General features: G+C 36.0%; 2 protein-coding genes, 1 long non-coding RNA gene and 1 pseudogene across 11 annotated transcripts; 2 read left to right on the top strand and 2 right to left on the bottom strand.

The window, feature by feature from the left end:
* Positions 1 to 8970: 8970 nt before the first annotated feature.
* On the top strand, positions 8971 to 12929 carry LOC143591821 (uncharacterized). Its single transcript, XM_077071911.1, has 3 exons — positions 8971 to 9225; positions 11233 to 11385; positions 12508 to 12929. The coding sequence occupies exons 1-3, from the start codon at positions 8971 to 8973 to the stop codon at positions 12673 to 12675; spliced, it is 576 nt and encodes a 191-aa protein (XP_076928026.1). The 3' UTR covers positions 12676 to 12929.
* Positions 12930 to 13279: 350 nt separating this feature from the next.
* On the bottom strand, positions 13280 to 15767 carry LOC143591826 (grpE protein homolog 2, mitochondrial-like). Of its 2 annotated transcripts, none has more exons than XM_077071914.1 (6): positions 15624 to 15767; positions 14850 to 15000; positions 14569 to 14750; positions 14299 to 14466; positions 13734 to 13862; positions 13280 to 13651 (listed from the first exon to the last, which is right to left on the bottom strand). In XM_077071914.1, the coding sequence occupies exons 1-6, from the start codon at positions 15762 to 15764 to the stop codon at positions 13583 to 13585; spliced, it is 840 nt and encodes a 279-aa protein (XP_076928029.1). In that variant the 5' UTR covers positions 15765 to 15767; the 3' UTR covers positions 13280 to 13582. The 2 variants fall into 2 exon arrangements, with proteins under 2 accessions (XP_076928029.1, XP_076928028.1); XM_077071913.1 differs by having other exon boundaries at positions 13281 to 13651; positions 14569 to 14753.
* Positions 15768 to 16470: 703 nt separating this feature from the next.
* LOC143591823 (uncharacterized) lies at positions 16471 to 20157 on the bottom strand (annotated as a pseudogene). Its single transcript, XR_013145781.1, has 4 exons — positions 19837 to 20157; positions 18591 to 19040; positions 17233 to 17536; positions 16471 to 16878 (listed from the first exon to the last, which is right to left on the bottom strand). The product of XR_013145781.1 is annotated as an uncharacterized LOC143591823 (transcript).
* An 11774-nt stretch (positions 20158 to 31931) lies between these two features.
* Positions 31932 to 34217, top strand: LOC143591825 (uncharacterized). 7 transcript variants are annotated; one of them, XR_013145786.1, is made up of 4 exons: positions 31932 to 32292; positions 32382 to 32948; positions 33027 to 33984; positions 34049 to 34217. It is a non-coding gene; the product is annotated as an uncharacterized LOC143591825 (long non-coding RNA). The 7 variants fall into 7 exon arrangements; XR_013145787.1 differs by having other exon boundaries at positions 31932 to 32948; positions 33027 to 33074; positions 33194 to 33984; XR_013145783.1 differs by having other exon boundaries at positions 31932 to 32948; positions 33027 to 33235; positions 33496 to 33984.
* The last annotated feature ends 32457 nt before the right edge of the window (positions 34218 to 66674 follow it).

Below are 66674 nucleotides of genomic sequence, written 5' to 3'. Positions count from 1 at the left end.
TTGATATCCATGATCTTCCATGCGATAGCTTTCTTATGGTTCTTGAGAACCTTAAGAGGTTCGTCTTTCTCTTCTTTAGAAAGGTGAGATGAAATAATTACTGGAAGTTGAGAGTCTTTCCGAGAAAGGCATACTCGAGATGGTTTGGGAGTTCTTTTAATTCTAAGGCTGGTGGTTCTTTGATCGATGGTTTTGATTTTTCATTACATTTGGTGATCTCACATACTACTTCTGATGTTTCTTGATTGTTACTGATAGTATCGAGATTATCGTGTTCTAAAGCCAGTTTAGTGTTTATATCAGTCAAGATTTGTGTTTCTAATGGTTTGTTGATGGAAGATTTTCGCACATAGCAACTCACGATAGAATCAATGATGTCGACACAGTACAATGTGTCATCGTGATGTTGCGGATGTTGCATGGATTTTCCTATATCAAAAGTGATAGCCTCGTCATTAACCGTTAGAGTGAGTTTGCCGGTGCAAACATCTATGATAGCCTTTGCAGTGGCTAAAAAGAGTCTTCCTAAAATCAGAGGTACACTTTTGTCTTCCTCCATATCTAGAATCACAAAATCTACTGGGAAAACAATTTTGTCAATTTTAACAAACATGTTTTCAACAATGCCCCGAGGATATTTAACAGACTGGTCAGCTAACTGAATGCTCATGTGGGTGGGCTTTGGTTCTCCTATTCCTAGTTTTTCAAAAACCGCATATGGCATTAGGTTGATACTTGCTCCTAGGTCGGCCAGGGCATTGCTAACAGACAAATTTCCTATGAGACAAGGGATAGTAAAGCTCCCTGGATCGGTCATTTTTGTTGGTAGCTTGTTTTGGAGGACTGCTGAACATTCTTCACTCAGGGTGACCTGTGATAGTTCCTCCAGTTTTCTCTTGTTTGTTAGTACTTCTTTGAGAAACTTGGCATATTTTGACATTTGAGCGATGGCTTCGATAAATGGTATGTTGATGTGGAGTTGTTTGAAGAGTTCTAAAAACTTCCCGTACTGTGCTTCCAATCTCTCCTGTTTTAGTCTCCCTGGGTACGGAATAGGTGGAACATAGGTTCTGACTGGTTCCTTGGGTTGTACGGTGCCTGTTGGAATTAGTACTTCATGTGTTTTTCTAGTGGTTTCCTTCTCCATAACTGGTTCTGAAGTTGGTGAGGCAACAGTGGTTGTACCACTTCTGAATGTAACAACGTTAGCTGTCGCATTCGGCTTGGTGATTGTGTTTCTTGGAAGAGTGACGGGTGGTCATTCGGATAATTGTCGGGCAATTTGTCCGATTTGAGTTTCTAGATTATGTAGTGATGCTTGTTGTAACACCCCGTAACCGCAGCGGAAACGTACACGGGATGCAACAGACACATCTGATATCAACAGCATTATTTATAAAGAAAACACCACAACATCAATTTAAACGTATTACATTGTTCTGAGTTTCGTAACCATCTAAGCGTTATCACATAAGTGTTACCGATAGTACATTAACATATTTAATGAAAAATATAGATCTCTAGACTTCCACAAAATAGCACACAGCATCGAACACATATCACTCATTCCAATTTGAGTGTACCTAGAAAGCATGTAAAGAAAACGGGTCAACTACGAATAGTTGGTGAGTTTCACTAATTTAAATAAACCATAACAAATCATTATAATAATCATAAATAAGCGATGTAATTATGCTGAGCCCACAAGTGAGAACTCTGTTAATCCCAAAACATATCGATTAACCTCCGGGAACTCTGTTACCCCAGAATACTTCCAATAACCTCTGGGAACTCTGTTATCCCAGAAACACATTTAATAACCTTTGGGAACTCTGTTACCCCAGAAACACATTTAATAACCTCTGGGAACTCGGTTACCCCAGAACACAATTAATAACCTCTGGGAACTCGGTTACCCCAGAACACTGTTTCGGGCCTTACATTGTTAGCAACTCAGACAGTTACCATCTTAATTCATTACCGTACGATTCCCGTACAATAAACATTATATAAATACGTTCATTTCCATGCGATCAGCATGTACTTAAACACTTTGATAAAAACATGCTCTCCGCCCCGGGAAAATATTTAAAACAGTTCAGTAAAAGGGGCTCGTGAAAACTCACCTTCTTGTGAGCAAAGATGTACTATGGTGCACGGCTACTGGTACAGATCTGTAATACGATCCCCAAATATTTACTACACAATTTCTATCAATATAACTTAAATTCGTGTTAACCGGTATGTCTGGGGACACTGCTAACCCAGTACCGTACACGATCCGGGGACAATGTTAACCCCGAAATACTTTTCAGGACTTAGATTGTGATATCACTTAGAGTTCTTTAGTCAAAACTACCGTTAATTTGTTTTCTCGTTTTACGTGCCTAGCACGGTTATCCGTCTTTATGTTTTCAAAAAAAATGAGTTTGACCACATACGACCCGAAAATAGTTATTATTGATATTTTCATTAAAGTGGTGAAATTAGAGCTCGGTTAGACACCCCGTTTGGCCGCGGGGCCCGTTTCCGCCTTTAATACACCGGAAACGGTTAAGTCGGATAAAATTACCCAAATCATCCGAATTATTTTCGGATGATTTATTTTTACTTGATTAACTTAGTTTCATAAAAATCATCCATTTTTAAGGTTTTCAAACACCAGTCAGCTCGCTTAGGCGAACTTCGCCGGTTTACTCGTTTTAAGCTTTAAAAGTTTGTTTTTAAGTTCCATTTAGCACAAACAAATATCCGTTTAGTCTCGGACCTTGAAATTTTGTACAAACCATATTTTGACAGTAAGGAATTTTATAAAATTTTTTCAGAATAAATTTTTATATCTAAAATTTATTTAACCATTTTTAAACGTCATTTAAACACCAAATATGTCGAAAATACCAAACGACCTTCGAAAAATCCCAAATTTTTCTGGGATGACCCCTGTCACCCACATAGTTCCCTGTAATTTTTCCAGAACTAAAAACTCATTTTTCATGCCATTTTTACCAAAGCCGAGCTAGAAATCCTTAGAACTCGTTTTACCGAAAAGCCTACTTAGAATTCTCCAATGAACCTGAAATTTTGTGTGTGACTTTTATATGTTATAAAAAGCTTATCTTTAATTTTCCAGAATTTTTCATGATGTTTAGCTATTTTTCACCATTTTTGGCCAAAACCGAGCATTAAATTCACCAAATATTCATCCTTTATCCAAAAATTACCAAAAATTCACAGATCTCATATTTTCATGTGTAGATCATCTCTGTGAAATTTTGTGACCCAACTCTAGGTCTATCACAATCTGTCCAAATTATCTAAATCATACGAAAACCGAACTAACTTGTGTTTTCTAGCGTTAGATCGCAAAGATCTTGGTTTCTAGCCTTTGCTAGCCACTAGATACAACACCTACAAGCACAACAACACCACACCAAGCAAGTTATACCCACAATCAAGCCATTTCTTTCATGGTTTCGATTAAAACATCAAAACAAAGATTTTGACCGTAAAATTCGTTTTTGACTCTTTTAACTACTTTCTTGGACCAAGATCCTTTGTATAACTTGTATACATCACTTGATCCTCCAAGAATCGGTTTCATCTCGGGTTTTCACCCATTTTTCATTTGAAACCTCATTTTCTCAAGATCATGGAATCAAAACTATGAATCAACCATTAAAACCATGTTTTTACCTTATGATTCTTGTTAAAAATCAAGGATTTGGATGAAGGTTGAAGTGTGTTGAGAGGATTTTGGAGTTGGAAGCTTAGAAAAAAGAAAATGTAATGTGTGTGTGTGTGTGTATTGGGACCGATCGGTCCTAGTATGTGTGGGGGGGGGGCCACATCTCCAACCATGGCCACACATTTGGATTGTGTAATCCGGATAATGTTGTGGATAATCTGGTTCAGTTCGTTTTTCGGTTAAACACTTAATTCGGCTTAAAACGAGGCTAAAACGGTCGTTTTTCGGCTTAAAAATAAAATTTATATAAAACCGATTTAAAATCTTTAAAAACTTAAACCATGACATTTATTGACTCAACACATCATATTGTCGGTCATTGTGCATCTTTTTCGGCTTGATCGATCGTCTCTTGCTTGGTTTGATGTTAACGGTTTCGTTTAACGTACCGACGTACTAATAAATCGAAATCCTTTTTCTGTGCTATAAATTCACTTATCCCGAAGCCTTAATACTTCGTAAACCTTACTAAACATCATATATTTCATCTATGAAGTAATCCCCGATTCGTTCGGGTTTCAATAACCGTTCATCGGTTAATCGTAATTCTAATACGACTAACTGTTCATTCGAGTATACTTCGTACTGTGAATCTTATATACTCGTATAAACACATTATAATTCATATATTCGGTATTGAATAACACGTAAATAGTATATTCCGGCTAGGGTATACCTGAATTTTCCGGAATCGTTACGCTTGTTGACTTTTTAGGTCAGCTTCATGTTTAACAATACCCCGCTGATTTCAACGGCTCTTAAGTCGGTCTTCTTTTCTGCTTCATTTGTTTTGGTCATGATTTGGATTAACATTTCTTCAATTTTTGAGTAGCTTGGGTTTTGATGGCTATTGGAACTTTGATCTTGAAATTGTGGTTTAGGCTGGAATGATTGATTCATCGGTCTCTTTTCGAATCCAGGTAGGGTTTGAGTGTTACCTCCGTCGTTCCAACTGAAATTCGAGTGGTTTCTCCATCCTGGATTGTAGTTGTTGCTGAAAGTGTTGTTCTGCCGAGCGATGAAGTCAACTTCTTCCATGGCCATAATGACTTGTTTGCAGTCACTTGTCTTATGAGCTCCTCCACATGTGTCACAGGTGAGTCTAGTTTTTGATAGTTCAGCTTGAAGTTGTTCGAATTTTTTAGAGAGGGCTTCAAGTTGTGCGGTGACAAGAGTGTTGGAATCGACGTAGTGCATTCCTTTATGGGCTGGTGCAGATCTTGGTGGGTTATCAGCGAAACTCTTATTTGCTGCCTTCTCCAGAACTTCAAATGCTTCGTTAGGTGATTTGGATCCTAGGTCTCCACCAGCGATTTGGTCGATGGCCTGTTTGTTTTGACTGGATTGTGCATCAAAGAAAGTTTTTACTTGTAACCATACGCTCAGTCCATGATGTGGGCATCTTCTCAAAATACTTTTGTATCACTCCCATGCTACGTGTAACGATTCATCATCATCGGTCCGGAATCCAGTAATGCTGGCTCGGTATTTGGCAGTTTTATCAGGCGGAAAATATTTGAGGAGAACTGTTCAACCATCTGGTCCCAAGTGGTGATGGAACCAGAGGAAAGGGATTCTATACATTCCAGGGCTTGACCCCTTAGAGAGAAATGAAAGAGTTTGAGTTTGATCTGACCTTCTTAACAATTTTAGATTTTAAAGGTTCCGCAGATTTGTAGGAATCGAGATATATGAGAAAGAGAGTCTTCGTCGAGGAGGCCATGAAATTGAACTGAATATTCCACCATATGAATGGTGCTTGATTTGATTTCGAAATTTTCAGTGATTTCGGGTGGAGCCACTCCATTGTCGTAGCCTTCGAGAGTTGGCTTGGCATACTGGCTCATGTTTGGTTCGCTGTTTTGTGCCGCCATCATTTCTTCGGTGTGATTTTCTCTTGATGGGGTGGCGTCTACTGACTCATCTTTGATTGTTTCGGTGGTTTTTGCAGTCCTTTTACGCGTTCGTCGACGAAAGAGTCATTCCGGTTCAGAAATTGGAGAAACAAGCTCATGTCCGAATGTAGAGGACATACATGGGATTGAATCAAAATTTAAACTATTTAGATTAAACTAACGATTACTTGAGTTTAAACTAAAAGTTAGTCTAAGTTATTTTAAACTAAACTAATATATAAGCTAATTAATATATAAGTTAAACTAGGCTTAAAAATATATTATTTAATAGTTAGTAACTAAAATGAAATGACAGTTAAAAATTTTATACAATTATAAATAATGATTAATTTAAAACTTGAATTGTTCTTAGAAACGTAGCGTGTCCCCGGCAACGGCGCCAAAAACTTGATGTGCTGTGTGCATGTGCTTCATATTATAAGAGATTGGATATTTTAGCTTTTGTACAAGATCGTGTTTTAAATTTATAAAAGTGATTTCTACTAAGACTAAACACACACAAAATAGGCAAGTGTACCTATCGTATATGTAGAATAGTATTGGTAAGAACCAAGTATCAATCTGTGGACACAAATGTTTCTAATAGCGAATCCTTGTTTTAATGCAATCGGAGAGTCTTAATCATCTTTGGTTTGATTTTTATTTTTTTACTTTTTATAAAATATAAATACTTATATATAATATATAGGTGACAAGAAGAGAAATTCTAAACGAGTAGTTCAATTATATGAAGGTTATCATCTAAGATTAAGAATCCACTCCATTATTCCTTGATGATTATTAGTTAAACATGTGATAAACTTGCCCTAATAATATATGATAGACTATGTTCCTCATTTTTGAGTGAACATATTCTATGACATAATGGTAAATAGTATGCATATTTTCAAGTCCATCCTATGCTTAATAGCATACTACCCCGAGAATGTCAAATTAAATATACAAGCAGTTGGTAAAGTAAAATGATTATGATTGACTTCGATTTCTCAAATACCAATCCTAACAACTTCGAGTGGTTGTATTTAACTCACACAAGTTCCCCTAGGTTGATTAGATTAGGTTATAATTACACATTCCATTTACATATGATTTCTTTAACTTAGCATGATAACCTAATCAATCGTGTTAACAATGTTATTTCAGAATTATCAAAACTAGAGAAATAGATCATAAGTTATATCTCATCATTTCTAAGTACAACATAAGGATCCATGTTTTATCTTAAATAAAGTATCAAAGTATTCTTTTTACCATTTCTAGTTTCCAAGAACATGAATTACCAGGAATGATTATAAATCATCAACCTTGATGTATTGGATTAAAGTGATAAAACATTTCTTCATCAATGGATAATTGCAAAATAACCATGTACTTTACCAAACTAAACCACATGTTTTACATAATCATCAAGTAAAACAAAGCTTCTTCATAGATTTTAGATGGTGAATGGAGTTTAGCTCATAATGAGCATTATTATGAACATAAGAAGAGATGATAACAAACACATGATTAAACTTAGAACAATCTAACCAAATGTGGATGAGTCTCCTCTCTTAATGATGGATTATGATGGTGTTGATGATGATGGATGATGATGATAACCTCCAAGCCTTCAAACTCCTCACAAGATCTTCAATATGATAGTAATGTAGGTGTTTTATAAGTGAAAATCGTTTAGAATTCTTTTTCAAGAACCTCTCAAATGCCACAAGAGCCTCTATTTATAGGCTGTTAGGAAGGCGAAGCACGGCCCCGTGTTCACGTGTCCCAGTTGCATGTTGTCAGATCATACATAATGACTCACCATGGGGGTGTGCTTTCAAAGGCATGCCCCCGTGCTTTTATTGACATGTGCTCTAATTTATTTTTTATTTATCTGGAGGTGACCACGACCCCGTGGCCAATGGGGTACGACCCCGTGCTTTTGTTGACATGTGCTTCACTTCTTGTATATTTTTGTCTTTCTTGTGTTCAGAAGCATGGGGGCGTGTTTCTTGAGGCATGGGGGCGTGTTTCTTGTTTTTCTTGTATTTTCTTCCGTTTTTCTTCGTCTTTTCACTTGTTTCTTCATTTGAGGCTTGGGTACCTGAAATTACATTTTATTAAGATAAGTAGCCTTCCGTGCTATATTATTTGATAGAAGTTACAGTTTTTAGAGATTATTTGATGTTTAAAAGATGTATAATTTTATATACATCACCCATAGTAAATTATCTAAGCCCTTCACGGTAGAGATAGCCAACGGTAGTTCGATCACTATTGACTCCGTCATTCAAAATTGCACGATCACTCTCAATGGGCAAAAGTTCTCTATCGACCTTATCCCTATGCAAATGGGTAGCTTCGACGTTATCATTGGTATGGATTGGCTCTCTCTCCACCATGCCGAAATTTTATGTTTCAAGAAACTCATTCGAATCTCTATCGATGGGGGCGTGATTCTAAACGTTCTCGGAGAAAGACCCTTCCAAAGCTAAACCTCATGTCGTGCCTCGAAGCCCAAGGCTACTTACGCAAGAAGTATGTCGCATTCTTAGCTCACGTCACCACAAAACCCGACGAAGAAAAGAAATTTTCCGACATCCCGATTGTCCGCGACTTCCCCGAAGTCTTTCCCGATGACGTTTCCGGACTCCCTCCCATTCGTCAAGTGGAGTTCCGTATTGATCTCGTACCCGGAGCAAACCCCGTAGCCAAGACACCTTACCGTCTTGTACCTTCCGAAATGCAAGAACTCTCCAACCAAATCCAAGAACTTACAGACAAGGGTTTTATTCGTCCGAGTTCGTCTCCATGGGGCGCACCCGGTACTCTTCGTATGTGTATCGATTATCGTGAGCTCAACAAGCTTACTATCAAGAACCGTTATCCCCTTCCACGTAAATTTTAATAAACAATTTATTTTATTATAAAATATAATATCATTCAATTTATCAATATAAACATAATTATATACAAGTGAAACAAAACATGAAATAGTCGAAAAAGAGAGCGGCTAAAATTGTTAAAAAAAGGTGCAATTTAGATAATTTATTTGAATGATTGTTACATATGATGTTAAAGTCATAAATCACATAAATATATGATTGTAAAAAAATTAAGTCAACATAATTGTCTATATAGCCCATATAGGGTTATACAAGGCACTACAAACAATGACCGACAAGTATCAGACACAAACTGACATTATTCAAGTACTATATGATCGTATAGCCCTATACGAATTACAAACAAACAAACATACTCCACCAGTTATATCTGAACCTGAAAAAGTAGTAGTCTCTTCATTACATTACACTCTCTCACTCTATGGAAGGTATCGGTTCACGAACCGGCCGCCAGTCCTCCCGCTACGGCTCAGCTCCGGTCTTCACCGGTCCAGTCAGACGGTGGCAGAAGCAGTGGGTCCATGTCTCCTCCAACACTTCTTATAAGCCAAATTCTAATACCAACAACAATGGTTCCACTGTACGGATTCGAAGGTGGACCCCGGTTCCGGCCGGAGAAGACTCGGAGGCCGTAGCGGGAGAAGAGCGGCCGAGGAGGAAGCTTCGGTATGCGCCGGTGAGTCCAACTTTAGTTAGGGTTTCTAGGGTTTGTGTAGCTAACAACTGAAATAGTTTAAAAGTTGTTTGATTATCGTTACAAGTTTTTGGGCTGTAAAAATTGGGCCTTTAGTAATAACAGTTTTTTTTTTTATTAAATTATTCCATTGGGTTATTATTGATTGTGATTTGGGCGGTGCAATTGTTTTTAATTGAAAATGGCTCAAATGAATTGGTTGGTTATTCGGGTTTAAACTTTAAAAAATATCCAGGCCTACTAGGATGATGGGCCGGTCGACCTCCCCACCACAATCAGTTTTTCTGGTTCGGTTTATTCGGTTATTTTAGGGTTGATAACCGGAATCAAACTTGGGCTAAACTTTTACTTAGAAATACATGAAATAGAGGTATGAATAGATGAAATAGTGCTATAAAACATGAAACGGAGGTATAAATGCTAAAATTATACAAAAGTATCATTGATTTGGTTCAGTTCGGTTAATTTCAGTTAACTGAGGGTACAAAAAATAACCAATAACCGCTTTATTTCTTTTTGGTACACCATCACTGTGTCATCAGTTGGGGTTTTAAATAGCTAAAAGAACACTTCCATACCTATTCGCACATCACGCCTCCGCATCCCATCGACTGTAATTATTTTTTTTTCTCTTCCTTTTTTAATGGCCTTGCAGTTTTTTTACGTGTTTTTTAAATTAACATATTGTTTTATTATGATATCACATTATGATATTCTCCCACAAGACCCGTTCGGCCCGAAAAATTTAACTTTTGATTGCGCAAAATTTGAACACCGAAAAAAGGTGAAACCATAGGTAAAAAAAATCTTGGATCCACCACTTCTCATCCCTAGTTTAAATTGATTAGCTATGTTTGGAAAACAAGTTGAGTTGCTCTATGCCTTAGTTATGTATCCTCGAGTTTCATTTTATAGATTCTTGATTGCATGCATAAATGAGTAATTAGTATTGTAAACTGGTAATCTAGTTGAATCCTTTGGAAGTGTTTAGATTATATAGGAGTCGTTAGGATTATAATCTCACATTTTATTTAATTTATATTGTCACGTGTTCATTTGATTAAATTCCTTCGAATCAGTAGTGATAACTAAAGTTTATGGTAAATATTGAATTCGTACGTTTTGTAACTTTTGTAATCTTATCTTTGATGCCAAAATTCTTGAAGCCACATCACCCAAAGTTTTCACCATGAGATAGTAACCAATTTTCAGTATTGTTTCAGCTTACACTACATCCACTTAATATTTTTTTTCTAATTATAAAAACCACCCTAGGTTCAATATTGTTCCATTGCTGTGAATTTTTTCATAATATTTTAAGTTGAATGACCATATGGAACAATTATGAAACTTGGTTTTTTTAGGTAGTAATCAAGTTTGGTAAATGTCCATTTAAGTCACTTAATTTTAGCATTTATAAAAAAATTTAAAACAGTGGAACAATAATGAAACTTGTGTGGTTTTATAGTTATAAAAATTTTGTGTAACTTTAGTGGAACATTGAATAAACATTAAAATACATTAAAATCCATAGTCTGACTATTAAGGTTACCAATGTCTAGAAATCTGATTTTTATTCTGTTTACCCTAAAATACATTAAAATCCATACTCTGACTATAGGACAACATGATAGTTTAGTGGATTTTGGATTCTTTAACCTAGGATGCTGCTCTGTTTTGGCCACTAAATGTGTGGATTCCTTTGCTTTTTCAACGTACCAAGTACACTGGAAAGTGCGAATCATCTTAATAAAACAGTTATTCCTTGTTTCATTTTGTAAAAAAAAGGGCTTTTTTCAGTGGAGAATATGATTCAAATTCAAACATAAAGCAGATGCTGACAATGCCTTTTTGTATATGTTTTTTAGTGACAGTAGCTATTGCTAAGTTATTTATTAATGCATACAATTTACCCTAATCCTGGAAATGATCAATGCCACTTTTTATATTATGTGTAATAACTAATAAATTTGGTAATTACTTGTGCAGATTGTTGTGTTTGAAAGTAAGAAAAAGGAAGCTGAAAAGTCTGATATTGATGTCAAAGAAGGAAGCAAGACTAGCCAATCTGCTGCTCAAGGAACTTCAGAGAATGATGATAATGAAAAGAGTGCTGACAATGTTCTTGCAGCAAAACCGCAGGTAATGAAGTGGAAATAGCATACTTATTAATGTTCATACTTACCAACTTTTTTTTATCCTAAGCAGCACGGCTGTTATTGTGATCACTGGCTATGAAATAGTAACCAAGTGTCAATATTGCTACAATAAAGTCCTCGTATGTTTTTGCAACTATAAACGCCAATAACGTTTAAACATTTTTCTACTTTTGTGAAATTTTTCATAAATGTTTAAACTGAATGGCTTAAATGGGAACAACTATGAAACTTGGTTTAATTTACTTACTTTTTTTTGTTCATGATTATCCCTTACTTCTGGTTAAACCTGAAAAGAATAATTAGTAACTAGTAACCAAATTTAATATCTGTTCCATTTAGGTCACTTAATTTTGATATTTAAATTGCAACAATATGAAACTTGGATTGTTTTTTTAGTTAGAAACAAATTTGAGCAACTTCAGTCTAATAATAGAGAAACTTGGTTAATTTCAGATTGAAAATTCCCTTTACTTATAAAGACGGCTTGCTTAGGTTATGTTTTATGTCTAAATGAGTAAATGGTCAAATGGGTAAAACTGTTAAAATTTAAAATCAAAAGGCTGGCTTAAGGAAATAGATCAAAGGGGTAGAAAGTAGAGTATTTTGAAGACGTAAAACCATCTAAAACCAATTTTTTTGAAAAAATCTTGGTTAGAAGTCCATGTATTTACACGGATTGAATAAAGGAAATATTAAATAGTTAGTAATGAAAATTTAGGAATAATAAAACGATATTTTGAGATTAGATATGATTGATTACTAGCTTTTATATTTATCTACTTTTTTTAATTAAGAAATAGAATAGGAAGGGATGAGCTAAAAGAGGAGGAAAAGAGAATCTTGGGCTCATAGAATTGCGATACGAGCTGCAGCCAGTTACTTAGTCATTAAGTATAGATTGGATGTTATTCAGATCTTAAATCTGTAAGACGCTGACTATTATTTTAGAAAACAACTTTTTTGGACAAAATGTTATTCCAGTTCAACTGACTTGGCTCGTTTAGACCCAAAAGTCATTCTTTTGCTGGGTGCATTACCATATGCACATACATAGAAATCATGGTTTTAAGCATATAAAGCATGCATCTAAATTTGAAATCTGCAGGTCGCCACCAAAGACTTGAACAACCGCCCCATGGATTTGGATACCGGTGACGACGATGGTGACGGCGAGGATGATGATGATGATGATGAAGACCATGATTTAGGTGGTGCCGGCAAGGACAAGGCGGCGGATTGGGTAAATGCTGCACAGAAGGGTTTTGCATCTTGAAGCTTTCTGTCACCGTTATCTTATGAAGTTATGATCTACCTGTAGGTGTATGTGGTTATGGTGCAACCTTAGTGTCGTGTAATTAACCCTTAATTTTGGTGTAGATAGTATCGTATTTATGCTTTAGGTTTAATAACCAAGCCCCTAGTTCTCTCGTATCTTCGTTATGTGTGTGTATTAGGGGGTGTGAACGAAATGGAAAAGTTTGTGATTTCATTCCATGGTTGGTCGGTTTGGTTGTGTTTTACATCAAATGATCTCAAATCACAACGGTTTGAAAGTCGCCTTTTGAGTTAATCATATCCCTTTTTAAGTGTTTGGATCTTTCTAAAAAGGAAATTACTCGACGGGCTAGATTTCAGATAAACGTATATAAATTAACTGCAGCCTCGGATCAATGTATGTATATTAACCGCCCATTATGTTAGCGAATAGCCAGATTTTACAAATCAGTAAGTATGCCTGACCGTCTATGTTGATAAAAGAAAATAGCATTGTTTTCATTTTTGTGATCACAAGTTTACCAATTTTAATACTCATCAAGCATGTTTTAGCTAAAAACTACCTGTCTAACCGATCCAAACAGCTTGGTTGGTCATCAAAAAATAAACCAAACCTTTAAACAACACTCCAGCTTATTAAGGACTCGTTTCAACCCACCATAGAACTCCGACTTAAGCAACGGAAAAGATATCTGTACCCTATACCCACATACAGTCATACTGAAACTCAGGAGTCTATGTAACCATACTTTATTATAGTTATACAAAAATGAAGTTATTAAAATACTTTTTCCTCGGGGAGAAGTTATCCCGATCCTAAAACCACAAAATGTTAAAAAAAAAAAAAAAAAAATCCTCTAACAGCATCAGTAGGAGGTAACACAATCAACCCAACATTTGTTACTTTATCCTGCCTTTATGGTCACACCAACTTCAGCAGGTCGTATAATTCGATCATGGAGCATATATCCTGCCTGTAAATTTTTGTTTAAAAAAGTCAAAATTAAAATCAACATAATAAAATTGTTTTTTAACAAATTTTGTTTGGTTTAATACCTTGAGAACAACTGCAACAGTATCAGGAGACTTGGTCTCATCTGGTACTTGAAACACTGCATTGTGTCTGTTTGGGTCAAACTCCTCATTTAACGGATCATATTTCTCCACTCCAAATTTCTTGAAAACCTGGAAATGAACAAACCTTTTAAATTTCTTTATAACAAAGCATTAGTTTTGCATTCATACTTATTATACTAATTGTGAGCAAATACCATAAAACACCTAATTTATTTAGTAAATCACAGTAACTAAACTTGTCAATTATATCAAATTGTGACCTTTCAAAAATGTAGCATGTTATTATTAAAACTTTTTTAACAAGTATGAAACACTAAGACAAGTTTAGAAACTTTAATATATCCAAAAATTAGGTTAATATACTTTTTCATGTATTTTTGACGAGTTTAAGAACTCTGTTGCTAAGCTAAAACTAGGTTGAAGGACTTTTCAAGCATACATGAGTGTATGTTGGTGTTACACTGTTATGTAGTACTAAGCCGTCTATTATTTAAAACAATAAATACAAAAGGTGTAACAACTATAAAAAAATATGCTCTGTTACCTCTGCTAGCTGTTTTTCAGTCATCTCAACGCCTTCTAGAAGCGTTTTCAAAAGAGGAACGGCTCCAGAAGTATCATTAGCTGCATCAATCTTAGCAAAACTCTCTTTTACAACCGAAGAAGCCCTATCCAAATTATCTGCAACATCCAGTAAACTCTTGGCAAAACTCTGCACCATCATAGAATGCATAAAACACAAATTGTAAAAACATGAAATATATTTCTAACAAAAAAGCATAATATAGTTCTTCAGAATATCCAATCATCCAACCTGAATTGCAAACTTTTTAGAGTTCTCGGACTCTCGTTTTGTCCTGTCCATGATGTTTTCCGTATCTGCATACGCCCGAAGAACTTTATCTTTCATTTTCTCAATTTCTTCTTGTTTTGTCTTCAACAGGTCATCCTTGTCGGTCACTAATTTAATCAGATCCTCCATTGTCAAATCTTCCTCTACTAAATGTGACAAGAAAAATCATAATTTAGTTTGTAATAATCCTAAAAATATGTTAAAACATTTACTATATTATTGACTTGGGATCTAAAACAAACCTTGTCCTTTGTCATCAGAATCTGTGTTTTCGTCTGCTTCATTTTCAGAAGTTGGGGAATGTGGAGATGCAGATGATGAGATCCCGAATCTTTGAAAATTGAATGAATTGAGAGCAGATGTATGTAATAACGAAATTTGACCAGTTATCATCTGCAAACACGAGTAAAAAAGTTAATCCTATCAAACCAAAAGTAAGATGATCAATATTGATGGAACACCAAATGAAATGAGTGTTAAAATGCATCATCGGTATGACATTTGATTTAAAGCAATACATATAAATTAATTGGTTCTGTGTTGAACATCGGAATATGAGAAATTTTTAAAGTCTTGACAGCCTTCAATAGAATGCTGTAAAAATTGGGATTAACAGCCTTCATGTAATTGAACCCAAAAATCTGTCCAAATCGGTCCTTTGGTTTTTAACCCGAGTTTTAAGCATTGGCATCGACCTATTCATGTTTTAACCAACAAACAAAGTTTCAAAATGCTGAGATTTGTAAAAAAGCAACCAAAAAAATGATCTTGAAAAATTAGATACAAAAATGTGTGTGTATAAAAGTTGAAAAAATCACATTCCAATCCGATTAATCGCCAGCTGGGGGGGTTTACAACAGCGCTTCATATTTTACATTGGAATATCAAATCTAGAACAACACGCATCAAACTCACAACCTAAAAATTATGATGCTTCAATCCAATTTAAAAAACAAACAAACAAACAAACAAACCCTAGCAGGTATCCATGAATCATGCAAGAGTGAATGAATTACCTTGTTTCGTGAATGAGAAATGGAGTGAAAGTGATTACGAAGGATAGAATTGGCGGGAGGTCCGGCACGGTGCATTATAGAGGTCCGGTAGCAATTAACGAAGGTTCTGGCCAGCCGCGAGGTCATCCTGGCAACTACCATATCAATCAACAGGATAATAGGGTTTTGGGGAAGATAACAAGAGTTTAGGGTTTTAGGGGGTTTTGGTGCCTTGGGGAGAAAGCTAAGAAATACAAATAGAAATAGAAATAGATATGAGAACCCGGATGTTCTATATATTTTTTTTTTCTTCTATTTTTTCCGGTTCGGTTTTGGGCGGTTTAAAAATGAAAATTTTTTTTCAATACAGTTCAGTTTATACGGCCAATTCCAAGTTTCAGATTATAAACTATTAAGAATCATGAACCGAACCGATATATTTAAAACCAGATAAACCGAACAACTTTTAGCCTAATGATATCGGAAAGTTAAATAAGGTTTTACCTTTTAAAAAAGAAGAGGGTTCAAATCTACTCTGGTGATAAACTTAACTAATATATCAAATAATTGAATCCACTAGTAATAACAATAATAATTTAATAGTTAATGTAGCAAAAGTAACAAAGTAAATTAAAAAAAAAAAAAAAAAAAGTGAGTGGCTGAATTAAGGATTTGGAAGAATGGAAGTTGTTTGAAACTAGAATTGATTCGTGGCCAAACTTCTGACTTGGGATTGGGACTGTGTTGTTCCTAAAAATTACTCTTGCACACAAAGCTTTAAACTGAAAAAATGGTTTTCTTAAGTTAATCTCACATGGAGGAGAAATGGTGTGTTTTACATTAATTGATTGATAAATCAAACACATAATGACACAACCATCATCAGCTGCACATGATATGTAATACTATATTACAATCGAATTTAAATGTTTAATCGGTGAACAAGTTAAAACAATAAATAAACAAATCAAGTGTAAAAAGAAACAAATCCCCTTCAAATTCTTTTCAGCCCTTCGATGTACACTCTCATGCAATGCGGTGTGTATGTAGTTGTAGGCAGGCATTAATGTTAACTGTTAACTAACCCGCGAAAATAACCAAATGGTTGTGTTCTTTGTTCCATAATTATGCTGATTTTCTCAAGAAATACCAATGGTTTTTCCAAGTAACCACAAGACGAGTGACAGCTCTATTGTCACTATGGTGTGCAGTGAAGTTCTATCCAGCATAAACCCGAATACTGTTATCCCGGCTCTGTTGTTCTCAAAATATGTCACTGCAAACAGAATTATTATTATTATTAATATTTGGGTACAAAACAGATTGCTTGCTATTCAGGTGGGAGAACGAGCCTCTTTGGCCCGTTTTAGACCGTAAGTAACGGGCCGAGTCTGGTGGGTTGGCCCAAAACACTTTTTACGAATTCTTTACATTGAATAATCTGTGTTAAATATAAAATAATGATTAAAAAAATATATTATTGTACTAATAATAAGACAGTTTACTTTAAGCCAAAGCTTTTGGGCGTCTATCGACCTATTTGACCGAACTTTTTAACCACACCATTCGACCCGTTCAAAATCAAACAGGTGAAAACTGAAACAATTGTTAAAAAGTCAGTCAAACTTACCTAAAGCTTGCCTTTTTTGGAAAGAGATGGTGCTATAAGCATACGCGGGTATGAGTTTAGTATTATCCAACTCATCTTCTTCACTGCCGGCATCATCATAGTCGGATGATGATGCTTCACCTGGGAACACCTGACTGCCAACTGTTGGGGTCTCGGTGTCGGCTTCGGGTGACTCAAAAGCATCAATTGTTGCACACACGTGCCACTTGGCAGCCAGACATGTCACGCCTTGCGCCTTGTGAGTGATCCTCGTCGCGCTTCTCAGTAGTATCATTAAGCCTGCAAGCAGGCTTACAGAAACCAACTGCAATAACACAAGAAACGGAAACATCAAGTTTTAAGGCAAATCCTAAATTCCCAACAACAGTTTTAATAATTGGGTAACTGACTTCCAACTTTTTGACTGGCGTGTCTATGAAACCAAAAAGACCGACATAGATCACCAAGCTAAAAAAAACTTAACCGGTTTTATGTTTTTTTCAAAAAATAAATTTCCGGTTCGGTCTTGGATTTGCAGGTATGCAAAACCAAAAATTAAGAAACGAACCTGTAAAAGTTGATACCAACGTTCAACTTTTTTTTTGTTTTATGTAAGCGTAGGGGTGTTCACGGTCCAATTCGATTCAGCTGGTTTTGACAAAAATTTTGGGCAGAACCACACACTGAACCGACGGGGTTTCACGCTTTTAGGGATTGACGGTTTAGCGGTTTTAGACTTTTAGACAGAAAAAAAGTTACATTTCTCAAAAGCATAATTTTGTATTAATGTTATAAAATATAAGGATTGTCCATGAATATAATAATATTTCTTATATGAAAAATATAATAATAAATGCTAGAAAATTGGTTCCAAGTTCAAAACCGTACAGTACACCGGGCCGTATAAATTCCAAACTGGCAAGACCGGGCGAATTTCGCTTACGATGGTTTAGTGGTTTTAGGCAACAAAAAATTTTTCATAAGCTAATTTATATTAGCTTTCATTTTATGTTTATTAGCTTTAAAAAAAATATAAAGATTGTTCATAAATATAATATATAAAAATAACTATATATTTTTTAATGTGAAAAAAAGTTAAAATAACAAACTTTAAACAGCCGGTTCGGTTTACACTGTCGGTCCAAAATTATAAACCATAAACCAAACCGTGTACATTTCAAACCGACCAACTTTCATTCTTTTCAACTGTTCAGTCGGTTTCAACAGTTTATGAACACCCCTATGTAGACGGGTGTTTCCAAAAATGGTCAGAAAGTGCTTAAAGTCAAGCCATTGACCCGCTGCCAGCCCACCATTTCACCACTTGTAGAATTTTTTTGTATAAAAAGCCAAAGCCACAGAGGCAGTGAGACACTTACTGCAAGTTCACCAGATTTAAAAATACTGATCTCCGCGCTGCGTCGAGTGGTATTAAGAAGCGATGCAAGCTGACTAACTGTAACCAAAATAAGCGCCAACAATATAAACACTCGATACCGATGACTAATAATCTTCAAATGCCTTCTAATTCTCAAATGCTCCCTTAAGACAGACTCCACATCCGAGTCCACTTGAAACACCTTAGCAAAATCTTTCAGACAGAGAATTTGCAGGTAACAAATGAGCCGAAACAGAACACAAACAAGGAAGAACACAACGGTTCTGTAGAGCCACGAACACAGTTCCAAAATGCATGCGAATGTGTCACTTATTATTACATTGCCTAGAAATGGGATCGCAGTGGCGCCTGAACTGTACCACCAGATTTTGTACGCGCTCTCGGCTGTGAAACACGGGATGACGAATATTGAGAGGATTTTGAGTGATCTCTGCAGTTATATAATTGTAACAGTTAAGAGTTGTTTTGATGATAAAACATGAGTAGATAAAATGACAACCAGTTTCTGTTCAGTAACAGAAATAGGTTGTATTTTTGTTTACTTTATTCAGATTTCAGTAAAAGTCAAAGCATAAATTTATTCTAAAATCAACAAATTACTATGAAATAAAGTAAACTTCTAAAACTATACAGCAGAATAATGAACCTACAATATACAGAATTGGTGATAACAAACAGGCAAAGAATTTTTTGTGACACTAGACAAATTCCATGTTGTTCTGTCTCGAAAAATTCATATATAAAATGGGTATATATATATATATATATATTTGTAAAATTGCATATAAAATCCAATACGATTAATCCCGATTATTAGCTGGTCCCTACCCCACCGTTCGGCTAGCGCCCGGAGAGTCCTACAACACCAAATAATCAATTAATCACTAATTAACAAAAAACACTTAAACCAAAATTAAAGTCCCAAATGCCAAATTCATTACTTTAAAGCACCCTTTACCCAAAAATTATAAATCCTAACTATAAAAACCAAAAAAAAAAAAAACTGAAACTGAACTAACCATACGGTAAGAGTAATTGAAAGACATCTCCATCCCGACAAAAAGGAAAAAAAAAACATTTTCATTTCTTTCATTAATTTAAAATTTTAACCCAAAAAAAAAAAAAGAAGATAAAAACATAATTCAAATAAAGTCATATCAAAATCCACAAACAAACATAAACCACAGCAGAAATCAGAAAGAGAGTAGTAAGTATTAAGTGCATACATTGAGTTGAGCAGTATATCCCTTCCGTACGATCTCACTCTCATCACACAGCTTATCAAAGAAGAGGAACCTCCTTAGCCCATACACCCTCACGAACTGCGACAGCGTGTCGTAGGGCCTGCCAGAAAGAAGTGAGACAGGCCGGAAACCACGAAGGTGAAGGCGAAGCCACGAGAGAGCTGATGTCAATATGTTTGACTGGTCAACGCACATCCACTGCAGCCATGTCCGGAAACTGTGGAGCTCGTCGTACGAGTGGGAGGCTGTACGCTGGATGTTTTTACGGCTGGAGATGAGAGGTAGCTTTTGTTGTTGTTCCATGATCAAGGGAGGAGTTGTGGTTTTTTATAACTTTTTAGTTTTTATTTATATGTACACGTCAACTTGCAATATTAATTGTTTATGTGATATTTATTTTTATATTCTGTTTTTTAGAATAAAGTAATTAGTAGTGTGTAGCGATTTGAGTGGCTTACTAAGTAAAGTATATTTGCTTGAGGTTGGTTTGTTAAGACTTTCAATCAAGTGGCTGAATTTCATTGAGGTTCATTCCTTTTTTCTTATTATAAACGGTTACACACTTGTCTCGTTCAACTTTTACTTTTAAATTATTTTGAAACATAACTTACTCTTATGCCAAATTTTGAACCTTGGCCTTTACTCTGGAAGACAAAAGCGTAATTGAAATTTGATAATTAAGGTCAAGATGAACTTTATATACTGAGGGAGCAGTAACAGGTCAAAGGGGTTTCAAATCAAAACATGGTAACAGAATATGTCAAAGTTGGTTATAGTTGATATAAAGTTTCTACATGAAATAAGATCAACTTGAAATTGAGTTGTTTACATAAAAGTATTATAAATGGATCATTAGCTATAATTTACTTTTGCGGCTGCTAGTAATGAAAGATGCAAGTACAAGCAATGATTAGTGTGGTGGTGAAGGTGACGTCATGATAACAGTGTGCGCATCAACTACGAGGTGTGGGAGGTGGAGGCAGTGGTGTTAAGAGTAGTGAAAAATGGTGATGGCTGTTAAAGGGTGGGTGGAGGTAAGTGTGATGGTGGGAGGCGTGGTGGTGGCAACAACTATGATTTGAGAGTGCTAGTGACATTTTTAATGAGAGTAGGTAAAGGCAACATACAATGGTTATGAATTATGAGTGGTGTTGAACCATATGGGCATGTAAGTTAGCAAATTTTATAGGCGTAACTTACTTTGACTCATTATAAGTCTTTAATTGACATGTTACATAATCTTAGTTTGATCCATATGAACTCAAAAATAAATACTATAACTCAACTCAAATGATGTGTTGCAAAACACATAGCGTTTTATCCCGTTTTTGTGTTGTTTTGTGCGTAAACCGTTAACGAATATAACTTGTTCTTGCATGAAATTAAAATGTTTGTGTATATGATAGGTCCCATGTTGAAGAGAGAGAAAAAACGAGTTTAATGAAGAAAGAATCAGCTCAAACGGGATTCAGATGAAGCCGGTATGCGCGTTTGAAGATAAACGAGTCAGAAAACGAAGAAACGAGCACCCAGGACCTGGCCGCGCTACGCAACCAGGTGAGTCATCCATGCCCACGCTATGCAACGTCCCACATGTCCCCAAGGTTGCCAAGAATGTTCAAGAATCAGCTACCACGTCTATTTTGTCTTCTAGTGAGCCTTGTGGGTTTGTTTTAACATATTTTATATTAGGAAAGAGGTGTTTAAACACATATATATAAACCTTAAAACCCTATGAACGATTTAATTGAAGTTTTCAGCTATCTCACACCTGTTCTAAGGGAGAAACCAAGGAGGAGGAGGAGCCAGTTCGTTATTTCATCACACGGTTGTCGGTTTTGATTATTTTAACGATTGTGAGTTCGTTTTTGAGTTTTAGACATTCAAACAAGTTGTAATCAGATTCTAATGAACAAGTTTATCATATTTATCTATTTTATCTGTTGTTCATTCATTATGCTTGGCTAAACTTGCTTGAATCACCTAGTTTTGATGTTTAACGGTTGATTTATCACTGTTCGGTGCTAATTTCGTGTTTGATTGTTTAGTTATTGTAAATTCGTAATTTGTGATACTATTCCATGAACCTTGCTACCATTATATGTATTTTAGGTTGCATGAGCCCCGAGTAGTTGATTATTGCATGAATTTGTTTCGTGTAGTCGTTAATTGCTAGTTCGGCTAATACTGAGTGTGTTGATTGATTGTGGTAGACGCGTGCCATTAGGGTTTGTGTTTCTTGAATCATTTAGGTCAGTAGGATCATCCCCTTTTAGTTGGACCAAAACCTTAGGGGTTAGTTTATTTCATGGCTTTAGTTGATTTAGTTATCCGCTGCGAGACCACGTACGGTTTTCTAGCTATCGACTAGGTTAGTTTGTGTAACGATTCCGGCAAATTCAGGTATACCCTAGCCGATATATACTATTTATGTGTCATTTAATACTGAATATATGAATTTATACGAGTATGTATGATTCACGGTACGAATTATACTCGATTATACAGTTAATCGTATTGGAAGTACGGTTAACCGATTGACGCCCGAATGAATCGGGGATTACATTATAGACGAAATATATAATGTTTAGTGATGTTTACGAAGTATTAAAGCTTCGGGATAAGTGAAATAAAGCACAGAAAAGAATTTCGATTTAATGGTACGTTGGTACGTTAAACGAAATCTTTTATACCAAACCAAGCAAGAGATGATCGATCAAGCCAAAAAAGATGCACAATTATTAATAATATGATGTTTCAAGTAAATAAATGTCATGGTTCAAGTTTTTAAAGTTTTAAATCGGTTTTATATAAATTTTATTTTTAAGCCGAAAAACGACCGTTTTAGCCTCGTTTTAAGCGAAATTAAACATTTAACCGAAAAACGAACTGAACCAGATTATCCACAACATTATCCAGATTACGTAATCTGAATGTGTGGCCAAGAATGGAGGTATGGGCCCCACCCCACACCCTTATGAAGACCGATCGGTCTAGGGGGATAACCCCTTAGTTTTCATTTCTTTTTTTTTCTTACATCAATTCCTTGAACCTCTTCAAACATCCAAGAAATCTTTAATTTGTAACAAGAATCACAAGGTAAAAGCATGATTGTAATGGCTAATTCATAGATCTCGAGTTAGTTGCAAGAACATGAGGTTTCAAGTGAAAAATGGGTGAAAACCCGAGATGAAACCGATTCTTGCATGGTCAAGTGATGTATACAAGTTATACAAAGGATCTTGGTCCAAGAAAGGAGTTAAACGAGCCAAAAACGAATTTTTACGGTTAAATCTTTGTTTTTTATATCATAACCGAAACCATGAAAGAAATGGCTTGATTGTGGGTGTAACTTGCTTGGTGTGGTGTTGTTGTGCTTGTAGGTGTTGTATCTAGTTGTTAGCAAAGGCTTGAAAGCGAAATCTTTGCGATTTGAAGCTAGAAACACAAGGTAGTTCGGTTTTTGTATGAGATTTATATTTTGGACAGATTGTGGTGTGTTTAGAGTTGGGTCATGAAATTTCACAGAGATGATCTACACATGAAAATATGAGATCTGTGAAAATTTGGTAATTTTTGGACAAAGGATGAATATTTGGTGAATTTAATGCTCGGTTTTGGCTAAAAATGGTGAAAAATAGTTAAACATCATGAAAAATTCTGGAAAATTCCAGATAAGCTTTTTATAACATATAAAAGTCACACAAAAAATTTCAGATCCGTTGGAGAAGTCTAAGTAGGCTTTTCGGTAAAACGAGTTCTAGGGTTTTCTAGCTCGGTTTTAGTGAAAATGGCATGTAAAATGAGATTTTGGTTCTGGAAAAATTACAGGGGACTTTGGGGATGGCAGGGGCCATCCAGGAAAAATTTGGGATTTTTCTAAGGTCGTTTGATATTTTCGACATATTTAGTGTTTAAATGACGTTTAAAAATAGATAAATAAATGTTAAATATAAAGTTTAATTTTGGAAATAATTTTATAAAACTCCCCACTGTCAAAAAGTGATTTGTTCAAAATTTCAAGATCCGAGACTAAACGGATAATTATTTGTGCTAAAAAGAAAATAAAAACAAACTTTTAAAGCTTAAAACGCGTAAACCGGCAAAGTTCGCCTAAGCGAGCTGACTGTGTATAAAAACCCTAAAAATGGACTATTTTCATGAAACTAAGTTAATCAAGTAAAAATAAATCATCCGAAAATAATTCGGATGATTTGGGTAATTTTACCCGATTTAGCAGTTTCCGGTGTATTAAAGACGGAAACGGGCCCCGCGGCCAAACGGGGTGTCTAAACCGAGCTCTAATTTCACCACTTTAATTAAAATATCAGTAACAACTATTTTCGGGTCGTGTGTGACCAAACTCAATTTTGAAAACATAAAAACGGATAACCGTGCTAGGCACGCAAAACGGGAAAACAAACTAATAGTAGTTTTGACTAAAGAACTCTAAATGATATCACAATCTAAGTCCTGAGAAGTGTTTCGGGGTTAACATTGTCCCCGGATCGTGTACGGTACTGGGTTAACAGTGTGCCCAGACGTACCGGTTAACACGAATTTAAGTTATATTAATAGAAATTGTATAGTAACGACTTAGGGATCGTATTACAGATCCGGACCGGTAGCCGTGCACAGTGTTACATATTTGCTCACGAAAAGGTGAGTTTCACGAGCCCCTTTTTACTGAATTGTTTTAAATATTTTCCCGGGGCGGAAAGCATGTTCCTATCAAAATGTTTAAGTACATACTGAACGTATGGAAATTGCGTGTATTTTTATATTGTTTATTATACGGGAATCGTACGGAAATGTACTAAAACGGTAATTATCTGAGATGCTAATATTGTAAGGTTCCGCAATAGTGTTCTGGGTTAACATTGCCCCCAGAATGGGTACAGTACTGGGTTAACAGTGTCCCCATATGTCACTAGAAGTGTTTCTGGGTTAACATTGCCCCTAGAATGGGTACAGTACTGGGTTAACAGTGTCCCCATATGTCACTAGAAATGTTTCTGGGTTAACAGAGGTTTCACTTGTGGGCTCAGCATAATGACATCGCTAATATATGATTATTATAATGATTTGTCATCGTTTACTTAAATTAGTGAAACTCACAAACTATTCGTAGTTGACCCGTTTTCTTTACATGCTTTCTAGGTACACCCAAATTGGAATGAGTGTTACGTGCTTGATGATGTGTGCTATTTTGTGGAAGCTTAAGGATCTTTATTTTGTATTAAATATGTTAATGTATTATCGGTAAAACTTATGTGATAACGCCTAGACGGTAACGAAACTCGGAACAATGTAATACGTTGTAAATTAATGTAGTGGTGTTTTCTTTATAAGCAATGCTGTTGATATCAGACGAGTCTGTCGCACCCCATTTACGTTTCCGCTGCGGTTGCGGGGTGTACAGTTTGTAAGTTGAGTTATATTATCCTTATTATTGAATTACCCCTCTATTCCTAGGTTTGTAATTAGCTCAAGCCTTGGTGAGGATTGTGATTTTGACACGGACCAAGTAATAAATCATTAGGGTACATAAATAACAACCGTGAATTAAAAGCTAAGTAGACGTTGTTAGGGTTTTCTGGTAAAACTGATCGCAGGGACCCGGTTTCCTCGACGTCACCTATGTTAGCCCCTCTTTAGAACTCTGGCTTCAACCACATGTTAGCACCTGTGTCATTTTACGACCGTTAAGTCATCCTACCTAGGTGATTCGTTTTCTTATTATCGTTAGTTCCGTTAAGTTTCATCGTTAGTTATATTAAGCTAGTTAAGTTTAGTTAGTTTAAATAATTAAAAGATAAATAAATATATTATTTAGGCAGAACTTAGATTAGAGTTAATTATCTGAGCTGTTCTCACGTGTCTTTGTGTTCGACATCCGGACTTCCATTAGACTGTGCTGCTACGCGACCGATACACTTGTCGTTTGTGTGAAGTTTAGTTAGGATTGTTTGGTTTTATAAATTTAAGACTTAGTGTTGAATTGCAAGAATTAGTAATTAATATTTATATAGCTTTTCGCACATCAACTCAAACCTTTTATATTTATAAATATATGCTAAACATTCTAATAGAAATAAAGATCTTGCCATACATTAAAGCTTAAACCAATCAAATTTCCAATCTAAACTCTTATAGGTTGAACAACTTAATCTTAACCCTTCCTCATTCACTAGTATCCAATTATACATCCTAAGAATGTTTTGAGTCTTCCTAGGTTCAATAATTTTCAAAACTAAACAAGTAATCATGAAAAAAGTTTTAAAGTGTATTAAAATAGAAAATAACCATTGTTTTCAATGAAAAGAAAGAAGGGCTGGGGACACATGTTAACATGGTGAGTGGGTGACAAAGTAGCGACATGTGATTTCTCTTGAAAGATCCATTTCTGAATGGATTATTATGTGGTCGCTGACCATGCCAACATATACAATTATGTCAACTCTTTCTGTTGATCAAGTATTTCCACTTTCAAGCTGGCAAGCTTATACACCATTACTTTAATTATATTGAAAATGTAAATTATATAATGGTTAGATGAAAATAAATTCAGTTTTATTTTTTGAGAAATTATTCATATAGTTTTTAACAACCTATATATTTAACAAAAGTACAAACAAAACATAACAAAACAACAAAGAAATAAAAGGTTCAGATTCAATGCACCACATATACAAGTATACTAGTTTGTGACCCGTGTAGTACACAAATAGTTCTTAAAAATACAATATTTAATAAATAATCAGTATACAAGAAACAATAAACCCGTTTAACACTATTAATACATTGGTTGTACAATAGTTTTTAAAACAATTTTAAAATAAAAGATAATTATAAATAATATATGTTTAAAAAAATAGGAAGTAAATATTAAAGTAATGAATTTTAAGCATAAATTTTAAAAATGGTAACTATTATAAATTTGTTAAAAAGAGTGAGGTATAATGTAGAAGTACAAGTGACAAAACTTATAGCCTTTTATTAGGCTATGTGTAGCGGAGGGGCTACAAATGGGGGCGAATTGTGACACGTGGCGCCCAGTCAGCAAAGATGGCGAATTTGTTTTTGGGGTGTAATGGTGTAGGAGCTACAAGTTGGGCCCATAGTATCTTTTTTTATTATTTTTTTTATAATTAAACTAATCAAATAGAAACCAATTTCTTCAAATAATTAAATAAAAATGCATTAAAATTAAAAAGAAATACAAAAAAAAATACATAACTAAAAAAAATTCATAACTAAACATATATAAAAACATATAGCTCGGTTGGCATACATGTTTAGGTTCGGGTCTGTAAATTGAAACGGATAGCTCGGTTGATTTAGGTTCATCGGGTTCCATTGTAAGTTCACGTTCGGTTGGTTTTGCGAACCATGGTGTTGACCGAAAGGAGGGAATGGGTGGTTCGGTTGGTTCGGGTTGTTTCTAGGATTCATTTTGCATATACATATACACACACAACATATATACATATACATATATATACACACACAACATATATACATATACATATATATATATAACTGTCGAAGCATGAAATGAATCTGACCTGATCCATGACGATGTTTCCACGGATTTTCGAGATGAACGAACCACGTCTTGATCTTCTTCTCCGGTTGCTTGAGACCTGCAATGGTTTTTCGGGAGTGTGGAGGTGACTGCTAAGAAATCTCAAAGATCTCTTGTTTACAGACACAAAAAAGTGGTGGTGGCTCTTATTGAGCATGACCCCGTTAATAAGGAGGTGGAGATCTCCTTATATAGAGAGCCTCATGGCCACCATCATGGTACCCTAATGGGCCTAGCCCAGTTAGGGTTACCTCCACAAAACCCCCTCAGCCCAATAACATTGTATTAGTCCATATAATAAAATAAGCCAAACATAATAAATTTAGGGTCGTAAAACCGGGTTTAGTACCATACCCCTACAAGCCCCCCAAGTCCAGCGTTGCTCCTGGGCGCGCAAGCGTCTAGGTGGAGCGCTGGACTTTATGAGGTGGCGCTAGGCCATGAGGCGGTTTTTTCCCTTTTCTTCGGCCTTGTCTTTATTGTCTTTGAGTTTTGGGAGGTTTTCTTCATGATGGTGACATGTTGTGGTCTTTATGATAATGATGGTGCCCTCGCATGAATAAGATATAGCACGCATCATAACAATAGTGGCGCGAGGCCTGATAAAAGGTAGAGCGCGCATCTCGATAATAATGTAACATAACTTGCGCGCGAGGCAGCTTACGAGTTACGAGAATAATAAAGCCTGCGCGCGAGGCGACTTACGGATCTGAGAATAATAAAGCCTACGCGCGAGGCGACTTACGGATCTATAAGAAAAATAAAAACTGCGCGCGAGGCGACTTACGAGCTATAAGAACAATAAAGCTTGCGCGTGAGGCGACTTACGAGTTATAAGAATAATAAAACTTGCGCGCGAGGCGACTTATGAGCTATAAGAATAATAAAGCTTGCGCGAGTGGCGGCTTACGAGCTATAATAATAATGAAGCTTGCGCGAGTCGCGGCTTACGAGCTATAATAATAATGAAGCTTGCGCGAGTCGCGGCTTACGAGCTATAATAATAATGAAGCTTGCGCGAGTCGCGGCTTACGAGCTATAATAATAATGAAGCTTGCGCGAGTCGCGGCTTACGAGCTATAATAATAATGAAGCTTGCGCGAGTCGCGGCTTACGAGCTATAATAATAATGAAGCTTGCGCGAGTCGCGGCTTACGAGCTATAATAATAATGAAGCTTGCGCGAGTCGCGGCTTACGAGCTATAATATTAATGAAGCTTGCGCGAGTCGCGGCTTACGAGCTATAATAGTAATGAAGCTTGCGCGAGTTGCGGCTTACGAGCTATAATAATAATGAAGCTTGCGCGAGTTGCGGCTTACGAGCTATAATAATAATGAAGCTTGCGCGAGTTGCGGCTTACGAGCTATAATAATAATGAAGCTGGCGCGTGGCCATGGGGGATATTATGAGGCTCCCGTCCTAAGATTCGGATGTCTTCTATTGTGATAACGTGGTTGTGGTATACCACGACAGTCCCCTAATTCATTGCTGCTAAATGAGGTTTGTCCTTATCCTGATTTGGGATTAGACTACTCATTTGTTATGTCGCTTGCGCATAGGCTCTGGCTTTGTGTTATGCGCCACGCGCAGATGTTGCATGCGCGTGCGCTTAGGCTCTGGCTTTGTGTTATGCGTCACGCGCAGATATTGCATGCGCGTGCGCGTAGACTTTATGTCCCGCGCCACGCGCGGATGTTGCATGCGCGTGCGCGTAGACTTTGTGTCATGCGCCATGCGCATATGTTGCGTGCGCGTGCGCGTAGACTGTGATATGTGTGAGCATGTGATGCGTAAGCATATGTAATATGCGTGAGCATATGTGATGCGTGAGCATATGTGGTGCATGAGCATATGTGGTGCATGAGCATGTGATATGCGACTGCGCTCAAGCATCATGGTGGTGTGCATGTTGAACGGAGCGGAGCCGCGTTCGGTCTTGTATTCGGCGCGAAGCCGTATGGGTTTATGAGGATTCCCAACCTTTAAGTTTGGCGCTTGGCCTGATGGGTTTATGAGGATTCCCAACCTTTAAGTTTGGCGCGTGGCCTGATGGGTTTATGAGGATTCACACCCTTTAAGTATGGCGCGTAGCCATATGGGATATTATGAGGATTCCCAACCTTTAAGTATGGCGTGTAGCCATATGGGATATTATGAGGATTCCCAATCTTTAAGTATGGCGTGTAGCCATATGGGATATTATGAGGATTCCCAACCTTTAAGTATGGCGCGTAGCCATATGGGATATTATGAGGATTCCCGACCTTTAAGTATGGCGCGTAGCCATATGGGATATTATGAGGATTCCCGACCTTTAAGTATGGCGCGTGGCCTGATGGGTTTATGAGGATTCCCAACCTTTAAGTATGGCGCGTAGCCATATGGGATATTATGAGGATTCCCAACATTTAAGTATGGCGTGTAGCCATATGGGATATTATGAGGATTCCCAACCTTTAAGTATGGCGTGTAGCCATATGGGATATTATGAGGATTCCCGACCTTTAAGTATGGCGCGTAGCCATATGGGATATTATGAGGATTCCCGACCTTTAAGTATGGCGCGTAGCCATATGGGATATTATGAGGATTCCCGACCTTTAAGTATGGCGCGTAGCCATATGGGATATTATGAGGATTCCCGACCTTTAAGTATGGCGCGTAGCCATATGGGATATTATGAGGATTCCCAACCTTTAAGTTTGGCGCGTGGCCTGATGCGCGCCTGCACGGCGATGGAGTGGTGACTCGCGAGCGCGTGTGCGTGGCGGAGGTCTCTTGCGCAGAACCCACATGGTGGTTTCCGCGGTGGTTTCCACGGGCGCTCACACATGTCGGTGGAATGGTGACCTGCTGGCGAGCATGCGTGGTGGCAGTCTTCTGCGCAAAACCCACATGGTGGTTCCCACGGCGGCACATGCATGGCTGCGGAGTGAGAATCCGCGGGCGCGCATACATGGCGGCGGAAGTCTGGTAATTTTTGGATCTGCAATTTAAGAGTTAGATCTGCAATTTTAAACCTAAAATCCAGGTCTGTAATCTAGATCTAGATCTGTAAATCAGATCTAGATAGATCTGAAGCTCGGAGCGGATTTAAAACCATCACAGATCCGAAGACTTGATCATTCGAATCAGGCAGTTTCTTTTTGCACAGATCTGGAAGCCTCCTTTAGATCTATGGATCTTTTTGAGCTTTGATAGAACAAGCCTTGAAGCCTTTTTCTGTAAACTTCCAGATCTGGGTTTTTCCTGGGAGAGATCTGACAGCCGAGAGGAAGATCGAAGGGTAGTTCGTTGCCGTCCCACGGATGGCGCCAATGTCGAAGCATGAAATGAATCTGACCTGATCCATGACGATGTTTCCACGGATTTTCGAGATGAACGAACCACGTCTTGATCTTCTTCTCCGGTTGCTTGAGACCTGCAATGGTTTTTCGGGGGTGTGGAGGTGACTGCTAAGAAATCTCAAAGATCTCTTGTTTACAGACACAAAAAAGTGGTGGTGGCTCTTATTGAGCATGACCCCGTTAATAAGGAGGTGGAGATCTCCTTATATAGAGAGCCTCATGGCCACCATCATGATACCCTAATGGGCCTAGCCCAGTTAGGGTTACATCCACAAAACCCCCTCAGCCCAATAACATTGTATTAGTCCATATAATAAAATAAGCTAAACATAATAAATTTAGGGTCGTAAAACGGGGTTTAGTACCATACCCCTACAATAACCACACAACATATATACATATACATATATATATACACACACACAACATATATACATATACATATACATATACATATACATATACATATACATATACATATACACACAACATATACTATAATAATAATATTATTTTCTTCTTCCAGGTGATGAAAACACCTCGCCCCCGCCTCAAATCGCCCATATATCGCCGGGGGGGGGGGGGGTGTTCGCGCCCAATGTCGCCCAAAAGTCGTCCAAATCGGCGCTCACTACGCATAGCCTTTAGAGATAATAGATAACCACCCGATACAAAAATTCACCCTCTGTATGTTTTTAGTCTATGAAAAATCATATTGTTATGAGCTTTTCAAAAACACACCAACGTGTTTTATAAACAGAAGCAAAGAATAATTTTTTTTCCATATCTTTACAAAGGAACAAGTTACACTTATTAAGTAAACGTTCATCATATGTGAGATCCCGATAGCTCCATACGAACAACTCCAAGTATCCATCACGTAAGGGCAAATGATGAAAATATGTGACGGTTATTCTTTCTTATCTTTGACTTCCATCATCGTCTTTTACTACAAGACACCCCCTACCGCATGGTGCCGGAGGTCGTTGTTGATGTGGAATATGTCACGATTAATTGTCATTTAAACTGTCTTCTTTGATTGCAGCATTCTGATTCACGATTTCTTCGTCGAAAGTTTAGTGTTAGATCTACGAGCTATTTCATTTTCTACTTAGGGTTTTGAGTTTTGATTTTGTCAGAAGAGTTAGGGTTTTCAATTAATTATTGTGTAAGTAATCCCTAATTTGATCCATCTTAATTTCAGGTTTTGTATAGTTGAGTGTTTGGTTTGGGTTGGATTGAGGACTATGATGGTTTGTTTTTCTCTGTTAACCTGATTTCTTATACTTATTAGAGCTCTTTGTCAACAGATTGTTCATCCTCATATGAATTAGGGCAAATACATAAATTGCTTTGTTCTTGCAAATTAGGGGAAATAGATATCCAGGTATATTTAATGTTCCAGTGCTGAACTTGGTACTTTGGCGCAGAGCGACAACCATGTGTTGAACAAAATGGTTTGGGTTTCGGACTGTGAATGCTACAATGATCCAACAAACCAGGTTTCCTTAAATGAGCCATACTGAACCCATGTAGAAACTTACATCTTACCCAGCTTTACTTTCTTATTTTGATTATGATTTGTTGCCAGACTCTTCCCCATTCATGTTGTCTGAGGTAACTTGCGTTATAGTTATTTTTCCTTTTACTACAATAGTAGTTGGGATAATTTGTGTTTTGATTTTAATATAGTAATAAGGTTGTTTGGAAACAGCATATCGATACATAACCAATGCGAGCCACTACTGTTTGATTATTGTAATCTTAGTTCAGTAGTGATTTCATTATGTTTATTATAGTTTTAATTCAGTAGTGCTAAAAGGATAATATTGGTAGTTTTACTTTATTATAGTTGTCATCGTGATTTCATTATTGCTGTTTTGTTTGACATCCATGTATACTCAAAACAACTCAACACTTTACATTATTGAAAATTGAAGTACATTTGCTTCTGTTACCGGGAGACGGTATTGAAGCAGTCACTAACGCGAAAGAAGAGACTTATTTTGACTTCAAAGTACAAGTGCAGTCATGCTACAAGTTAACCAACTATATCACAATCTGCAATGACAAAGATACATGTCGTTCCCCATGAGGCATAACCTGGGCATACACTCTTATTACTACAGTTGCAAGAAAATCCCTAAACGGCTCGCGTGTAAGAACAAAATGTCAACCATATCCATAATAAAATTGGTTATCTAATAATAATGTTGATACTCACAAATACATGTAGATAACAACACATAAGAAGGGCGTCGTGAGCTATGCAAACTGCTGGCAGGTAACAACACACAACAGAAAACATATACGTACAAAGTCAATGTATAAGTGCTAACAAATGATCCAAATACACGCAAATTATGTGGGTCGCATTGACACAATATCTTGCATTTTGAACAGTTCTTGCAAAATATTAAGAAAAGTGACACTCCAAGACGACAGGTAAACATACTTCTTAATCGAACACCTTATAACTATGCTAGAAACTAACATTTTACAACAGTGAGCCACCTATGGTGGTCACATTTTGGGCTAAAAACCAACTGTGGTACAAAAGGAAATGATACAAAAATAGGACAATTTAGGGCTTTTATCTAAACGATCGCCCAATACTTCAGTAACTAACAAAGATAAAGGTACCATATACCTTCGACCTAACCATGAAGCCTGACTATTTGACATTACCAAAACAACCTCAACAGATGTCCCTGACACTACTACAACACCAAGTGACTCACCTATACCGACAACGGACCCCGAATGCAGGATGTCAAAAAGTCCACGGACAACAATCACCAAGTATACAAGGCTACCTAAAATTAAAAAGTAGTTGTCTCACTATACAACAAATGTTTGTTACATCTGCTTGCAATTAAAAGGAAAATTATCATAACTGTTATATTTTCTGTTTGATAAAAATAGGTTTACACTATGATCACTAGAGATGAGTTCGGTGCCCATAACGGTACCGAAAATAGCCCGGTATGCTACCGTACTGTTACTGATTTCGGTACCGATTTGGTAACGGTTTTTTTAGCTTATGGGATCGGTACGGTACACCGCTATTTATCGAATTTTGATTTTAAGGAATTTATTTACTAAACATAATTATTTCCCCATTACAGGCGACAAAAGAGTCAACAATGGTGGAATATCTACCAATCAACTCTTTTTGGGAATATCATAAACAGGTAAAACCCATCCTCTTTAAAAACACCTCACAAGCATATAAGTAACCTATACTCCTTTTTGCAGGCATAACATGAAAGTCATATGATAGCAAGTGATGCTGCCTAACACAGAACCATCAGATAAACCCATTTTGCCTAACACAGAACCATCAGATAAACCCATTTTGTATTTAATGGAAGAACGGCTAAATCTTTATGCAACTGCAAATACATAACATATTGGACTATGTAAACATTAGACCACCCGTAATGGGTGCGTTATGTGTAGCTTTGAGGACGGAAACGCGGGGGGTACACCGCCCCCCCCCCCCCCTGCGTTATGGTGAAGTTGAATTGGCAAGCGTTGTATATACAACGCTGAGAATGGTGATGATGACCGTTGCAAAAAATGACCGTTGGAAAATTAAAAAAAAAATTTTATTTCCTATATATTAAACCATTTCATCCCCAATCAAACCTCATTAAATTTATAAAAATTCTCTTTCAACTCTATAAAAATTCCTTTACACCAAATTCACTATATATGGATCCTCCATCTATATATAAACAGTTTTTCGGGCCCGACCAACAAGCCGAGGACGTGGAGGAGGAACGGGCGGTTACGAGTGCGATTATACTCGCGACACAGTACATGAGTTCCGTTACGGGTGCGATTAGCTCTCCACCCCCCGTTTCAACAAGAACATATATCGAACGAGATCGTGCCGAAGCCAACAACCGGTTGATGGCGGATTACTTCTGCGACACGCCGAGATACAAGAACCCGAAGACCTTTAGGCGTCGTTTTCGGATGTCTAAAAATTTATTTATGCGCATCACTAATGATTTGGAGCGTGAGTTTGATTACTTTAAGCAAAAGCCTGACGCTCGAGGGACGCTAGGATTCACGGCTATTCAGAAGGTTACGTCAGCCGTGCGCGTGCTCGCCTAGGGAAACACGACCGACATCAACGACGAGTATTTAAAGATGGCCGAAAAAACAACTCGGGACACCTTGGAGTATTTTTGTTACGGTACGTTTTGTTTTTTTTAAATAGTTTATCACTTGTTTACTGTGATCATTTATTTTATAAAAATTTTGTAAAATATAGGAATATTTAAACTATATGGACCACATTATCTGAGAGAGCCCAACGTTAACGATCTACAACGTCTTTACGAGGCACATACAAGGGTACATGGTTTCCCCGGCATGATAGGAAGTGTAGATTGCATGCATTGGGAATGGGCTAATTGTCCAACTGCATGGCGAGGTCAATTCACACGAGGTGACCAAAAGGGACCAACGGTCAGCCTTCAAGCGATCGCTTCATACGACCTTTGGATTTGGTCGGCATTCTTTGGTGTTCCCGGTTCCAACAATGACATAACCGTCTTAGAGCAGTCTCCTGTGATGGAGAGTTACATATCTGGGACCGTTCCCGTCGCTTTTATTTTGGGCTAACGATAACTTCTACGATCATGGGTACTATCTGGGTGATGGAATATATCCAGAGTTCGCGATAATTATTAAAACATTCAGAGACCCGATGGATGAAAAAAGACAGTATTTTAAGAAAGTGCAAGAGTCTGCGAGAAAGGATATCGAGAGGTGTTTTGGTGTTCTTCAACAACGATGGCATTATGTTAAAAATCCTTGTCGTCTGTGGTCTTTAGAAAGAATGGGATGTGCTATGTATGCGTGTATCATAATGCATAACATGATCATCGAGGACGAGGGAAGAGCAATATGTCCAACTTTCATACCGGACCCGGATCCACCACGGACTCCGGCAAGTATGGAGCAACGACTCGAAAACTCGGACTCCGTGCGGTCAAGAGAGATACATAACGCACTAAAGGAGGATTTGGTCCAACATCTTTGGATGTATCGGCCTCTGCCTGGTGAAAACGATGAGGAGGACGAGGACGACGACGATGATGAAGACAACGATGACGATAAAAACGACGATGAGGACGATGAGGAGGATGAGGACGACGACGAAGAGGGCGAAGACGACGACGACGACAACGACGAATAGTTTTTTTTATTTTTTCTTGTAATATTTATTTAATAAAATATTATTGTTATTTGATTATTCTTATTAAAAATTAAAAAAAAAACAAAAAGTGTAAAAGTGACTGGGCGCCACGTGGCGCATAACCCCTGGATGTGGAGAGTTATGACTACAGCCTGTTTTTGTACAAAACCATAACTCTGACTGGGCGTCACGTGGCGCATAACCCCTGGATGTGGAGCTTTACGACTACACATGGTCTTAGCATTGTGGATATGTAGAGGTAACAATAGCATTATGGTTATTAAGCATTGTGTCAGCTGATACAATTTTGTATGCTTTTGGGTTTGCTGCTTAGTTTCGGTCTTAAAAATCACCAAAGATGGATAACGGTATAACACAAACTAAACATGGCACCAACTCGGCCCGCAGCAACGCGCGGGTACGATTACTAGTTTGTATGAAAAATATATAGTGTAAATAATATATAAAACGAATTATTTTGTGAGCCCTTGTTTATTTTTCTCGCTTCTATTTTTTCAGTTAATAACTAAATTTGTTTACTGTTTTCCTTTTTTCAATTTCTAAATCTTTATTAATATCATTTACTTTTCCTGTTTTTCTTTTTCCACATAATAATTTTTTTTTTGAACGGTGAATTTCTTTTATTGTCTTTTGGTCTTGAACTTAATACCTCTCATACTCTCTCAACCCAAGATATTTAAAAGGTTTTGCCTTTATCAATGGATAACATGCAAATAAGGATGCTTTTAAAATTTTTTATTATTAACTATTTAATAGTTTATTTACTCTTCTCATGTAATAAACATGTTTCTAAAGTCTCAAAGTTTAAAAAGGAGTTGTCTTATGTTCTGGTTTAAAAAAAAATCAATCATACTGGTGATCAATGGCGTAGCCAATTATCTTTTCCTTCGGGTTCGGAAAATTTCAATGGACGGACGACTAATTATTTATCACCTAGATTTGGGTTTTCTACAGGTTCAATGTTGAAGTTTATACGCGTGCACTGTTAGAATACACTAATATATAACACTAAAACAAAAATTTATACGGGTTCAACCGAACCCGTTCCCTTAAAGCAACCCACGTCCCTAGTGGTGATTAGTGATAATCGTCCAGTATATAAAAGTCCACATGTAAAGAACAACGTTAATCAAGGCGAACATCGAAGTCGTATTAGGCAAGCTAGCTATGATTTATATCCACCAGCTGTCACTTTATCACTTTCTTTCCTTTCATTAATCTTTTTTGATATCGGATGCAATAAATAAACAATTTATATTGTCCGAATTCAATGTTTGTATATTTATTTAAATAACAATTATTTTCCCATATTCAAAGAAAGACGTCACAGTTAATCACATTTGGTAATATTAGTATAAGAAAAACGGTCACTTCTAAAGAATTTATAGAAACATTTTAAGGTTTAGTCGTCACGATCTCATTAGTTAAAAAATCTATTCTTTATAAGTTTGCCTTTTTATCCCGAAATACAACCATTTTCAACAGGACAGTAAAAAGCTTTTACTTAAAATCCGACAAACCCGATAATAATAATCAGACGGGTATTTGGGTGTGTATTAATTGAATAAGATCACGAGTATAGGTTAGTACGACATCAGGTTGGAGGTCACTCAATTTAATTGAATATGTTAGATATGTCAATTCCGAACACGATTCATTAATTAAACAGGCTCCTGATCACTTTTTGTATAGTGTACAAAGTTATCACCATAAATAACGCCTGCTGTAATGACCTTTTTAATAAATTAATTACATGTCCCTCAATTAGATCCATAATATCATATTTCCCTTTGTAAGCTTTTTGACATCATCTATTTTTTTTCAGAGTGTTCTATTTCACTGGTTAAACTTTATATTATAGACTATTTATTCAATATTTAGATTTAGATTGAACTTTATAGTTTAGAGTGTAGACGATTTAATATTTAAGTTAAACTTTATAGTATAAACTTTATAGTATAGACTATTTATTCAATATTTAGATTGAACTTTATAGTATAGAGTGTAGACGATTTTATATTTAGGTTAAACTTAGTATAGACTATTTAACATTTAAGTAATAGCACATTGCGTATTTCATTATATTCTATAATAACGAGAAAATTATGATTTGCCCCATGTGTGATATGGGCGTGCGCACAATTAACCACTGCATTTTAAATTGCGCATGTTGTACCATTCTATTTTTTCTGACGGGCTCACTCTGCCTCCTACCGTTAGTCAAACCCATGTTGATTCATTAAAATTTGACGGAATTACTTTATTACCCTCATATCATTATTATAATATCACCAACACTGTTCACCAGTTTAATCGCTCACGTGTTCATCTCACTGTTCACACAAGAATAATCGATTCACTTCTTCATCCCTTCATTTGTGATGTCTCAATCGAGGTCAAGTCATTACTCATCGGGTCACCTTTCAAGCCTTGTCGTGTCGACGATTCTTGTGTGCGATGCTCGTATGGTGCAGGGACTTGTTACTGGATATCGAAGACCGAAGCACACCCGGGTCGTCGATTTTTGTGTTGTGTAAGTGTTTAACTAGTCACGAATTAGGTTTCTTGTGTATTAATCGATATTGATTATGTTAATTTGGCTTAGGTCAATTTTATGGCTAATTGATTATGTTAAATGTGATATTCACCTTGTAGTTGTTTAGGTTGTTTCTTTGTTGATATGTTAAGTCCATTACAAAAGGAGAGTTGTGGATGGCTAAAATTTGCTGATTGTCCCATGTTCTAGTTGTGAAAAGGTAATTCAAGCAATGGTGAATATGATGAACAAGAAAGATAAGTTTGCAAGAATGAAAATCAAAGAAGTAACAAGCTTGAAGATGTTGCCAGGAATTAGTTGGTTGTTGTTCTTTGTCTATGTTTGTGTTCATTGATTAGTTGTTTTGATTGTATTTGTAGTATGGGATAATGTAATATTTGTTGTTGCTATTCTAGTTTATGTTAAATGTTTAGAGTTTGTTGTTTCATCTATTTACATTATTTCTGTTGCACATTATCAGTCATGTTGCAGCCATGATGAAATTGAGAATGATGAAGTACATTTGGGAAAGCATGAGTTGGAGAAGGATGTAGGGCAATTTGACAATGAAGCAAGTCAATTAGAAGATAAAGAGGGTCAATTGGAGGAAGATGATCTGCTGGCTTATTTGGTGCAAGAAGATGAATTATTTAGACCAAATGAAGAACATGAAATGGAGTCGGGTGATGATTATGACCCTGAGGTTTTGAAAGCAGCTTACGACTATACTATTGAGCCGGAAGAAGATTACTATCATGATCCATATGTAGCCGATCCCGTGTGGGACTCTGACTGGTCAAATGATGATTGTCATTAAAAGTAGCATTGTACTTGGTTTCTAGTATTGTTTGCATTTTAAATGTAGTGTAATTTGTTACTTTAATTTAACTTGATTTGATTTGAAAACATTTGTCAAAAAACCATCACAATCAAAATACCATACAATATTGTCAAACATACAATCCATTATTGTCAAACATGCTACAAGTTTTAAATTGCCTCAAACACAAACCATCATAACACACACCATCAAATTGTTTCAAACACATCCATAACACAGCTTTTAATAATATCAAACACACCTTGTTGACTTCATTAGGGTTGACTTGGTTGGGGAGTTCCTTGAGAAGACCGGATTTGTTCTACAGGTGCTGGCTTGCAAGTCCTGATGTTGTGTCCATATTCTCCACATCATTTACATTTCTTTACATACCCCACCCTAATTAGTCCGCCGCCTGTAGAAAAGACTTCTTGAACCTCATCTATTGTCATATTTCTCTTCTTGTTAGCTGCCATTTTTTTCTTCTCACCCAACGTTTTCTTCCTGCTCTTCTTTGGTCTGCCAATCTATGTGAAAAAATAACAAGCATAGTCAAACTGCTTAGAATCTCAACAATTTTTGCATATAACGTACCTGATTATGTTGTTTAGGTGGAGTTAATGTTGTTGGGCATTCTGATGGTGTCCACATATCAAGGTCTGGGATGGGCATGATTTGATGCTTATACACTTTCTTCCAAGTATCTAACCAGTAAGCTTCATCAACCTACTTTTCCAATGGACTCACAAGCATGTTATTTTCTACTGCAACAACTCGGATTTTAAATTATTATTTTATTAACTGTTACCCGACCCGTTTTTATGCTCTGGTTATTTACCAATAAAAATATCGCGTTTATCGATTATTAATATTTTTTTATTATTAGTTGTTTATTATATTTATTTAATATTAAAAAATATATAAATAAACTTTCATTTATATACATTTTTAACCCTAATCTAAAGTCTAACCTACTTTTGTACCCACCTCAATAGTTTAGGGACTAATTTGCAACTTATGGAAATATTATATCATTTAACCAGCTAACCCGTTAACCCGTATACCAGACCCATACCCGTGACCCGATTTGCGAACCAGTATACCCATTTCTTAGCTTGGACCTTAATTTTCGTTGTTATAGAAATTGAATCAAAATATTTGTTAATCTTGCCCTATGTGACCTGCCACTAGTACAAAAAATAGCTTTAGATGCGGTGAAAAAAGGCTTTAGACGCGGGTTTTAATCGCGTCAAAAAATAGGGCCTCAAAAGCCATTCTGATTTTTAGACGCGGTTTTGAAAACCGCATCAAATGCTTTAAAAACCGTGTCAAATGCTTCATTCTAATTTCCAGAAAATCAATTGTAGCCACACTTTTAAACCGCATCAAATACCTCTTAACTGTGACAAATGAGCATCTCACCTTTCTAGAAAATATTTTTAGCCGCCCTCTTAAACAACGACAAATGAGCATTTATAATTTGCAATTATGGCGCCAAATCAAGAATTTTAACCTCCAAATTTATTTAAACCGCTTAGTTTTAACAATCAAATTAATCCACCAAAAATAACACAATCAACCAAAATGCACTAAATCCAGAATTTTACAATATAAACTTCAAAATACGATTTTCAGCTACACCAAAATGCATTAAATCCATAACTTAACAATATAAACGATCAATATATTAAACAAAATATAAATCTAAACTACAAATACTTCTAATCAAGTATACCAAACTTCATAAAAACCCAACATCAAGTTCTCGAGTAAGTTGCTGATATCTATTTCGGTAACAAACGTCATGTCTTGCATCATCTCAAAAAGAAATAAATAGATTAAGTTAGCATTTAAGAAAATCAAACAACTTATGAAATATAAAATACTTACAAGGTCAGGAAGTCTGTTTTGATTAAGTATACACAAAATCAAACATATATTTGAGCACCATGAAACCACAATTCCATTTGGATAGTTGTTGACACTACAGGAAATTAACAATTAATTATTTAAAACTTAAAAAAAATACACTAACTAATAAACGCAAATCATACCGGAACCATTGTCCATGTGAAATTTACTTCACTAATAATAGACCGAATTACTTCCGAAAGAAAATAGTTAGATTGATCACTTTTTCCCGCCGTCACTAGAGAATCTAAAATATATACTCGTGCCTTTTCGGGAAAAATAATGAAGAGGGACCAATGATTGCTACAAGAAAAAGGCTTAGAGAACATCTAAGTACTAATAAAATAAGTAAAAACTAATTAAAATAGATTAATAAGTAAAAAAAATATAAATATTATACCAGTCTATATATGGTGCAACAAAGTATTATTTGTCTTCATGAAAGCTACATAGACCGAAGATGCGTCCTTCAAGTTCCACGTGATTTGAACGGCCCTAATCACCTGTGATCGTCTCCACATTAAAGAAGGTGCATCGGTTTGAATTTTGAACTAATGCCTCATAAAAAATCAAGAAAGAAAAAAAAGTATGATTAACTTAATAAATTCATTTACATTTTTTTTGAACGGCAAATTAGGTTCACTCACGGACCACTGGAGTATCATCGTGTCACCGGCAGAACCACGCGATCATATCCATCTCCACTAGGCAATAATGTCTAACCACCAATTCAGGAGGAAACCCAATAAATCTTGGGAAAACCCCCTTGTGGGATTCGAACCCAGGACCTTATGGTCCCTAAGCCTTATCCCACCACCAATATGCTGCTAGGCTATAAAGCCATGGACAAATTCATTTACATTTAAAGCATGTTTTATTACCACAACAAAAAAATAATAAAAACAACATACAATGTAAACCAGAAAATGATGATGACATCAACTCATCCGTTGACGGAAAGCTGCAAAACTGTTTCAGATTCAATAAAGCAGCTTCGCTCGGCAATAAACATGATTTAAATATTGAATGCTACAAATTAACCACAAAATTAGAAAATACATGGTTAACTAGGGATATCATCCATCACAATTAAGTCTAAATAAAAAAATAACAGATGCTAAAAAGCATCATACAAAGGGACCCATGTCCACATGCGTTAATAGTGTCTACAAAGATATAAAATCAAAGTTTAATAGTATAAAAACACCTACTTTGTGCCTTCACTTCATATCTATTGAAAAAAATTTCAAACTGAAAATAAAAATCAAAGGTGTACCTGCACACTTGATAAAAGCTGCATTATACAGAATCCACAACTCAGAAACGATTTCTGAAGCGAGAAAAAGGAAAGCCCCATCAACAATTTTAAACAAAATTGGACCTCGAATTGAGGATTAACAATGGTAATTTAACTTAAAACTAAGAGCATATAACGATGGGAGATGTAATTGGTTACCTTTAAGAACGAGAAAAATTAAAGTTGAAGGCTGAGGAGTCGAGATATGTTTTTGGTGGGTTTTTTAAGGGTCGAACAAAGGGAGAGAGGGAGAAGATGAACCAGAGAAAACAGCTAGAATGAATGGGTCAACTAGCTAGGGTTTTGGAGTGAATATTTACCACCTCTTTTTGAAACTATCTTCTGCTCCTTTATTTCACTTAGTAAAAGTATTTATATTATTCATTTTACAAAATTTCACTTTGGGGGTTGTTTTTTCATCACTTGCAACACGCAACGAGGGTGTGCCATCTCATTCCATCACTATTGATGGAATTTAGTGGGGGTGGTGGTAGTGTGATAGGTTTTGATATACATGCATATATATATATATATATATATATATATAGGTTTTTGTATGAGTGAAAGGAGAGTATATGTGGTATAATATATATATATATATATATATATAGAGAGAGAGAGAGAGAGAGAGAGAGTGTCCCATCACGAAATCCCCATAACTCGTGATGGGCATCATGCAAACCCCTTCATCACGCGTGATGAAGGAGGTGGCGACGGTGTTCTTGGTGATATAACGGGGTGATGAGGTCCATCACAGAACCACCCCCACCCCTCTTAGGGGGTGTTTGTTTACCACTTAATGGTACCATTCAGAGGTTGATATCTGAATCGCTCAGATGTAAGACTGTTTGGCTTCTTCAATACCTACATCTGAATGGAATTTTGAAGGTCTGAATGGTTCAGTTGAAAATGGAGTCTGAATGATAGGACCAAAATAACCCCTAAATAATGCAGCGTTCCTTTCCCATCTGGATCCCTCCCAATCGACGGGCCTGCTGCTTCCCAATCAACCCTTAACCTCACAATTGACGGCGTTGTTGCTTCCCAATCAACCAGCCCTTCTCATCTGTAATCGGTAATCCCTCCCAACCCTTACCAGGTAAATTTTTCTAGAATAGCCATGGATGCGAATTTTATTTCCGAAATTGATTGTTCGTTATTTGTTCTCCCATCTACTAGTTAAGGTGTTTGTGTGTTTATATTTTATAACATGGACTATAGCGTATAGATTGATAGGATTTTATCATAATTGTTGGATATTAGGGCTCAATTCTAGAGGTTAGGGATTCAATGGTGAAATCAAGCTGGACTGTCTAAAAACACATATTTTTAAGACGTCGATAATGAGTTCTGGATAGGTGTGCTCGCGGTCAGATTTTGACAGTTTTAAGATCAAACCGTAGCCAAATCATTAGTATCATTTTTTGGTTATCAAAAGCCAAAACTGAATGGTACCATTAATGGTTTGGTTCCGGTTGGTTTCATGGTTTTTCTACAGTTTTAAGATCAAACCGTAGCCAAATTTGCTTTGGATTATGACTTAAAAGAGTTTATGCTTTCTTTCAAAAATAAAAATATAACTAACTGCATGAGGATGTGATGACTCAATAAATATTATTGGATGGTGTGGCAGAATCGGTGGATGGAAAGTGTGAGGGTCTCTACTTGCAAACCGATGTTGCAGCCATGACAGTCTATTATACATATATGAGCCAAGTTGTTTTGTTGTAACATAAAAAATGTATTCATTTTCAAACAACTTAAAATGTGAAATTATCTAATTCAAATGATGTGGTGTTGCTTATGAATATGAAACAAGTGAACATGTGGGTTAAAAACTTAAAATATGTAGTTTATTAGATGATTGGATTTCTAATTTATGCACTTTTGCTGGATGTTCATGTTAGTGCTAAGTGAAATAGGCCAAAATGCGTTGGAAATACTTGTATGAGTGCAGTTTTAACAATTAAACCTCAAAAGATTTAAAAGATTATATTGTCTTTTAAAAATAGGTTTAAACTTTTTGGAAAAAATGTTACACTGGCCAACCTAAGCCAGACCAGTTACACGACCATCGATTTAGTGACCTCTAATTTTATAAATAATACTGGTACACCTGTATTTGCAGGAGGTGGAGAAGGTAAAACCGTGATTCCCACCAGCTAAACCAAAGCATTAGCTCCGAAGAACATCCTTGAGCTCCTTTCTGATGGGCGATGAATCTGGCCAATGATCTTGAAGGTTTGGAATAACGGTTAATGTTTTTCGTTTGTGATCTTGGTCTGAGTCATTGAAGTGATTCTGCAGCAATGAAAGTGAAACACTAGTATTTTGCTACTTTTCGGTTGTAGTTTGTTTTATATCTAGGTAATGTGACAGATTGTTTCAAGCAGTTTGTTGGTTGGTTAATATTGTCAAGAATGATCTTATGTACATTTGATGGTGTATGAGTGTATCGTTCGCTGACTTAACTAAAATTGTTCATTTAGAGACATGTGAAAACAACTTAAGCATTCACTAGTGCCCAAAAAACACAATGCAGATTATAGTCTGCATTCACAAGACACCAAAAAATCCCACTGCAAACACATTTTTTAATCATTTTTTAAAATTTTATTAAATGTCATTTATACAATAAAATATGATTACACAAACTACGTTACTATAGTAAGAAATTATATTTTAAAAATAAAATGGTTTAGGTGGTTGTAAGCATTAAAAATACACCTTACGCAGCTTTCAACTTGAATATATTTCATTCAGCACGAAATAGTTCAGAGGGGTAAAATAGTCATTCTGCACAGCCATTCAGATGTCCAACCAAACAGCCATTTAGTCATTCAGCTCTTACTGATTCAGAGTCTCTTAATCATTCAGACCTGTTATTGGTTCAGCACTTAATGACTCAGGACTTGCCAAACAGCCCCTTAGTACAAGTATTTACACTATTCTTTTTTACAATATATATATATATGTACTCCACGTACAAAGCACCTATATTAAGATTTACAATTTTTTTTTTAAATTTGGAATGTATAATTAAAAATTTAAACCTTTAATATCATTTAAAGTCTATCTATATTTATAAATTTTAAACATGGAGAATTTAAGGAAGTTTATATTAGAAAATATGTTAGTAGAAACTTGTGTAATTAGAGATGAGCATAAACCGGGTAAGACCCATGTAACTTGCGGGAGCTAAACCGACCAAACCTAATTATTTATAATAAGGCATGTTTCCGGATCCTAAGGATACAACTAAACGGGTCGGGATCATGTCTCGCAGGTCTAACATGTTTGCTTACCCTTACATGTAATACACGGTCCGTATAAACTTTATTTGAAAAATAATAAAAGCGTTAGATAAAAAGAAAAGAAAAGAAAAAAAATGATTGGTGGATGGGGCAGCACCCCTTCAAATGACGGGAATGACCACCCTTATTTGGGTCATGTCACTAGCGAGATGGTTAGGGACGGGATGGTGTTTAAATGTGTTACGCGTGATGTGGCATGCCATGCAGGACTAGTGAGTGACCAAACACACCCACACCCTTTAGCCTAAGTGTATGTAATTATTAGACTATGCGTAGTGGGGCTACAAATGTGGGCGACGAGGGCGAGAACACCGCCCCCCTAGGCGACAAAGGAGCGATAAGAGGAGGGGATGACGAGAATTTGTCGCCAGGTGGAGAGATGATGATGGTGACGTGGCGATAAGTGATTGGAGGATGAGGCGATTTGTGGGCGAGAACACCGTCCCTGGGCTACATGTCTCCCCTTTTTTTTGCCATGTGTCATAAAACACTCAATTTTGTTGTTCATCTACTACACATAGCCTTATAAAGTATGAAAGATTTAGTTTAGATTGATTGTGATATAGGTTAGAATAAAAAAAAATACAACCAGAAAGGTTGAATTTATTAATATACATATATAATAATATATCTTATGGTTTTATAATATATAAATAATGATAAACAAAGTTTTAATTAAATAGCATCAAGAATTCGACTCAATTTGTCTTGTGTTTTGGTTAATAATCATTGATGAACATTTCTTAAATTCGTTTGTCTAATTAATTCAATAGCATCAAGAATCCGAATCAACTGCTGTTGGTGCGTCCGTTGACACATTTAGTGTAAAGGTATGTCACTTTTTATTTTAAGTTACTTTCCTTTATTATACAAAAACAAAAAACTAATATACAAAATTTGTATTTTACGGCATCCTTTTATAAATAGTAGTTGACAAATTTGTTAATATATGTTTTTGTATTTATTTTAATAGGATGTTATCTCGGTGACCTATGACAATCTAAAAGCAGTGGAAAAAAGCACAGGAATGACCATCGCATCCAACAATGAGAACACTTCCCCGACCTTCTCAACTCCAACTTTAAAAAGGAATCTTATTGATGTGTATGATGTGGATGATCCCCCGACTCAGTCTACAAGCAAATCTCACTCGGTGGCAACTGTTAGTCAGGAACAAAATGGCAAGCCCAAGCTCTTGATTCCCAAGATGAAAAAAATGAGAAAAACCATCATTTCAACATTTTTAATTTATTCTTACCGTCTGCTTTGAGTGATTTGAATTTTGAATACTTATCGACATTTGGGTTTTTTTGGTTTATGCATGGACCATTTTAAATTTAAAATTTTAATGGTTTATGTTTTAATTATTTCATGTTTTCATTCTTATGGTTTATGGTTTTGTTATTTCTTTACAACACGTTGCAACGTTCAATAACATGTGTTTAAATTATAATAAAAATTTACGAATTGGTTAACAATAAATAGTACTATTATGTCTTCCTACGAAGAATTATTTATTTTACAATAACTAGGAGTATACTATTTGACTTTACATTAACCAACAAAAGTTCATAACACGAAATTTAGTTATCTTATTTTCCAAAATAAGTATATTACTTAAGTTTTTACAGTTACTATTGCAAATATCTTATTATTTTTTTTGTTTTGTCTTTTGTAGTCGGAACTTTAAGGAGACCTTTTGATGACATTACCAATGGTATTAATTCTATATTATATATTATTAAGATTGCTTTATCACTATCAATAACATATTTGTTAATTATGATCTATAGTTAAACAATAAGTTAATATAACTAAATTAAATCTTAATACAAAAATTATGATCTATACTTAACTTAGATTTTTCCCCTCAGCCGTCGAATACGCAAGAAGACCTTTTCAAGACATTAGCAATGGTTGGTAATTTACGTTACAGTTTATTATACTCACTATTGGTTATTCATTTACCATATACTTTTTTCATGCAAATACAAATATTTAGGAATTCTAAATTTAATAAATCTAAACTTAGATTTTTTTTGCCTTTAGCCGTCAGAAATGCACGAAGACCTTTTGAAGACAAAACTACCAATGGTTAGTAATTTTTCTTTTACGTTACAGTTTATTATACTAATTACTGAGTATCAATATACCATTTACGTTTTTCATGCAAATACAAACATATAGGTAATATATTGGGTATTTCTAATGCTCAACATGCACGAAAGGTTCAAAGATAAATTTAGACAACAAGAAACGAAAACGTATCTCACCGTAATCAAACATTCAACCAACAAGTCTACGCCAGTCTCTTGCATATGTCACACAAATAAACAAGAGTAACATAATTATTCCCATCAAATTCAATCATCACTTATAATCGAACTAAAACTAAGTATTTCTTTTTTGTTTATTCGAATCCTAGGTTTTCAAATTGATGTTTCCGTCTCACAAGATAATCGTAGATCGAGGAAAACATTAATGGATATGAAATGGGGTAGAAACATATCAACCACATCACATATCCAGTCTTCAAGTACAAGTCAGGATTCTCTAACGACACAACAATCGAATCAACAGCCTCAAGTAATTGTTGTTGATATTTTTTCTGGTGTGTCTAAAGGTTGTTAAACAACTATTACTTACGTTGTTCCTTATATAGTTTGTTCATTACATTATTTTATTAACTTTATAAAATTATAATCAGATTACTTGGATCATGGTGATCAAAATGTTGTATGTGTGATATGTCATGCAAAACTTTGGAAAGATAAGGCGAAAAGGGGGCAAAACAAAACGGAAAAGGAAGTTACTCGCTTTGTTGCCGTTATGGGAAGGTCGAATTACCAGAATATATTCTATCCAAACCTGGATATGAAAACCTATTTCGAGGCATTGATGCAACAAGCAAATATTTTTTGAAAAACATTAGACGTTACAACTTGATGATGCGAGGTAAAATCGATACAACCATTAATCGAGGAAAATGTCCATTTGTATACAGGTTGAGTGGCCAAAGTTATCATTCGATTGGAAGCCTTCAGCCTGAACCTGGATGCAAACCCAAATTCTCACAATTGTACATATATGACACCGACAACGAGCTTACAAAACGACAAAAAATATTTGGGTATGTAATCACATTTACAACTATACAAAAAAATATCTTTGTTTTAGTACCACATCACTTTCTTATGAATGAGATATTACATTTGTAAGAATTTGGGTATATATTCATATTTATGTATTTCATGTTATTTTTCAGTGACTCTAAGAATATGTCAACTGAGGCTGAAAATGCAATGGATCTTCAAATTATTCAACTTTTGAAAAATGTTAGATTCACAAAATGTTTTAGTTAAGAAGTATATAATGACAAGAGATACTTTGCAAGAAAACCCTCATATTGATTTGAAATTACGTCTTATTGCAAACCAACAAAAGGATGGAAGAACTTACAACCTACCAACAACATCTGAAGTTGTAGCTTTAATGGTAGGAGACATTTCTGACTCCCTTCAGCCTCGTTATATTCTTGTAACTACTATGGGCGGGAAAATAATACCTATAAGTGAACAACATCCTTAATATGTCCCTCTTCAATATCCAATCATATTTATTAACGGTGAAGATGGCTATCGAGATGACATATATCATAGAGGTGTTAACGAAGGTGATGACAGCAAACGGCCTTTTACTACAATGAGGGAATGGTTCGCCTTTAGGATTCAAGATAGGCTCAATCAGTTCTCAATTCTTTCAAACTCAAGGAGGTTGTTACAACAGTTTTTAGTTGACGCGTATACGATGATTGAAAGCGAAAGGCTTTTTTTATATGTAGTTAACAAACAAAACTAAGATCATCAACATATGAGAACCTCATGAATCTAAGAGATCAGGGAACAACAAGTGTTTCAAAAGTGGGACGCACCGTCATATTACCTTCGTCGTTTACAGGAGGCGCTCGATATATGACTCAAAACTACCTGGATGTTATGACACTGTGCAAATGGTTTGGATACCCTGATTTTTTTATAACAATAACGTGAAACCCAAAGTGGCCGGAGGTGACAAGATTTCTTAAAGACACCACTCATAACTCAGAAGATAGGCCTGACATCCTATGCAGATTGTTTAAAATCAAACTTGACACCCTATTAAAGACATGAAGGATAAGGCGGTCCTTGGAAAAGAACAAGCAGGTGTGAATCCTTTACATATGTTTCGTTCATCTTATTTTCTAATATAAGAGTATTACGGTTTTGATAGAAACATATAACTGAAACCCGTTAATGTTTTTATTTATAAACAAAACTTTCATGCAGTTTTTTATACAATCGAATTTCAAAAGTGTGGTTTGCCTCATGCTCATATGTGCTTATTTATGCATGCCGATCAAAAGCTTCCCGATGTAGAACACGTTGACCCTTTAATTTATGCGGAGATTCCTGATAAAAATGAAGACCCTGAATTACAAAACCTTGTGAGTGAATTGATGATTCACGGTCCATGTGGTGCCCATAATCCGACCTGCTCGTGCATGTTTGACAACAAATGTTTAAAAAAATTCCCAAAGAACTTTCGCGAGGCAACATCTGTGGATTCACAAGGTTATCCCCAGTATAGAAGACGCGATTCTGGTCAATTTGTTCAAAAAGGAGACATTTAATTAAATAACAGAAGTGTGGTCCCCTACAACAAGTACCTATTAAAACGATATCAAACACACATTAATGTCGAATGGTGTAATCTGGCATTATCTATAAAGTATTTGTTTAAATACATCAACAAAGGACCTGATCGAGCTACTGTTTTTTTTTTACAAAAAACGACACACAAGCAAACGTGGAACAACCAGAGGTCGATGAGATCAAACAATTTAATGATTGTCATTATTTATCTGCTTCTGAGGCAGCTTGCCGTATTTTCGGCTATGATGTCTGATGTATATAAAATCATACATCTTTTTAGCATCAAATAATCTCTAAAAATTGCAACTTCTATCAAATAACAAAGCACAGAAGGCTACTTATCATAATAAAATACAATTTCAGGTAAACCCAAGCCCCAAACGAAGAAACAAGCGAAAAGACGAAGAAAAACAGAAGAAAACACAAGAAAAGCAAGAAAAACGCCCCCATGCCTCAAGAAACACGCCCCCATGCTTCTGAACACCAGAAAAGACAAAAATTTACAAGAAAAGACAAATACTGTGAACAAAAGCACGGGACCGTGCCTCTTGACCACGGGGTTGTGGTCACCTTCAACAAAAAGACAAAACGATTTTAGCACATGTCAATAAAAGCACGGGGGCGTGCCTACCTAAGCACGGGGCCGTGCTTCACCCTCCAGACTGCCTATAAATTGTGGCTCATGTTGCATTGATCAAGTGTGCCTTGAAGAGAATTCTATACGGTTTCACTTATAAAAACACCTACTAACACTCATATTGAAGATCTAGTGAAGAGTTTGAATGCTTGGAGGTCATCATCATCAACCATCATCATCATCATCATCATCATCATCATCATCATCCATCCACCATCATCCTTAAGAAGAAAGATTCATCCACATTTGGTTAGATTGTTCTAGTTTAATCATGTGTTTGTTATCATCATCCACTCTAATGTTCATAACCATGCTCATTATTGTGACAATTGCAAATTTCAGGTTAACTCTGTTAACTAAACCCAGTTAAATCCTGTTGACTGTGTCAGTAAACTCAGTTAGTTCTGTTAACTATGAGTATGAACTCTTGTACATGTGATGTCATGTATGCGTATATTTAAGTCAACGTGTCATTGGTGACTTAAACAAGGATAAGTGACTAATTATAACTAGGATAATAAACTCGTCTTGCATGTTATAATAAACATGTCATATAACATGTATGATAAGTATAATGTGCTATGTGATCAATATGTTATATTATGGTTATTACATGATGATGTGATTGTAAGTAAGCTAAATGATTAAACAGGTTATATTGTATGTCATGTAACATGTTTATTATTTAAATGGAACCTTAGTTTATGTTACATAGGAAATGTTTATTAAATTATGTACCATGTCACAAATAAATAAATAAAAGATAACCTAAGTAATTTTATTCATTAAATCAATCATAAAGGGTTGTTAATAACAAGGAGGTTACAACTATTGGATGCCAACACCTTTTCCTTTCCCTCTTCCTCTCTCTTTGGCCGTGATACTCACACACACACACATACTCTCATTTTCTTTCATACAAACAATCATCTTCAAGTATCATCTTCAAAACAAACAAGTTGGTGATTATTAGTAAACAAGAGTTTAAGCATTTGATCAAGCAAAGTGAGTAGATTATTATGTTTATATGTTTCTTTTTCTTTTAATTCATATGAACCTTGTATCCAAATGGTTGGATCATGAAAGGGGATGATCAAAGTTTGACAAGTCAAAAAGATTAGTATGTGTCTTGGTTAGTATTGTTGAGTCTTTTATAAATACATGTGTTTTTACTTTTCTTATCAAATGGATAAAAATAAGACATGAAATTTGATTTAGCAAGAATGTTTCTTGATGATTTTGGAATCATAAAGATATAAAAGTTGTGTTTTGTAGTGGATTGTGCCTAAAACTGCTTGCTGACAGACTTGGTGTCTCGGATTGTATTGTGAATAAATTGATGATATGTTTGAGTTTTTGATCGATTTTTGATTCTATGAACATGTACTTTGAATCTAGTTTTCAGAAAGTCCGAAATCTTAATTTTTGGACACTGTTTGAATACTTTTTATTAATTTACAAAATCAAGATGCAAATCTAAATTAGAGAAAATAATTCTGAGTTGAGTTGTAAATTTCATAACTTGATGATAAAAATAGATATGGATATAATTCTACTTCTAGGATGTTGTAAATTGAATTAGGAATCTAGTCCAATTGGTCTTGCATCAATTGGACAAATATGGAATTTTTGACAAATTTTTGATTACTGCTGTGTTGTTGTAGAAATATAAATCATGTTGTTGTAGTATATGAATATTCTGGACGAATTGGTAAATCCAAAAAATTGTGAGAAAAATATATGTTGAACCTAATACTGATGTGTACATGTGTGATTTATTTGGTAATTTAATTGTGAGTTTTGATTGATGAGAAAGATCGGTTTAGGTGGTATAAATTGTTAAAGGTGATAAAGGTGTTAGTTGAATTGAGATAATTGCAAATTGTGATATGTTAGTTGTGGTAAATTAGAACTTTGACTTTTTAAGTTTTGCCTAAATAGTTAGTCTTGCTTGTGATGTTGTGAAAGTGTATTGATCATAGAATTGCAAGGAATATGGCTAAGTGTGTATACTTGATGATTGATTAAGTGTGACTAGAATTATAAGGTAAACATTCTAAGTCCAACCTTTTAGTCAAAGGTCAATATTTTAGTCAAAGGTCAAAACTTTAGTCAAAGTCAACTTTAGTCAAAGTCAACAAAAGTCAAACTTTGGTCAAAAGTCTTTTTAAAAACAATGGGAGATTGTTGGATACTAGTGGTTCTAGGAACCATCCCACAAGTTACTTACGTACTTGCATTTTTAGGGTCTTAGCACGTGACGCATTTACTTCGGTCGGATTTGTGTAATACCCGAAGCACCAACAAGGTGAGTTTACGGCCACACTTTTATACCTTTCCTTTGGGGGAGGAAACATGCAAAACTGTTTTACTTTACTTGCTCTAAATCTTTACACAACCGTTTGGTTGCTTATAACGTAGTGTTTCTTTGCCATGGAAAGTCCTCACGAACATCAGACCGTTAACTAAGGTTAACTGGCGTGGTAAATTTAAATAGTACTATTGGGTTTGACAAACCCCACCCTGCATTATTCTCGACTAGAGGTCGAACGGGTGTAACTTTGACCAAACATTGTTAAGTTTTGGCAATACTTGACTTGAGGCAATAACTAGTCAGCTTCGGTCGTGATGGAAACATAACACTATGCGGCAACGAGTTAACTAAGTGTAGTTAACCATGGGCCACTTTTATTTATAAATGTTTATGAACTGATAGAGCATAACTTACTTTGAAAACCTGTGATCTCACCAACCATATGTGTTGACTCTTTTTAGCATGTTTTCCTCAGGTCACTAGCAAGCACTTGGATTAGGATAACATTGCATGCATGGACTCGCATTGGTTTAAGTTTGAAAACATTTATTTGATATTGGTTTTGCCCTTGTAGCGCCATGAATTATTTAAACTTGTTTGGGAGATGGCTCCCGCACTTTGTTTAGCTTCCGCACTAGCACTTAAGTACTCTGAACATTTTATTTTGATTTGTTAAAACTTTTAAGACCATGTAGATGTCGTTTGGTGTGATTAATGTGTTCGGATCCTGGTTTGTCACCCGCCTTACGGTAAAACTCCGTTAGTGGAAATTTGAGGGTGTGACAATTATGAGCTAAACTCCATTTACCATCTAAAATCTATGAAGAAGCTTTGTTTTACTTGATGATTATATGAAACATGTGGTTTAGTTGAGTAAAGTACATGGTTATTTTGCAATTATCTTTTGATGAGAAATGTTTCACCATCTTAATTCAACAATTCAAAGTTGGTGATTGTCAATCATATTGACAATCGTTTATAATCGATTCATGTTCTTGAAAGATAAAAATACTTTGATAATTTATCGAAACATGGATCCTTATATTGTACTTAGAAATGATGAGATATAAGTTATGATCTATTTATCTAGTTTTGGTAATTCTTTCGCTAACGCGATTGATTAGGCTATCATGCTAGTTAAAGAAATCATATGTTAACGGAATGTGTAATTATAACCTACTTAAATCAACTAAGGGGAGGTTGTGTGACTAAACTATAACCACCCGAAGTTTTTAGAATTGGTATTTGAGAAATCGAAGTCAATCCTAATCTTTCTACTATACTAAACTACTTGCCAACTCAAATTGACATTCTCGTGGTAGCATGACATTAGGAAAGGATCGACTTTAAAATGCGCATGCTACTTTATTTTATGTCATAGGATATGCTCACTTAGAAATGAGGGGCTATTCTACCATATATTATTACGGCAAGTTGATCACATGTTTACTTTGTTATCATCAAGTTGTGGATTCTTGATCTTAGATGGTAACCTTTATATAATTGAACTACTTGTTTAGGATTTCTCGTCTTGGTCACCTATATATTATATGTAAGTATTTATATTTTATAAAAAGTTCAAACATCAACCCCAATATGATTAAAACCTCTGATTAAAATAAGACGACGATTCATTATTAGAAACATATGTGTCCACGGATCGATACTTGGTTCTTACCAATACTATTCTACATATATGATAGGTAAACTTGCCTATTTTGTGTGTGTTTAGTCTTTATAGATATCACTTTTATAAATTTAAAACACGATCTTGTGCAAAAGCTAAATATCCAATCTTTCATATTTTATAACCGCAACGCACAATATACATCAAGTTTTTGGCGCCGTTGCGAGGGGCACGGTACGTTTCTAAGAACGATACAAGTTTTAAATTAATCATTGTCCATTATTGTACAAATTTTTAACTTTTATTTTGTTTTATTTTTACTAACTATTAAACTATATAATTTTACGGCTAGCCTAATTTTAACCTTTATTTTAGCATAATTAACTTAGACTTTAGTTTAGTTTAAAATAACTTAGCCTAACTCGTAGTTTAACTTCGACTTACCTTTATTTTAACTTTAACTTTAGTTTTAACTTTGATTTAGTCCCATGTATGTCCTCTACTTTCAGCCTGAGCTTGTTTCTCCAATTTCTGAACTGGAACGACTCTTTCGTCGACGAGCACGTAAATGAACTGCAGAAACCGCTGAAGCAATCAAAAGACGAATCAGTAGAAGCTACCACATCAGGAGAAAATCAAACAGAAGAAATGATGGCGGCCCAAAACAATGAGCCGAACATGAGCCAGTATGCTATGCTGACTCTCGAAGGCTGCGGCAATGGAGTGGCTCCACCCGAAATCACCGAAAATTTCGAAATCAAATCAAGCACCATTCATATGGTGGAAAATTCAGTTGAATTTCATGGTCTCCTCGACGAAGACCCTCTTCCTCACATCTCTCGATTCTTACGAATCTACGGAACCTTTAAAATACAAAACTGTTCAGACGATCAAATCAAACTCAAACTCTTTCCTTTCTTTCTAAGGGGACAATCCTTGGAATGGATAGAATCTCTTTCCACTGGTTCCATCACCACTTGGGACCAGATGGTTGAACAGTTTCTCCTCAAATACTTTCCGCCTGACAAAACTGCCAAATACCGAGCCAACATCATCGGATTCTGGACCGATGATGATGAATTGTTTCACGCAGCATGGAAAAGATACAAAAGTATTCTAAGAAGATGCCCACATCATGGACTGAGCGTATGGTTACAAGTACAAACTTTCTTTGACGCACAATCCAGTCAAAATAAACAGACCATCGACCAAATCGCCGGCGGATACCTGGGATCCAAATCACCTAACGAAGCATTTGAAGTCCTGGAAAAGGCAGCAAAGAAGAGTTTCTCTTACAACCCACCAAGATCTACACCAACCCATAAAGGAATACACCACGTTGATTCCAACACTCTTGTCACCGCACAGCTTGAAGCCCTTACTAAAAAATTCGAGCAACTTCAAGCCGAGCTATCAAAAACCAGACTCACCTGTGACACTTGTGGAGGAAGTCATAAGTCAAGTGACTGTAAACAAGTCATCATGGCTATAGAAGAAGTTGATTTCATCGCTCGACAAAACAACGCTTTCAGAAATAACTACAATCAAGGATGGAGAAACCACCCGAATTTCAGCTGGAAAGATGGAGGTAACACTCAACCCTTACCCAGATTCATTAAAAGACCGATAAATCAACCCTTCCAACCAAAAACCTAATTTCAATATCAAAGTTCCAGTAGCCATCAAAACCCAAGCTACTAAAAAATTGTAGAGATGTTGATCCAAATCATGACCAAAACAAATGAAGCAGAGAAGAAGGCCGACTCAAGAGCTGTTGATATCAGCAGAGTATTGTTAGAACATGAAGCCAGCCTAAAAAGTCAACAAGCATCATTGAAGAATCTAGAAACTCAAATAGGACAAATTGCTCGAAAATTATCCCAAAGACCACCCGACATTCTTCCAAGCAACACAATCACCAACCCGAATGAGACAGCTAACGCTGTTACACTCATAAGCGGTACAACCACTGTTGTCTCACCAACATCAGAACCAGTTACGGAAAAGGAATCCCCTGATAAAACTCAGGAAAGAATGATCCCAACGGGCACTGTATAACCCAAGGAGCCGGTCCGAACTTATATTCCACCTATTCCATACCCTGGACGGCTGAAGCAGGAATGATTGGAAGCTAAGTACGGGAAGTTTTTAGAACTCTTCAAACAACTCCACATCAACATCCCTTTCATCGAAGCCATCTCTCAAATGCTGAAATATGCCAAGTTTCTCAAAAAAGTACTGACAAACAAGATGCGGCTGGAGGAGCTCTCGCATGTCACCCTGAGTGAAGAATGTTCAGCAGTCCTCCAAAACAAGCTGCCGACAAAAATGACCGATCCAGGGAGCTTCATTATCCCTTGTCTCATGGAAAATTTGTCTGTTAGCAATGCCCTGGCTGACCTAGGAGCTAGTATTAATTTAATGCCTTATGCGGTTTTTGTAAAACTAGGGAGAGGAGACCCAAAGCCCACCCGCATGAGCATTCAGTTAGCTGACTGATCTGTTAAATATCCTCAAGGCATTGTTGAAAACATGCTTGTCAAAATTGACAAGTTTTTTTTCCCAGTAGAATTTTTAATTCTAGTCATGGAGGAAGACAAAAGTGTACCTCTGATTTTAGGAAGACCCTTTTTAGCCACCACAAAGGCTGTTATTGATGTTTGCACCGGCAAACTCACTCTCAGGGTTAATGACGAGGCAATCACTTTTGACATAGGAAAATCTATGCAATATCCGCAACATCACGAGGACACATTATACTGTGTTGACAACATCGATTCTATCGTTCTATATGCGAGATTCCTCCATCACTAACCCACTAGAAGCACAAGTCCTAACCGAAACCATCGCCATACCCATTTTAGAAAACGACAATCTCAATGCTGACTATCACGAAGAATCAGAAGTAGTATGTGAGATCATCGAATGTAATGAAAAATCAAAACCATCAATTGAAGAACCACCGGCCTTAGAATTAAAAGAACTTCCAAGCCACCTCGAATATGCATTTCTGGAAGAAAACTCTCAACTCCCAGTAACTATTTCATCTCACCTTTCTAAAGAAGAGAAAGACGAACTTTTTCAGGTGTTTAAAAACCATAAGAAGGCTATCACATGGAAGATCATGGATATCAAGGGCATCAGTCCTTCTTTTTGTACTCACAAAATCCTCATGGAAGAAGAATACAAACCCGTGGTCCAACATAAAAGACGTCTCAATCCTAACATGCTAGATGTGGTGAAGAAAGAAGTAATCAAACTTATTAATGCTGGATTAATCTACCCAATCTCAGATTCACCTTGGGTTAATACCGTTCAAGTAGTACCCAAGAAGGGAGGAATGACAGTTGCAATGAACAAAAAGGACGAGCTAATACCAATGAGAACCATCACAGGCTGGCGAGTTTGCATTGACTACCGGAAACTTAATGACGCCGCAAGAAAAGATCATTTTCCACTTCCTTTCATCGATCAAATGCTTGAACGTTTATCTGGAAAAATGTTCTACTCTTTTCTTGATGGATTTTAAGGACACTTACAAATTTCCATTGCTCCTGAAGATCAGAAGAAGACCACTTTACATTACGGAACCTTCGCCTACCGAAGAATTCCATTTGGACTATGTAATGCTCCAGCCACCTTCCAACGTTGCATGGTGGCCATCTTTCACGCAATGATCAAACACACTATGGAAGTATTCATGGACGATTTCTTAGTCTTTGGAGACTCTTTTGATCATTGCTTAAAAAACCTTGACAAAATGTTAGCCAGGTGTGAGGAAGTAAATCTAGCCGGGCTTATCCCATATTTGTTCTACGATTTTTTTTTAATGAAAAGTAATTTTTAGGATGATCAAACTCTTAAATTAACATGCTAAACATCATTCTAAAAATTCCGGCTCTCGCGTTTGGCTGAAAAATAAAAGAAAATTTCAGTGACAAAAAGCATGGGCTGTGCTTCTTGAAGCACGAGGCCGTGGTCACCTTAGAATCTTTTGCTTGATACGCACTGACTACGTAGAATTCTCTGACTCGGAAACATTTATTCCCCTAGCAGCACGGGGCCGTGCTTCTAAAAGCATAGGGCCATGTTCGACTTTCCAGTCTTTATATAATGGATGCAAAAACTCACTATTCCATTCACACCAAACATAAAATTAGTGAAATGGAAAACAAGAAAGTCGAATGGAGACCAGTGAGGAATGGCAAGCAACATGATTCTTCCTCAAATCTTGAGGAGGTGGTCATGAGGCTACAATGCATCATACGGGACCAAGTCGAAAACAAAATTCAAACTGAAGCTCGCATAATCGAGCTGATCAACAAAGCCGAACTGCTTCGGTTTGAAAACTTCCATGTTGTGGATAGCCACAACAAGGATGTAGCCTTCAAGCTCAACTATCTTAACCAGGAGATCGCAAAGCTTGACAAAAAGCTTTCCTAGCTCTTGGAGGTTAAACGAGCCCCACCACACATTCAAGACCTGTTCGGAAATAGCGGTCGTTGAAGTCCCGACTTTTTCTTGTTTCGAAGTTGCTCTTGCTAGTGTTATGTATTGTGATCCAGAATTGTTGTTGTACTTTTCTTTCCATTATGTTTAACTATGTTTTATGTTTTAATGAAAGTTAGGACTTTTAATTACTGTCTTAATCCTAACCCTCAAAGAAAATCAGTTAAAAATGAACCAACTCGATAAATAAACAACATAAACAAAAGAAACTGTCTGCCTCGTGCAGCATGGGCCGTGCTTTTGAGTCCACAACAGTTACATGTTTTTTATCAATAAAATAACTTTTCCAACCACTTAACCCTAAAAACCACTTCGTCTATCAACACCAACCGCCGATCATTCATCAATTACACGAATTTCTGCACCAATCTTTAGATTCCAAACCAAAGTACGTTAATTTGACAAATCTATTGTTAGATTTCATCTTCTTAGGTCTAGATTAACCCCTATTTATCACTAATCGATTGAATCAGATTTAAACCCGAAAATTAGATGGGTTATTCATTTAGATTTAAGATAATGAATTGCTGAATAGGTTTTGTACTAATATTTATTGGAAAAAATCATTCGGGTTCGGATCTTGGGAAAAATATATAACAATTGAAAACCCAATTGAAACAATCGGGTAAGAACGCAGGTTCGAGCCTTGATGAGTTTGAAATTAGGATTAAAAACACAAACCGTGCTTTAAAACAACACGAATCGTGGTCACCTTTTGGTCAACAGAAAGTCAAAATTGGAAGCAGCCGAATAACAGTAGCAGCATGGGACCGTGCTTTTAAAAGCACGGTGCTGTGGTTCTCTTTCTATTCCAACATATTAGTAATTTTTCGAAACATTTCGACTAATTTGAATACAAATTGCAGATGGCCGAGTATGGGGACAACGTTCATGCATTTCTAGTATTTCCCTGGCGTGATGCAAGAAATAGAAGAGCCCAAACTAGATTAATCTACCTCAACCAACGATTTCCAGAAGCAAACTTTTATGCCTGTAAAGACACATTAAGACGAGTCATTCAATGGAATCGGTACAAAACCCTTGTGAGAGGGCCGTGGAAGCGAGTTTTTGGTCAAACAGGAGAGGCTGTAACAGAACTAACAAAGGAATTCTTGGCTTCTTTCTCTATAAAAGCCAAGAAATTGGAGATGTGGGATGAAGATGCCAATGAGTTCAGATGTGGGGGTGATTGGCACACAACTTCTATCACCCAACTTGGGATTGATCTGGGAATATACACGGCTGAGGAGACAGACAATGAAATCTGGTTTAGAGCAGGAACAAAAATTGCAGATGAAGATGGTGATGATGATGCTGAAGCTGGAAACACAAGGTCAGAAGCATATGAACAACTGAGCTATGGGATCAAAACTATAATGCAAGCGTTTCAAAGAGCACGACACTACGTGACCCACTTATGAGATACATTCACCGCCTACTCAGTCACACCGCCACTGCTAAAGGTCAGAGTGAGGGGGTTGTTAATTTAATGGATCTCTGGGCACTTTATTGCATGAAGAATGGCGTCCCGTGCAACATCACTTATTTATTCTGCAAGCTGTTCATGACAATTGCAAATGCTAGAGGAAACACCCCGATTTTTGGTGGCCCATGGATCTATAACCTCTATGGAGTATATAATTTAGACAGAGAAGGGACCCGAGGCCCAGAACTGAATGCACTTACCCTTGATTATTGTATCAGCATGCAGATGATTCAGCGGATTAGTCAAAACCTGGAAGTGAGGAGATTTTGTGATACTTATAACCACGTTTGGGACCCCAAGTACCCAACAGAGATGTTGCTCCAGGATGTGCCCGAGAGGAGAGGAGGATCAACGCCCAGATAGTACCGCCGCCGCACCTACCATCAGCGAGGAGGCCCATCTTCATCAGGGGCCGGCCCCAGCACATCACATGATAGCTGATATTCTTTCGAGGGCCTATACGGCCTAATTGATTAATTCTCAGCACGTACCACCGCCTCGGTTGAAAGGATCACAGAGCATATGGCTGCCTCCAATGCACAGCGGGCAGCCGAATATGCATAACCAAGGCGAGAGATTGATCGTTTAGGATAACGCATAGACAGGTAGTGGGAACCGTTTGACCCGGACACGGGTAACTGATGAGCAGCGGCACTGGTAGTTCAGGGTATGGGTATGCATGAGTTGGTAGTACTTTCATGACATTATTATTATTATTATTATTATTATTATTATTATTATGTTTGTTTGAACAATTTACTTTCTGTCTTTTGTTTGTTGGTTTGGTTGGATACTTTTATGGCCGTGGGTGCCAAGACATTATTATTAGGTACTTATTTAGCCTGTTTTGGCAAGGGATGGATGACTCCATACCCAATTTTCAGCAAATTATGCTTGGTTGTTTGTGGTTGTTTGCAGTTTTATATTATGCAGGTACAAAACAGAAAAACAGACGATAACTATGGGACGCTCTATCAGAATTTCGTTAACCCGTATGGAAGTACCTCTCCATTTTAACCCACCATACTTAATTAGAATTTTAATCTTTTAATGAATCTTTTCACATTGAGGACAATGTGAGATTCAAGTGTGGGGCGGAGAATTACTTGGCCAATTGCTTGCTCAAATAATTATAAAAATTCTCTAATCAACGAAATTTTTGTAGTAAACAAAGACTATTTTTATAACAAAACCTAAAGAAATCCAAGAAATTTTTTTTGCAAATAAATAATTACTTATCTATTATAACCAAAGAAAAGTGAAAAAGTATAAAGAAGTTTTGTAATACCGAGAAGAAATTTACGCAATATATAGCGTTTATACCCAATTCCTCCGTTAATATGAGATAAACCTCATGCCATATAAATATTCTTTCGGAAGATTTAAGTGAGTCTTATGTTTCTTGTGATTTAGAACTTGTCGCAAATATTCATTTCGAGACCGCATGAAGTGTTGTATAAAGAAGAAGGTAATGTTGTCACAATTCCCTCAAACCATTCCCCAAATTACTAAACCCAAAAACCTTAACCAAAACCTTACCACCTCATCCATCTCACCGGTAAAATGCAACACTGGTCTTTTACCAGCAGACCCTAAAGAACAGGAAATGCATTCTTTCGATTTTAATTTCCTTTGATGAATTCATTTAGCAAAACCTAGGTTGCCTCCAGAACTTAGGGAGAGAATTTTTCTCTTTAGCAATGAGGTGAGGAAAAATTGGCGCCAAGACGAACAAAGGCCACCATTTTGTGGAGTTTCCAAAAGTGCAATGAAGAGGAGCAAAAAGATACGAACGATGCTTAGGTTGCGGAAACTGGTCTCACGAAGGAATATGTAGAAAACGTCAAACTCATTCTCAGAATGAATATACCGAACTAATGAGGGTGGGGGCTACTAGGCTCAAAGCCGAACAAAAAGATACGAACGATGCTTAGGTTGCGGAAACTGGTCTCACGAAGGAATATGTAGAAAACGTCAAACTCATTCTCAGAATGAATATACCGAACTAATGAGGGTGGGGGCTACTAGGCTCAAAGCCGAACAATCCATTAGAGTTGGAAGTTATGTTCAAAACAGGATTGAGGAAGAACTTATCCACATCCTCAACAAAACTGGTCTTGACGATATGACCTTAAAAGAGTCACTAGGTTTGTTTAAAAAAATATGTAGCAATCGGGAGAAAGGAGCTAACAGTTGAAGATATCTTAAGACTCCCGACAATCAGCAGAAGTTGTATTTACCATTCTCGTTAACCTAAACCCTTGAAAATCACCATAAAATACCAAAATCTCTACTCACACAAAACCAACCCATATTACCTTCTGATCTATGCAACCCTTCACATAGGTGGATATTTGAACTTGTTACAAGCTTATTTATCACATGTTACATTTTGGCTAAAGAGTGTTCACATACATATATCACAGATATGATCAGATATAAAACCGAGTGTGAGTGAACATTGTGAGAACGTGACGTTTTGCATATACAGAAGCTCATAAAAACAAATCACCTTTTTATTTATCACTACATATATTCCTATCATTTAAGGTTGGTTATTTCGTTTCCATTTTCTTGGAACTCTTTTTGGGAATGTTTAAACTATGGTTCTAACTTGCTACTTTTAGAGAATATTTATAGGTCGATTGCTTGAGGACAAACAATGTTCAAGTGTGGGGATGTTTGATGTACATAAAATCATACATCTTTTTAGCATCAAATAATCTCTAAAAACTGCAACTTCTATAAAATAACATAGCACAGAAGGCTACTTATCATAATAAAATACAATTTCAAGTAAACCCAAGCCCCAAACGAAGAAACAAGCGAAAAGACGAAGAAAAACGGAAGAAAACACAAGAAAAATAAGACAAACGCTCCCATACCTCAAGAAACACGCCCCCATGCTTCTGAACACCAGAAAAGACAAAAATTTACAAGAAAAGACAAATACTGTGAACAAAAGCACGGGACCGTGCCCCTTGACCACGAGGCCGTGGTCACCTTTAACAAAAAGACAAAACGATATTAGCACATGTCAATAAAAGCACGAGGGCGTGCCTACATAAGCACAGGGCCGTGCTTCACCCTCCATACTGCCTATAAATAGTGTCTCATGTTGCATTGATCAAGTGTGCCTTGAAGAGAATTCTATGCGGTTTTCACTTATAAAAACACCCACTAACACTCATATTGATGATCTAGTGAAGAGTTTGAAGTCTTGGAGGTCATCTTCATCAACCATCATCATCATCCATCCACCATCATCATTAAGAAGGAAGATTCATCCACATTTGGTTAGATTGTTCTAGTTTAATCATGTGTTTGTTATCATCATCCACTCTAATGTTCATAACCATTCCCATTATGAGCTAAACTCCATTTACGATCTAAAATATATGAAGAATCTTTGTTTTACTTGATGATTATATGAAACATGTGGTTTAGTTGAGTAAAGTACATGGTTATTTTGCAATTATCTTTTGATGAGAAATGTTTCACCATCTTAATTCAACAATTCAAAGTTGGTGATTGCCAATCATATTGATAATCGTTCATGATCGATTCATGTTCTTGAAATCAAGAACATGAATCAAGAACCTCACTATATTTGAGATTGAAAAAATCTTGTTGCGAAACAACTCAAGCTTAAGAAAATATCAAACCATGCCTTTCCCCGATGCCGAGTATATATCTATTGCATATAATAGTTTGATTCAAGAAGAGTTGTCATACGATCAAAACTTGCTAAAAGTAGAGTTCCAAACTCTATTTAATTCAATTACTAATGAGAAAAAAAATGTTTTTGATCGTATAATGATAGCTGTTCAATAGAATAAAGGTGGTGTGTTCTATATATAGGGTTATGGTGGAACAGGTAAAATGTAAGACCCCGGCTAAAGCGGAATACGCCCGAGTGTGACGTACAGATTGTCCAAAACACATGTGGCACTATTAAATGACAATATTATCATTATTCCATTGATGATTCAAATATCAAGTACTTTAGCAAATAAGAAAAATTACAAGGAAATAAACAAGTCAAACACTTTATTATTGATAATCCTATGTCTAGTGTCTTCTCTTGTTTCAACCTCTAATAAGCGTACATGTAACATATGTATAAAATAATGTCAACTAACTTAATAGTTGGTGAGTTCCCACAGTTTTTATGTAATACATAAAAATCATACAATTCCATGAAAAATCGTGAAAAACAAATAAGGTCCTTTCCAGTTGGGATTGTGCACCAACGTACTCGGATAATGAGGCCCTTTTCCACTCATAACAACAAGGTCTTGAGCCCAAAGGGGGGCGTATGATCATACAATATTGAAGTAATCCATGTGCAATTAATATTGAGCATGTAACAAGTAAGCACACAAGTCCATGTAATGAATTGTAGTTTGTAAACAAAATCGTACGAAATTGGGTGTTTGTAGGATACATATGCTACCCCAAAACAATAAAAGAGTAAAAAGGGGGTGTGAGAAACTCACATTTGAAATAGGAGTGACAACTTGGAAACGAAACGGAAAGCACGTTATATGAAACCGAACGATCGAATCTCACGAGCTAAAATTATAAATACTATAATTACTAACTAAATAATGGAAATAACATGTCGATCTTAAAGTTCATGTATTATTATTTGTATATATACTTTTACCCTTTTAAAGTATATTAATATTAAGGTTTAACGGATTCTAACGCTATATTATTATAAAATTATTTATGAGTTTTATATTAAAATTTGTACATAATAATGTTACGGGATCCTAGCGTTACCGGTGTATTTTATTTTAATGATTGACGGTTTAGACTTTATAAAGTTACAACAATATATATATATATATATAGGGGATGGTTCAAGAGAGAAGCCATCTTATTGCAAGAAATGCGAGAAGTTAATTACAACCATTGATTATGTTTCATCTAAGGCCTACATTTAACATGGCAATCTTGTAATATGAAGATGCCTATTATTATAGATTTTAAAGCAAAAGGGTAGTTTGGTATTTATTCTTTGTATATATTTGCAAATTGTTTCCTACCTTATATATTTGGTATAAGAAAGGGTTGTATTGGTTGTGCATTTTAATGTGTTTTTTGTTATTTTTTTTATGTTTTCTATTGAATAATTGAATTCATAAACGATCTCACATGAATACCTACATTACTTGAGTTCATAAACTTGAGTAACTTAATTAATTTTTCTTACACTTTTCTAAATTTAATTAGCTTAATATTTTTCAATTACATAAATAACAATAAAAAATTGTAGTTTACGTATTAAAAATACACAAACCTAGGTAGGATTAATAGTGTGTTGGTGTAAGACTGTGTATGTATATCCTTCATCTTTTATAAAATGATCATTAATTTGCGTATCTAACTAACAAACTATGTAGAGAAAGTTAGTTGTGTAAGTTGTCAAAAGTTTATGTAGGTATAATATGGTTCTTCAAATAAATATTGACTGTGTAGGGTGTTAAAAGTTTGTGTA

The sequence above is a fragment of the Bidens hawaiensis genome, unplaced genomic scaffold, assembly GCF_021521415.1.
Source record: "Bidens hawaiensis isolate Kalapana, Puna unplaced genomic scaffold, B.hawaiensis_p1.1 tig00040084_1, whole genome shotgun sequence".
NCBI lineage: Eukaryota > Viridiplantae > Streptophyta > Magnoliopsida > Asterales > Asteraceae > Bidens > Bidens hawaiensis.
This window is presented reverse-complemented; position numbering and strand designations above follow the sequence as displayed.

Coding starts and splice junctions, on each gene's coding strand:
- LOC143591821 (XM_077071911.1), top strand. CDS start 8,971: ATGGAAGGTATCGGTTCACGAACCGGCCGCCAGTCCTCCCGCTACGGC. Junction 9,226..11,232: donor GGAAGCTTCGGTATGCGCCG/GTGAGTCCAACT, acceptor TTACTTGTGCAG/ATTGTTGTGTTTGAAAGTAA. Junction 11,386..12,507: donor TTCTTGCAGCAAAACCGCAG/GTAATGAAGTGG, acceptor TGAAATCTGCAG/GTCGCCACCAAAGACTTGAA.
- LOC143591826 (XM_077071913.1), bottom strand. CDS start 15,764: ATGGTAGTTGCCAGGATGACCTCGCGGCTGGCCAGAACCTTCGTTAAT. Junction 14,754..14,849: donor TTCTGATGACAAAGGACAAG/GTTTGTTTTAGA, acceptor TGTCACATTTAG/TAGAGGAAGATTTGACAATG. Junction 13,863..14,298: donor CTGAAAAACAGCTAGCAGAG/GTAACAGAGCAT, acceptor GTTCATTTCCAG/GTTTTCAAGAAATTTGGAGT.